This window comes from Gopherus flavomarginatus, chromosome 3 (genome assembly GCF_025201925.1).
Source record: "Gopherus flavomarginatus isolate rGopFla2 chromosome 3, rGopFla2.mat.asm, whole genome shotgun sequence".
Classification (NCBI taxonomy): Eukaryota; Metazoa; Chordata; order Testudines; family Testudinidae; genus Gopherus; species Gopherus flavomarginatus.
The window spans coordinates 143,491,895-143,554,853 of record NC_066619.1 but is presented as its reverse complement, the minus strand read 5'-3'; the positions used below and the strand labels follow the sequence as shown (position 1 = coordinate 143,554,853).

At 45.6% G+C, this 62,959-nt stretch overlaps 1 protein-coding gene across 1 annotated transcript; it reads right to left on the bottom strand.

The window, feature by feature from the left end:
• Window positions 1-14,591: 14,591 nt before the first annotated feature.
• Window positions 14,592-33,985, bottom strand: REST (RE1 silencing transcription factor). Its single transcript, XM_050948237.1, has 4 exons — window positions 33,894-33,985; window positions 31,117-32,027; window positions 24,425-24,508; window positions 14,592-19,980 (listed from the first exon to the last, which is right to left on the bottom strand). Exons 2-4 carry the CDS (start codon window positions 32,015-32,017, stop codon window positions 18,284-18,286), a joined length of 2,682 nt encoding a protein of 893 aa, XP_050804194.1. The 5' UTR covers window positions 32,018-32,027; window positions 33,894-33,985; the 3' UTR covers window positions 14,592-18,283.
• Window positions 33,986-62,959: the final 28,974 nt, after the last annotated feature.

Below are 62,959 nucleotides of genomic sequence, written 5' to 3'. Positions count from 1 at the left end.
TTTTCCCTTCGTAGTAGACACCGTCAGGCCACTCAGCGTCACCTCCTCCATGGACTGTAAACTGACAAACCTGTAAGTCTCTGGAATAAAAGGGCTTGAGAGAATTAACATGGTACACTCTCAGAGCCTAGAGAGAACAAAGCAAAACCCAAAACCCACAAACAAAGGCTTCCCTCCACCTAGATTTGAAAGTATCTTGTTTTCTGATTGGTCCTCTGGTCAGGTGTTTGGGTCCCTGTTTGTTAACCCTTTACAGGTAAAAGAGACATTAACCCTTAACTATCTGTTTATGACAGGGCCCGATAAAAATGTCCACGGGGCCTGGGGTGGAGGATGGGCGGGGCGTGTCCTCTTGCAGGACCCGGTCGAGGTAAGCCCGAGCAGCAGGCAGTAAAGCGGCCTTCACCTCTTGAAGTACACGCCGGGGAGTACGAGGTCTGGAGAGCCCCATGCACTGAGTGAGTGTCAGAGGATCCAGCCAGTCTCCCCGCTCATAGTCCAGGAGGTCTCCGACCCTGGTGACTCCCGCCAAGACCAGCCTCTGGCGCACCGCAGGGGACTCCGCCACCTGCACACGAAGCTGGGGATTGTGTAGCAGGGGCTTCGCGAGGAGGTTGGCCCCCACGGTGGCCGCCACGGACCTGGTCGTTGAAAAGAGCTTCCAGGTCCGGAGGAGGTCTTGGTAGAAGACCGGCAGCCCGAAGAGGACTCGCGGAAGACCTTTCGGATGGAGGTAAAAGAGCTGCCGGTCATATCGGAGCCCTCGGAAGCGGCAGAGGACGGAGTGCGCCAATACTCTCCATGCTGGACTACCTGCACCATACAGGAGCCTCTACAGAGCCTGGAGGCGGAAGACAGGGACCTGAAGATGTAAGTACTTCAGGCCCTGCCCTCCTTCCTCCAGGGGCAGGTGGAGGACCCCTGCAGAGACCCAGTGCACTCTTGGCCAAAAGAACTCCAGAATCGCTGTTCGGAGGTTGGCCAGGAAACCTGGGGCCAGGACCAGGGTGTTGAGCCAGTACTGGAGCATGGACAGGACTAGTTGATTGAGCACTAGTCCTGTCCATTTCTGGAGCCGCTCCATCATCCTATCCTCTAAGCTGTGCCAGTTCTCCAGTGGAGACGGATGCGTGGCAGAAAGGTAAACGCTGAGATAGAGCAGTAGACCCGCGCTCCACTGGATGGCCTGAAGAGTGAGTGGGAGGGAGCTCGCCTGCCACTCATCCCCAACCACCAGGCCAGAGCTCTTGACCCAGTTGACTTGGGTGGAGGAGGCCACTGAGTACATGGTTTGGCAAGCCTCTACCCATGCCAAGTCACGCCGGTCCTGGACCACAAGGAACATGTTGTCAGCATACGCCAACAGGACCAGCCACTGCTCCGGCTCTCAGAGCACCAATCCCGTCAACCTCCGGCAGAGGAAGGGCTTGATTTCCAGAGCATATAGCTGACCCAAGAGGGGGCATCCCGCCGTACTCCTCGCCCAAAGCTGACTTGCTCGGTCAGGGTCCAGTTGAGCCTGACCAGACACTCTGCAGAAGCTTACAGCACCTGGAGAAAACCCACAAACTGGCGTCTGAAGCCAAATGCTCGCAGAGTGCTCAGGAGTCTGGTAGAGAGCAAATATACTGGTCCTATTGGCATCCAGCGGGGGTGGGCGGGCAAAGCCCGCCCACTTCTAAAGGGCCTCCCCCCAGCCTAAGGGGAGGACCCACAGGTCTGGGACACCAAATAATTACGGGGGACAACTAATGAAAAAACCAGGATCGGGAGTGAGGTCATAGGGCTAAACGAAGGGAACCCGATGGGGACACCGAGCAGAGAACCCTGGACAACGCCCACTGCTCCTCGAAGACGTCAAGGGAGCCAGTGGACGCCGCCCAGAGGAACTCTGCCCGGATGCGTGAGCAGACGGAGGAACGGAAATAGGCCCTACAGTCGCAGGAAATCCCGTCGGCCAACCTCCTCTCCCTGGTGTTGTAGATGGTCAGTTTGGCCAGGGCCAAGAGGAGGTTGAGAAGGAGATCCCGCGACTTCGTGGGGCCACGGATGGGGAGCGAGTAGATAAAAAGGTGAGGGGAAAAGTGCAACCAAAAACGCAGGAAAATATTCAGGAGGAGCCGGAACCGGGGCTGCAACCTGGCACACTCCAAATAAACGTGCGCCAAGGTCTCCTTCTCACCACAGAAAGGGCAGGTGCTAGGGACAGATGTGAACCGCGCCAAGTACACGCCCGTGCTCACGGCTCCGTGAAGGAGCCGCCAACTGATATCCCCGGTGGGCCTCGGGACCAGGGCAGAGTACAAGCTGGCCCACCGGGGCTCCTCACTCTCGAGAGGCGGCAGGAGGTCCCGCCATTTGGTATCGGGGCGGGATGCGAGGGTGAGGTAGTGAAGGGTATGGAGCACGAGCGAGTACAGATGTTTCCGTGGCGCGGTCTGGAACAAAACCGGCTGCAGATCATGCAGCCGGCTGGCAGTGAAAGGGTGAGGGGGCCGATTGGGTCCACGGGGCAGGGGCCCGATAAAAATGTCCACGGGGCCTGGGGTGGAGGGTGGGCGGGGCGTGCCCTCTCGCAGGACCCGGTCGAGGTAAGCCCGAGCAGCGGGCAGTAAAGCGGCCTTCACCTCCTGAAGTACGCGCTGGGGAGTACGAGGTCTGGAGAGCCCCATGCGCTGAGCGAGCGTCAGGGGATCCAGCCAGTCTCCCCGGTCGTAGTCCAGGAGGTCTCCGACCCTGGTGACTCCCGCCGAGACCAACCCCTGGCACACCGTGGGGGACTCCGCCACCTGCACACGAAGCTGGGGATTGTGTAGCAGGGGCTCCGCGAGGAGGTCAACCCCCACGGTGGCCGCCACAGACCTGGTCGTTGAAAAGAGCTTCCAGGTCCGGAGGAGGTCTTGGTAGAAGACCAGCAGCCCGGAGAGGTCTCGCGGAAGACCTCTTGGATGGAGGTAAAAGAGCTGCCGGTCGTATCGGAGCCCTCGGAAGCGGCGGAGGAAGGCGTGCGCCAATACGCTCCACGCTGGACTACCCGCACCAACCAGGAGCCTCTGCAGGGCCTGGAGGCGGAAGACATGGACCTGAGCGCGTAAGCACTTCAGGCCCTGCCCCCCCTCCTCCAGGGGCAGGTGGAGGACCCCTGCAGAGACCCAGTGCACTCTTGGCCAAAAGAACTCCAGAATCGCTGTTCGGAGGTTGGCCAGGAAACCTGGGGCCAGGACCAGGGTGTTGAGCCAGTACTGGAGCATGGACAGGACTAGTTGATTGAGCACTAGTCCTGTCCATTTCTGGAGCCGCTCCATCACCCTATCCTCTAAGCTGTGCCAGTTCTCCAGTGGAGACGGATGCGTGGCAGAAAGGTAAACGCTGAGATAGAGCAGTAGACCCGCGCTCCACTGGATGGCCTGAAGAGTGAGTGGGAGGGAGCTCGCCTGCCACTCATCCCCAACCACCAGGCCAGAGCTCTTGACCCAGTTGACTTGGGTGGAGGAGGCCACTGAGTACATGGTTTGGCAAGCCTCTACCCATGCCAAGTCACGCCGGTCCTGGACCACAAGGAACATGTTGTCAGCATACGCCAACAGGACCAGCCACTGCTCCGGCTCTCAGAGCACCAATCCCGTCAACCTCCGGCAGAGGAAGGGCTTGATTTCCAGAGCATATAGCTGGCCCAAGAGGGGGCACCCCGCCGTACTCCTCGCCCAAAGCTGACTTGCTCGGTCAGGGTCCAGTTGAGCCTGACCAGACACTCTGCAGAAGCTTACAGCACCTGGAGAAAACCCACAAACTGGGGTCTGAAGCCAAATGCTCGCAGAGTGCTCAGGAGTCTGGTAGAGAGCAAATATACTGGTCACTGGATGAGTAGTTTTCTGTTCCCTGAGTGACCAGAGCAGGGGCTGCCCTAGAGCAATCAGGAACCTGCTAGAACCAATTAAGCCAGGCAAGCTAATTAATACACCTGGAGCCAATTAAGAACTTTCTAGAATCAATTATGGCAGGCAGGCTAATCAGGACACCTGGTTTAAAAAGGACCTCACTTCAATTAGTGAGGGACACACAAGGAGTGAGAAGGCATGCTGCTGGAGGACTGAGGAGTACAAGCACGATCAGGCTTCAGGAGGAAGATCCTGCAGTGAGGATAAAGAGAGTGTTGGGGGGAGGCCATGGGGAAGTAGCCCAGGGAGTTGTAGCTGTCATGCAGCTGATACAGGAGACATTGTAGACAGCTGGAATTCACAGGCCCCTGGGCTGGAACCCGGAATAGAGGGTGAGCCCAGGTTCCCTGCCATCCCCTCAACTCCTGATCAGACACAGGAGTTGACCTCCTGTGAGGAGGGATAGCTCAGTGGTTTAAGCATTAGCCTGCAAAGCACAGGGTTGTAAATTCAATCCTTGAGGGGGTCATTTAGGGACCTGGGGTGTGAAGAAAAAAAAAGTCTAGGAATTGGTCCTGCTTTGAGCAGGGGGTTGGACTAGATACCCCCTGAGGTCCCTTCCAACCCTGATATTCTGTGATTCTATGAGCTGGTCTGTGAGACACACCAGAGGGGAAGGTCTAAATTAGAAAGGGATCTGGCCTGTCCCTGACCCACTAGGTGGGACACAGAGACTGTGGGGATTGTTCTCCATTTCCCCCATGCTGGCCAGTGATGAGGTGAGCTGAGTGAATGGCAGGTTTGACTCTCTAGCAGAAGCAGCCAAACTGAGGGCTGCCGTGAACCTCTGAGGCAAGCAAATCTGCCAAAAAACACAGGACCCACTGAGGCAGAGGAGGAACTTTGTCACATTAGGGAAAGGTGCAATGAGCTGTTAGCCAGTAGAGTAGACGATACATTCAGATCTCCTCTTCTGCTGACAATATTGTGTTTCATAACTGTTATTACCAATTAAGTCTTCATATTTCCACCTGTGACAAAGTTCCTCTTCTACCTTGGTGGGTCCTGCACTTATCGGCAGAGTTTGCTCACCTCAGTGATCTCCCCCACAGTCTGATCAACTCCTCGTGTCTGATCAGGAGTTGGGAGGTTTGGGGGGGAACCCGGGCCCGCCCTCTACTCCGGGTTCCAACCCAGGGCCCTGTGATAACAGCTGTCTATAGTGCCTCCTGTAACAGCTGCATGACAGCTACAGCTCCCTGGGCTACTTCCCCAGGGCCTCCTCCAAAAACACCTTCTTTATCCTCACCACAGGACCTTCCTCCTGGTGTCTGATAATGCTTGTACTCCTTAGTCCCCCAGCAGCACAGCCTCTCACTCTCAGCTCCTTGTGCCTCTTGCTCCCAGCTCCTCACACACGCTTCCTCTCCTCTGGTTCCCCCCTCCCTGACTGGAGTGAGCTCCTTTTTAAACCCAGGTGCCCTGATTAGCCTGCCTTGATTGGCAGCAGGTGTTCTAATCAGCCTATCTGTCTTAATTGGTTCTAGCAGGCTCCTGATTACTCTAGTGCAGTCTCTGCTCTGGTCACTTAGGGAACAGAAAACTACTCAGCCAGTGAGCAGTATATTTGCCCTCTACCAGACTCCTGTAACCGACTGGCCTGGGTCTGTCACACACCCTAGGGTGCCGCAACTATCATCTCCCACATTTTGCATATAAGATGACTGAGGTTATAGAAGATCGCTTCTAGTGAAGTTGAGAATAGAACTCTGACCTCTCATGAGGCCTCATTCTCGCTGCCTGGGGAAGTGGATTTGCCTCAGCTAATAGTCATACATCATGGCATTTCAGTGTAGCAAAATAAGACACAGGCTGCTAGAAAGTAATGATGGTTGACAAGGGACTGGAATGCAGGAGGCCTGGGGTCTGACTGGTTCTCTGACACATGCTTCTGTGGTAGTGGCGGTGAAGTCACTGAAAGCAGGATTTTGGGAAAGAAGAGGACTCCCATCCAGGAGAGATTTAGGATGGATTGTCATGTCATTATGGCACTAGAGTGAGACTCGAGAGATCAGTTTAGTTCCTAGTTCTGACACGCAGGTGCCTGTGTGACCTTAGCCGAATTGTTTAATCTCTCTGTGTCTTAGTTTCTAAATCTGCTTAGAGTTTAGGGAAGACTTTTGACTGGTGCAGTGCAGGACCTTTCGGAGCAAGAGAGAAACCCACGCTTTAAATGGCTCTTGGAAGGCACTGGAACACAAGGAGCATGGGGCAGGGAGAAGAAAAAAAGGAAAGTATTTGTTAAAAAAAATAGGTCCCTTCATCTTCTAAAGATGACAGCTTACAACTAAGGCTAGTGTGACGCCACAAGTGCCTTGGACAATACCTCGATTGCAATGCAGCTTTGGTATTTATGATTGCATATGCAGCAATACACCTCTATCTCGATATAATGCTGTCCTCGGAAGCCAAAAAATCTTACCGTGTTATAGGTGAACCCGCGTTATATTGAACTTGATTTGATCCACCGGAGTGTGCAACCCCACCCCTCCCCCCGAGCACTGATCTACCACGTTATATTCAAATTTGTGTTATATCGGGCGGCGTTATAACGAGGTAGAGATGTATTTTCACTGAACCAGAAACTACCAGAAGGCTTTCCTCAGAAGGAGGATGAAAAAACCCCAACAAAACATATCAGTATGTTGAATTTCTGCCCCCCTCCCTTCCCCATACCCCCCACAACCTGTTGAGTGAAGGCACTCAGCACAGAAATCTGGACTGAAATCAACTTTCATTTTGGCTTTGCAGTTCATATGTGGAGATTGAACCTACAAGTAAGTACAGCAAGTACCACGGACAGATCACAGAGAAAGCAAGTACGTACTAGACTGAGTGGGGAAAGAGCCAATGATCAAAATGAAATAAATAATGAACTGGACACACTCAGGGAGACTTTGCAGCATTAATGTTCATAGGAATCACTCAGCTAAAGTCCAACCTGTCAAACCACAGGTTGACCTCCCTATTTTGCACAGTGGGGTGCATGGCCAGAGAAAATTTTTGCATTGAAATGTTTGGAAAGAGGTGCAGATGGTGCCAAAATACTCAGATTAATTCCTTGCAGAGCTGGTCAGGAAGTGGTTCCCCACCTAGGAAATGTTTAGGCAAAAAGTGGAAAATATTTAATTTTTTCAGGCTTTTGGTTGCAGCAAAAATATTCAACCAGCCAAGATTTTTCATGCCTGTGGAGTAAGTTAGGTCTGCACTGGGGAGCCCCACCTTGCACTGAAGTTGGGATGTTCTGAATCAGGGAGCCACAACCCACTCCCTGCAGCGGTGGTCCTCTGCACTAACCATGAATGCTCCTGGCTGGACTGAAGAGTCAGGGTCCACAACCCTAAACTCCAGCGACAGCTTGCTTTATCATTCATAAACCAACCCCTCTTTCATCAACAAATCACTTCACTGGTCAACTTCTGGAAATCACATTTCCTAGGGACAGTCCAGCTGGTTTCCTGAGAATCTGTATTTCTAGTATGCACACATTATACTAGGGATTAATCGTGCAATTAATCGCACTGTTAATAATAGAATACCGTTTATTTCAATATTTTTTGATGTTTTCTACATTTTCAAATATATTGATTTCAATTACAACACAGAATACAAAGTGTACAGTGCTCACTTTATATTTACTTTTGATTACAAATGTTTGCACTGTAAAAAGACAAAAGAAATAGTATTTTTCAATTCACCTAATACAAGTACTGTAATGCAATCTCTATCGTGAAGTTGAACTTACAAATATACAATTATGTACAAAAATACTGCATTCACAAATAAAACGTAAAATTTTAGCACTTGCAAGTCCACTCAGTCCTACATCTTGTTCAGCTTACTGCTCAGAAAAACAAGTTTGTTTACATTTCCAGGAGATAATGCTGCCCGCTTCTTGTTTACAATGTCACCAGAAAGTGAACACGGGCATTTGCATGGCACTGTTGTAGCTGGCATTGCAAGTTATTTACATGCCAGATACTCATGCTTCAACCACAATTCCATGGGCAATGCATCCATGTTGATGATGGGTTCTACTCGAAAACCATCCAAAACAGTGCGGACCAACGCATGTTCATTTTCATCATCTAAGTCAGATGCCACCGGCTGAAGGTTGATTTTCTTTTTTGGTGGTTTGAGTTCTGTAGTTTGCTCATTTATGCTCCTGAATAAATAAGTAATCTGATTTTTTAAAAGTGCTGAGCACCCAGCACTTGCTAAGGTCCAGCTATGGAGCTCAGAGAAGAAGGGTTTTTGTCAAATCCCAGACTGATGGAGAGAGCATGTTACTTTAAATCACGGTGATGAAGAACTACTGCTCCAGTAGGGAGAATCAGTGTGTTATGTATAAAGGTCAAACCCAACAGCCTCATGTCTCTCTGACGTGAAGCAAACAAGCAATCCCTGGGCACAGATTTATTACATGGGGGTCCAGGGGCTGGTTCAGCTAAATCTAGTGAGCAGCTGCTTGAGGATAGCCAGGCTGTTACATGAAGCCTCCACAGTCCCTCTTTGGCCCTGTGGCACAGAACTGTGTAAAAACACGTACAGAAAGCGGCTTCTGCGTCCCTCTGACCTTCTGATGAATAGGTCAGCTGGGAGCAAAGCCAAAATCTGTCACTCTGCAGGCTACATGCTGCCAAAAGGTGTGGGCATTTTTAAATGAAGGAATCACTTGAGCGTATCTAGGAGCGATGTAAACCATTTTAACCTTTAGCCTGGTGGCATTCAACATGCACTAGCCTGCTCCACTGATAGTGTTAGCTACCTACTCACGTGTGCACACAGGTATTACTTATTTCCCAACAGTATCGTAACATTTTGAGAAGTGAAGTGAAGTGAAGGTTTAGCTACCAGATTCTCAGAGGGGGAAGTGTGGAAGAAAACCTTCCTCAGAATTAGTAGCCCAGCTGCTAGGGCACTTGGCTGGGATGTGGGACACCTGCTGGTTCAAATCCTTCCCCCCGCTCAACCTGTGAAGGAGAAGAGATTTGAACAGGGATTTGCCACCTGATGAAGCAGGCAGGTTGCCCTCATCCCTGGTGAGGCCCCCAACCACAGGGCAATGGCTAGGAAGGAGGTGGTCCTCACCTGCCTGTTTTCTGTAAGCTTTACTATTGGCGCAATCCAGCATGATTGTGAGCTCTGAGCGCACACCCTGGCTCGAGCCCTGCCCTCAAGACCTTGGAGAAATGCCTGCTTTTTCCTGGGTCACGCAGTGCTCTGGGACTGAAAGGTGGTGAGGCTGCAGCGTGCATGCTCAGAGGCAGAAACATAGGCACCTAGAGAAATTTTACAGCAAAAAATGTAGGTGCCAAGAGAGTTTAGGAATCAACAGGGTTTAGTGGCAGCTGAGCAGGGGTTTTGTGAATCCCTGTGGGGCCTGATTCTTGGGTTTAGGCACCTAATCCCCTTTGTGCCTCTAGCCCCAAGTCATCAACCTTCGAATCCTGGAACATTAAGTGGCCCAGAGCGGCTCCGTGCTCTCATTCACCTCTACAGGCCTCTTGAAGGAAAAATGCAACAGGCAGCTCATCAGGAAAACCCATCCATGTAATGACTGAGCCTCAAAAACTCCTCCTGGCCCCACAATGCAATCCGTTACTCTTAGTGGCGCTGGGTTTATCCTAGTCAGGCCCCTCTAACAATCCTGTGTGTTAGCTAGCAGGAGTGGTGGGTTACAGCCAGAGCCATGCTACAGTAAGCAAACTGGCTTCTCTGCCCCCGCATTTACAGTGGCCAGGGAAGACCTTGGCTAAGCATCTTGCTCAGAAAGAGCCGCTAATCCCCCACTCCCAACCTTTCCCGTGTTGTCCCAACAGACGCATTCCACATGTTGATTACAAGCCATGTCCCACCCTCAAGCTAGCTGATTGCTATTTGCTGGACAATATGGTGACACCAGTTCTAAGCCAATGGCAGCTGTACTGAAAAGTCCCCAGTGCAGATGCTCTCTGGCTTGGTGAGAAAGTATGTGTGCTGTCATCTAACCTCTCCCTACTAGCCTCCTCTTTTCCCTAACCTCCCTTTTACCTTCTCTACCTTCTCAATTCGCTAAGTCTGCATTCCACCCTGCCAGACCAGTTGCATCATGTCAGCCTTGCTGCCCAAGCCTAGGCAGCTCCATGACAGGCATTTACCTGGCTCAGAAAAAAATGAGATCAGAACATAAATTTATCTTCATCTCTATGTAATGTGCCATTCCCAGCACAGGGTCTCCAGCCGACAGACCCCTATAGAGTCAGCACCTCCACAGCCCCAGACTATGAAGTGAACTCTCCACTAGGGGAAACCAAACTAGCAAGACTTGAGGCAGAGGGAACAACACAGGCTTTCAGGAATGGCTTTGATTAAGAGCCACCTGTGGCTGGTAGGGTCGCAGCATTCCACTCTGCATTTTGTCACTTTTGAGCAGGGTGAATAAAAATCAATTATTAAAAAAAAAAAAATCAGATTTTTTTTAATTTAAATCTGATTTTTTTTGATAAAATGCTTTTTGAGGAAAAAACCTATCTAAAGATAGTTTTGATTAGGATATGTTATAGCTCAAATATCTCATCACGGAATAGGGATTATAAATTCTAATTTTATAGTATGAGACAATATATTCATGTACTGTTTAAGAAAAGTTTTGTAAATGAGTTCCAATAGTTCATGGATTAGGGACCCAGTCTTATGGGGCTCCAGGGGCTTCTGTACAGATTATTTAGGTTAATCTTTCTATCTACCCAATGGGACTCAGTGCTCAGTCTAGAAGGTACTAATGGAGATGCTTAGCTTTGCAGTTTTCAAATTGGATTTGTGTCTCCAGAGGTAACATGCTTGTTAACGGCAAAAATGTTTTTAAATAAATAATATATAGAGATGAGAAATAACAGACCTCAACCCTATTGTCCCTCTGCAAATTTGTGTACAGAGTCAATCCCTTGTTCTCTCTAAAAGTGCAACGTTTCAAAAAGTTCAATGAATAGAAGATTGTTGGGGGCAGAATAGATCTGGTCAAGGAGAAGTCTGGAGATAAATGTGAGAATGGAGGGACAGGTAGTAGAAACAAAAGTGAAACTGTTTGAGCAGCATGTTCCAGAAGTCTTGAGGTCTTTCTGAGTGTAGCCATCACTGATTTGAGATCTACCATACCACTCTCGCACTAGAAGGGAAAACCTATAATGGCAGCAGTTTGGGGATAAGAACCATTCAAAAGAAATATATGTTTGCTGATGAAGTTTTAAAGAAAGTCATACCAGTGAACTGGTGGAAGTCACTTAAGCACTTGGATTCAGAGACTGTTGAAGTGATAATCTCACTTTTAACAGCAGTGGCTTCTTCTGCCAGTGTAGAAAGAATATTTTCTTCCTTTGGACTAATTCATTCCAAACTGAGAAATCGTTTGGGACCTGAAAAAGCAGAAAAGCTTGTTCAGAATCTGGAAAAGAAAAACAAACAGGAAAATGGAGGTGAAGATGACAATTAGCTGCAGAAGCCAATATTTTAAGTTTCTCTTGTTGACCGGGCTGACCTAGTCAATTTAATTTTTGTTTTTTTTCCTCTTGTTGACCTGGCTGACCTAGTCAATTTAATTTTTTTTTCCTCGTTGACCTGGCTGACCTAGTCAATATAATTTTATTTTTTTAAAATTTAACTATTTTAGTTAAAAACAATGTTAACAAAAACAAACCTGATTTAAAAAAAACTTGAATGTTTAACTAAATTCAAAAATTCATATTCTTGTCTTGTTAAAATACTATGTTTGCTGTAGAAGGAAAAAAATTCAGAATTCATAATGTTGTTTTAGTTAAATAAAACAATTTAAATGTCTATCTGGTGATGGTCTCCTCCTAATACAGCATGGCAAGAAAATCCTCCAAATATTAATGATTAACCTGTTAAACTGGAGATAGTTCCCCTCCCAATGACTTCATAAATATCTGCTTCAATTACCTTTGGTAAATGAAACAACCAAGCATTCATTCATTTTCTGATATAGCTGTAAAACTAATCTGAAAAGTTTTCAAAATAAATCACTTTAATAAAGTATAGTGTATACCTTCTAAAAATGAAACCTAGATCTATCTCTGAGTTGTGAAGAATATGTATTAAGGTTATAACAACCAACAAGAGTGCACTTCTATGTAGAAATCCATGATTAAATCGAGTCTTCCTGACTAGTGATTTAAATCATGATTTAAATCGATTTGATTTAAATTAAATCCACCCTGCTTCTGAGAGAGCAGCTAGTATTACTATCAAAATCTACACGTGTACCTCAGCACTAACTGCTCCGTCCTGCAGGAAGCCAATGCTGTGGCAGTAGCCCTCTTTGGAATCAATGGGGGTTATCTGTGGGGGGCTACAAGACCTGGGTCCTATTGCAATGATGCACACAGCTCTTGCTGGCTAGCTGGCTATAAACTTCCCAGCTTAGACACCACTCTGAACAATTCCTTCCCTTTTTGTGTGCAAAGACGCATTTAAACTGAGAGCAAACAGCCTGCTTGGGATGTTTCCAGCAGCATCCTGAATGTGCTGTGCGCTGTACACACACTTGGCCAGATGCTGTGCTGTGGTATAAGATGGGATTTCCAAAGGAGCCTATGGGAGTTCAGTGCCCGAATTTCATTGAGACTTGGGCATCTAACTCCCTTTCAAATTCCAACCTAAATAGACAAGGGACGAGCAAAAGGTTCAGGGTGATGTTAGGAACTATTTTCTTCCCTCGCCAAACTATCCCTCCTTCTGTCCTGATGCACCAGCCAATCTGCTTCTGCCACTCTGCCCCGATACACCTCACAGTCACAGTCACAGTCAGCCTCAGTACAAAAGCCTGGGGAAGAGAAAAAAACTCAAGAGCCAGGGAGGCAGTCTTATGTTAGTGAGTGCCTGAAACTGGAGGGACTCTCTAGGGATGGGGCATAGCCCTACATGGCTGCACCCAGCCCCTGCCATCACTGGCAGCTTTTGTTGCTCCAGGCGAGGGTGACTGAAACTCCCTAACGTACCCAACCATAGCTAATTCTTCGGTGGGGAAGGGCACAGCTTAGAATGTGCTGTTGTGTCTCTACTGTTTATGTAAAAGGAGGGAAGGATATCAGATAAAACAATAGTAGTCATTCCAGGATATGCCAGTCTCTGGAAATTTCTAAAGAATTATAATGTAAATCTGACAAACCTCTCAAACAAAGCACATTCAAAGCAGACACAACATTGCTGATGAGTTCATAGCCAATTTTGCATGGCCTGAGAGTGAACAGGACCTTAGTGCTCATTTAAAAGACAGCAACCTTTCCGATTACATATAACCCAACCAGCCCAGGAGGTAGTTAAGGCTATTTAAGCACTCAGAATGCCCAAACCATCAAATACAACTTAATAACACTGCATTCATAGGTCAGATAAGAGACATCATTACAAATTCATAGATTCATAGATTCTAGGACTGGAAGGGACCTTGAGAGGTCATCGAGTCCAGTCCCCTGCCCTCATGGCAGGACCAAATACTGTCTAGACCATCCCAGATAAATGTCTATCTAACCTACTCTTAAATATCTCCAGAGATGGAGATTCCACAACCTCCCTAGGCAATTTATTCCAGTGTTTAACCACCCTGACAGTTAGGAACTTTTTTCTAATGTCCAGCCTAAACCTCCCTTGCTGCAGTTTAAGCCCATTGCTTCTAATTAACACATTCAAAATCTGTGAATCATAATAAAATGATGCATCTTCTCAGAAATGAAAATAATGCTATAGCAGGATAAAGCCAAGTGTGTAATTTGCAAAGTATCTCTATCAAATCATGTTTCTCCTGACTTCTGTAATAACAGCAGTCAAGTGTTGATATATTTAGAATCTGGAGGATGTTCCCTACCAAGTTATAGACAACTGCAAAGATAAATCAAAGTCTAAGTCCCCTTGGCAGTGTCCCTTTAAATTATTAATATTTTTAAACTAGTTTCAGCAGCAAGTTCCTCATAGGGCGGTGGTTCTCAATCTTGCAGCCCAATCAGCACACAGCTGCAGCCCATATGACATCCTCAGGGCCATAAAGGTATTATATAATCTGGATGCGGCCCACATAACACAGAGCTGCATATGTGGCCCAGAATGGTAAATGGGTTGACAACCACTGATTTAGCGGCAGTCATGGTCCTAGCACCTGCGTAAGCCAGCTTCTGTGTTGGGGTTTTCTGAGGGCTTGAGGACGGCATCCCTCAGACTGCGGCTCCAGATAGCAGTGGTTCTGTCTGTGCTGCTGTTCCCTCGTACCCCCTCTGCATGGGGAAAGGGAAAAAGGCTGGTGGAGCCAATCAATTGCATAACCATCATCCCTGTCTCCAGAAAAACCTGAAGAGCTGTGTGTAGCTTGAAAGGTTGTCTCTTTCACGAATAGAAGTCCAATAAAAGATATTACCTATTCATCTTGCCTCTCCAGAAAAACCTATACACTAGTGCATAAGGAGCCCATATCCTACTCTCACACCAGATCCACACGATTTTACTGCAATGGGGGCCCTCCTTGGCCACAGGGAGCCTATTGGCCCCATATAATGAAGCTGGTTTCCATATGAATGTTGCTAACTAATGCTAGGGGTTATTTACAGACCGTTTTCATAGACAGTGAGATTGTTTACTAGCCATTAATAAAAGGTAGATAAGCCACAAGTTTAATAAAGTTTATTTAATCATGACTATGCTTAGGAAAATACACTCATAAAGGTTAATATAATGCAATTTAGTTTAACTTTACACTACATTTTGGACAAAAGACTTGTACATAGTTTAGGTAAAACAGGACTTGTGATCTGGTTTGTTTTACATCTATTACAAACGTGTAAAAGGTTGTCATGCACTACAGTAGATAAACAGCATGAGAAAAATTACCTTTGGTTTAATTCAGAAAATAATACAAGTATTGCACTGTAAAAGCTTCAAGCATGGTGCAACAAAACATTATAAAAATGTTTCAATGACAGCTTACAAAAGTTCGTTAGCTAGTGTAATTTTAGAAAAAAGCATATGTACATGTGAAACAATTCCATTAGCTACCTGGATTCAGTTAATATTGTATGTAAATCAGGTATCTACACCACCAAGATTCAAGTGATGTCTTGAATTTGGTTTAACACTTATCAGCTACATTATTACTCTGTTGAAATCAACAACGTTATCGGATGCTAACTGACCTGTCAGTTCAAAGGATGTACAGTTCCAGCCTAGTTTATCAAAATTCAGAAATAGCAACTATGTTACCATGGAGTACAAATTCCTGGTTATCCACTTTTTAGATTATTTCTTGTGATGGTCACTTTTTGAGTGTACATTTCCATATATGAAAGGCCCAAACACCATGTTACTCAGTATGGGATTGGAAGTGTGGGACAGCATTACATGGAAGCCTGCAGTAATCCCTCCAGCCTCATCTTAAGGTTCTGATGCCCAGAGAAGCCCTATGAGAGGGAAGAAGTACTGGCAACAAAGTATACAAAATAATTTAACTTTCTTGGAAAAGAAACACAATGTCGTACATATGTTTAAAGAGAGTTGAAAAATACATATTTTAGGATACACAAGGTAGGTTAACTAAGTTTTACACCCTATTTCAAATATTCATTAGCAACATCTAAGCATATTGTTAAGAGATGAGTGACATATTTTCACATACTTCCAAATTCTTATCTTTAGCTCTATTAAAAGCAAATCAGAAAAATGGAAATTCCAACATGGTTTCATTCTCATATCTAAAGTATTTCAAGGCAAAAAGATCACATCTCTAGTATATTTTTAAGTAGGAAGAATCCACATTTTATTTTATTTTTTATACTTAACATTAATTTTCACTTTCAAATCTTGTGATAAGGAATACTGCCTAATATAGGCATTATTCTTTTCATGGAGTCCCTGTGAGCACAAAGTAAAAAGTATTCAGCCCAGTAGCGTACAGCATTTACTTGGAGAAACATAAGTCTGCTTTTATTTAATGGCAAGTTGTTTAAATTTAATTCATGTCACTGCCATATTTTAACTTCCAGCTCAAAAACCAGGCTTGTCCAAAAAATTTATCTGAATATAATTAAAGTTCTTGAAATCTCTTGCAAGATAGTAATTGTTCTTTTAAAAAATATGAAGGTATCCATAAAACCTCTACTCGTCACTGGAATTCCCAGCCTCTGTTCAAATCCCTTACACAAGATGGTAACATTTTATATATAAAAAGATAACACACTATTAACAAGAAAGCTATAGCTAAGACTATCACAACTGGTTGTTTAGGAAGACAATTCAACTAGGTTTATTTTCTTAATGTTTTAACATAAATATAGTTGCAACTTGATCTTCAGTTGACAATGATTGTCACAGCCAAGGTAAGCACTGAACACTATCTAATCACACACAAACTCTCTATACATTATACAATTTATTTCTGTCTTGAGGGATCTCCTCCGCCCACAAATCTTTGGCCGTCCACTACCAATCTCCCCCATAAGCAGAAGCAGTGTACTGTCTTTGTTCTCTATTCATTCAAGTTGTATTTATGCACACAGATCTGCAGTTTCCAGAACTAGTTATGTCTCTAGACAAAACAAGAAGTAATCAGAATAAATACGAACTCTGCTGTCCTCTGGGGGGGGAAAAAAGCCATAGGAGTTTATTTTTCTTTCTTGGCAGAGTTCATATTTAGAGGACTTGTCACAAAAATGCCTTGGCAGATAAGCTCTCCCACTGGGGGCTCTATTCAGCTCACATTTGCATCCACAACTGCTGCTCCACAGAGGTCTAGCAAGCATTCAGGGCTGAAAAGCCAGGGAGGCTGCACTCTATCCAAGAGACATAAATGTGGATTCCCCTGCTGCAGAGATGGGTTTTTTGCCCAGTTGTTTATAATATGGCCACCAATTTATTTTCTCTTTATGTCACCTTTAACAGATCAAGGCCACTTTGTTTAATTGTTTAATTAAATCTTGAATGAATAAAGAACAGAAAAGTCTACATCTTTCCTAATTCCAGGTTTGTTGCTTACCAGTCTTCTTTTGGTGCATGGGATTTTGGATCTGGATGATCTACACTTGTATCAGTGCTACAATTAGTTTTAATCCTGTAGATTGGAAATTGCCCACATTAAAATGGAGACGAACAAAAAAAACACCAAGGTTTATAGAAATATGCAGTCGGTTTCCCTCGAGAATGAATATGTCACTTGGTGATCAGAAGTTATAAATTAATTATAATTAATACACTACAACTATTACAAATATCAAAAGTAATATTTTCATGACAAAATACAATGAAAATGTCATGAATATGGTTATTCAAAATGTTTTGAACCTGAATCAGCATCCTTTGCCCAAAAAACTATACAATTTTAAAGCTACTTAAAAAATATAACCAAACACTCCATATTTTTACCAAGTTCATGCACAACCAGTAATACCCCATGAAAACAAGAAAAGCTGTAGCAAAGAGTATCAAAGAAAACTGGCCCATGGTAAGCAACAAATCTGAAAGTTTCAAAATAAAGAAAATATTACATGAACAAAACCAAACATGCATATGTCGTGTACATATAGGGCACAAAGGCTATTCCTAAAGGATTAAACTGCATAGGTAAAAAATCAAAAAATATAATGTGCAATATTTAAGCCCTTAAAGCACAATCAAAAGTAAAGAACAAAAAAACATAACACTTGCTCCCCTCACAACTATGCCAATTACAACTACAGTTTCAATTAATATATTTACCAAGATACGGGTTCTGCCATCAAAAATTGGAAATACTACTTCCAAATTTTGGCTTACTGCTCATGATTAGAAGATTTGAAACGTATATTCAAAATTACAATTATCCTCAAATGATTATGTTTATCTCTAGACAAATTTGATTTGTTTTACAAAGTGCTCTTTTTATGAACCAGAAGCCATCTTCCTTGTAGAAAAATCTATTAATAGTTGATACGAAGATACGTTAAGATAATCGAGAAAAACTGACTGCTAAGAACAAAAAGGTTCTTATGGTTCAAAATGCATCTGAATTATGCAGGTGTAGCTATAGTCTGTTTACTAAAACTCAATTGATAAAATAATTTGTGCATAAACGAACAGACTAGAGGCTTATGCTGATTTAATAAGATACAGCCTCACATACCCTACCTACGTGCCTTCTTTAATCAAGAGATACAATAATTAATGAATTCAACGTTACTCAGAACGTTGGCAAAAGTATTTTCAACTTAAAAAAAGATAAACTAGACGCTAATTAAAGCAAACCATGTTTTAAAAAGACTACAATAACTGTACATAAACTGTGTAAGATCTTACAAACAAAAGGAAAAACTTGCCATCAAACTGAAATTTGGTTATTCCTGCCCCTTTGTTGCCTTCTCAAGATAATACACGTTCACTAAGTGGCGATTGAGGTGCTTACTGTATTCGCCTTCTTTTTTAAATGAGCGGTCACAAAAAATACACACATAGTTCTCCTTTGCAACCTTGGCCTCTGCAGCTTCCTGTGATGCTTTGTTACTTGTTTCCTCTGGCACAGACCGAGCACCATTTAACCCGGAATCATCACTTCCTTCTGACATATTGTCACTTATATCACTGCCATCATGACTGTGGATGCCTTCGTCCTCGTCAATTTCCTGAGATTCATTCACTGCCACGTTATCTGCAGATGACAAAGCCAGAGCTTCTTTAGGGTCTTGTTCACATTTTTCTGGTGATTGTGGTGGTGGTGGTCGTGCTGGTTCTTCAGCTGGCAAGTCTGTTTTAGACAGATCTACTGGATCTGGATTAGTTACAGTTTCTGTCTCACAAGTTTTCACCAGCTCCAGCTGATGCGCCAAATCTGGTAATGCATCCTTTGGCACATCTAAGTTTTGTTGAGAGGATGATGTGCTAGGAGACTCCTCAGAGCAAGTGGTCTGTTCTTTATCTGGCTGTTCTTCAACTTCTTTCTGATAAACAGTTTCTTTATTCTCCTCCTCTGAAGTGGGCATTTCTTGGTCTTTTACCTCTGGCTCTATGTTTTCATCCTGAAGCTGTGGGGGAAGTTGTCCCTGGTCCTGCACACACTCTCCATCAATAGTCTGGCTTTCCTCATCAGGAATCTGGCTGTCAATGTTCATTAACAGTGGACTAACAACAGGATCTGGCTCCTTCAGCTCGTCATTCCCATCACTGTCAGACTTCCTCTTTTTGCCCTGTTCCGGGAGAGGAGACTTTTCAGGGATTACCTCATCTTGGATCTTTTCCTGATCAAGTTTATTGCTTTTCTTACTATGCTTATTCTTCAAAGCTTTCTTTTTTCTGTTTTTCTTAAGGCAAGAGTTCAGTTTTTTAGGTCCCTCCAATTTGACTTCACTCTTTTGAGCTTCCTGACAGTTTCTGGATTTATTTTCCACTTTCTTTTTCTTTTTTGCTATTGTTTGTGTGTTATTTTCAGGATCTTGCTTAGAGGAAACTAATGCAGCCTCTGCTTTTCTTTTAGTCTTCTTTGTTTTACTTGATTTCTCTGTACTTTTGTAACTTTTAATATCTACATCCTTGTTTTCAGAAGCCGATTTACGACTCCTGGTTGTCACCTGGCCTACACAAATACTGCTGGCTGGTTTCTTTTCTTTTGGTAAGCTCTCTTTTTTCTCCACTTTTACAGCTCCCTCATTTTTCTTTTCAGATGAATCTCCTTTCATTTGCTCTTTCTCCATCTTGTCATTCACACTTTCAGAAAAGTCAGTTTCACTCTTTTTAGTCCGTAGTTTCACTTTGGAAACATCCATTGTGATATCCGAACAATCAGGATGTCTGGATTTGATGTGATACTGCAGGTTACATTTCTTGGATGCAGCATAATCACAGACAGGACAAAGGAACTGGCGTGGGTTGACATGGAGCTCTACATGCTTTTTGAAGTTACTTCGGTCAGCTGTTTTGTAGTCACAGTGTGGGCAAGTCAGAGGTTTGGGCCCATTGTGAACCTGCCTTGCATGACGAGTTACTTCATGCTGGTTTGAGGCCACATAGCTGCACTGATCACATTTAAATGGCTTCTCACCTGAGGAACGAGTGAGGAATTATGATTAACAAACATAGAAGAAACAATTATTCAACATTTTATAGGTGCATACATGAATTTAAAAAATTGTCCATGCTCCTTTGTTAAAAGTATGTCAACTTAAGAAATCCAAAATCATAATTTATAGTCACAAACACGTTCACAAAGACACCAATAACAACACAAAGAAAAGAGAAGGAAAAACAAAACAACCAAACAAGCAGTAACCACATCACACTCTGTCTATGAATACATACCGGAATAGATCATTCTATAGTAATATTAGCAAATGGAATCCATACCCAACTGGTCCATTGAATGCATTGTAGAAAAATGGAAATTAACAGGTGATGAATAATCAATCATCTTACACAAATATTTCCAAAACAGTCCAACTTTACAAATGTTTAAGATACTTTCTATCTGCACTGAAAATGAAATGGATGAAAATTGATTCTTACACATGGCAAGCAAAGCAATAAAGCACACTTTGAAAATAGATTTTTTGGAAAAAATGTCCCCCATTCAGATGATCATTACCCCTATTAATTCAATTCTCTGAATTTTTACTTTAAATATTAAAATATTACTTTGTATTAAATATAATATGCAAATCCTATTTGGTTTAGCATTTGCATGTTAGTTTTAAAAACTGAAGACCAATTCCATTCAGCGCAGTCTCTCATATCATTGCCGAAGTCCTAGGGCATCTGCATTTTTGCAGCATTTCTTGACAAGGGTGTTACAAAACATACTATCAATTGAATGCATTTACTACAGAACTACTTTGGCTTATTTCACATAAATGCAAATGTGCACAAATTTTTTTTTAGTGTAACAAGACAAGTTCAACAGTTTTGAAAAATTTACCAAAAAAAAGAATAAAAAAATCACTAACAATAAGGTAAGCTGCCATCCAGTTCTAGTGTCTTGTTATTTAATTGAGCAGTTTGCCCTAGCACCTCCTCTTTAGACTCCTTAACCTGGCAGTACCTCTTTTTATTAACTGACAAAATGTAGGTCTCTCTCAAAGATCTTCTATGTTGAGAATGCAAAGAAGTCATTTGGCTTCTTTAATGTCCTAATTCTCCTTAATTGTTCCATTTACCGCTAGTAATCCAGCAGACCAATGGCGTTCTTCAGGGCACGTCTATACTGCAATTAAAAACCAAAAAAAATTTAAAAAGCTGGCCTGTGTCACCTGACTTGGGCTCGTGGGGCTCAGGCTCAGAGGCTGTTTAACTGCAATACAGACATTCAGGCCTGGGCTGAAGCCCGTGCTCTAGGACCCACGAGGTGGGAAGGGTCCCAGATTTCAGACTCCAGCCCGAGCCCGACCAGCCACATTGCAGTTAACCAGCCCCCTAGCCCGAGCCCAAGTCAGACACATGGGCCAGCTGTGAGTGTTTCACTGCAGTCAGAGGGCTCTCCTGCTTCTGATATACTTAAACCATTTTCTTAATTGTTTTGGTATCTTTGGCTATTTGTTTTTCAAATGCCCATTTAGCCCTCTAATTTCCGTCTTAAATTTAACTTGTCCTAATTTCACTCTATTGGCTTCACCCAGGCTGCATTTCAGTTTTCTGAAAGGTATCTGTTTGGCTTTAATAACTTCCGGTCCTTTGCTATTTAATCACTCTGGGGTTTGGTTTTGTCTTTTGCTTTCCCCTTTCCCTGTTTGTTTAGAGCTCTGCATGTTTTCTGTGTCACTCTTAGGATATAATTAAGTTGTCTTCCTTGCTGAGTCTAAGGATTTTAATTTCCTCACTTCTGACTTTAGAATCTTTTTAATATTGTTTATATCACAATAGCACCTTAGAACACCAAGCATAGACCAGAGCTGTGCTGCTTTTTGGGGTTGTTTTTCTTTTTTTTTTTTTTTTTAGTCCCCCCTTTAATCCTCCTTTCACAAGTTTAACCTCACAGTCCTAGTGTTTGGTATAGTATAATCCCTTCCCTGAGGATCCTGAACTTAATTACACGATTATCACCAATAATCAGTGGAGTAACTATATTTTATAGTGTTGTGTGCTCTAGAATTATTTGTTCCAGCTGCTTAAAGTGCTCAGAAATTGCTTCTTTAAACCATGTCAAGACATGGTATTAACAAGAGTGTTGAATTTAAGACACATTGCCCTGTTCCACTCGGCTCTGGTGAGGCCTCACTGAAGTACTGTAATCAATTTGGGGGTTACACTTCAGGAGCAATGGGGACAAACTACAGAGAGTCCAGAGGAGAGCAACAAAAATGATAAAACAGTTTAGAAAACCTGACCTATGAGAAAAGGTTAAAAAAAATGGGCATGTTTACTCTTGAGAAAGAAAAGAAAGACTAAGAGGGGAATCTGGTAACAGTCTTCAAATATATTCTGAGCTGTTATAAAGAGGATGGTGTTCTCCATGCCCACTGAAGGTAAGAAAAGAAGCAATGCGCTTAATCAGCAGCAAGGGAGATTCAGGTTAGATATTAGGAAAAACTATCTCAGTATATTTAAACTCTGGAATAGGCTTCCAAGAGAGGTTCTAGAATCCCAGTCATTGGAGGTGACCCTAAAGTCTATGAGTCTATGAGGTTTTTAAGAACAAGTTGGACAAACACCTGTCAGAGATAGGCTAGGATTACTTGGTCCTGCCTCAGTAAGCAAGGGGCTGGACTAGATGATCTATCACAGTCCTTTCCAACCCTACATTTCTAGGATTCTTTGACATACGGCCACTTATATGAAAATAGTTGCATATGCTATTGCTGCTTTATTAGACTTAGTTGCCTCTTTCATCTCTTTCAACATTGCACACACAGTATTTTGTTCCTGGTCTGGAGGCCAGTAACATAATCTGACTACTATATTTATATTCTTCTAATTTAGGATTTGGATCCTGCCCTCATTACTCAGACACGAGTCACAATTAAGGCAATAGGGATAGTGTAGGTTGAATTCCCATTGAGGTTTTCCTAGACTTGTGCTTGTGGCTATCACCTCATTAAAATAGTAAATGCTGCCATTTCACAAACAGGATTGGTAAAAGAGAGACCAAACACAATTATAACAGGTTACTGAGAACACAAACATGACTTTACCAACAGGGAAATAAATGACAGTGACAATTACCATATTGGCCTTAAATCCTAGGGCATATTACTGTGTAAACATTTTCTGCAATTTTTTTTGTGATACTGTGCATAAAAGTTAAACAAGTCATTTTCTTACAGTAAGTGGACATGACCATGACAGATTTCTTTTAATTACCAAGCATAAATTAACTATTCTCTCAGAATTGCTGAAACAGATATACATTAGATATCACAGGCTAGATCCTCACCTGGTGTGCATTGTCACAGCTTCACGGACTTCAACTGAGGGTATGGCTACACTTGAAATTTCAAAGCGCTGCCGCGGCAGCGCTGCTGCAGCAGCGCTTTGAAGTGTGAGTGTGATCGGAGCGCCAGCGCTGGGAGAGAGCTCTCCCAGCGCTGCACGTAAACCACATGCCTTACGGGTGTAGCTTGCAGGCAGCTCCCGGTGCTGCGGCACTGATTACACTGAGGCTTTACAGTGCTGTATCTTGCAACGCTCAGGGGGGTGTTTTTTCACACCCGAGTGAGAAAGTTGCAGCGCTGTAAAGTGCCAGTGTAGCCAAGCCCTGAGCTATGACAATTTACACAAGCTGAGGATCTGTTCCCAAAAACTTCATCCTATTGCTCCTGAACCTATATCATGTCTTAAAAAGCACAAAGGAATGAAGGTACTCTTCCAAGCCTTGGAATGTACCTTGTATAGCAATGGAAAACTATGTATTCCTTCCTTGCAACTTTTAATAGTAATACTTTGCACTTGACTTGTATAGCCTCTTTCATTTAAGGATCTCAACCACTTTTCAAATGAAGCTTGACATCATCACTTTTAAGCTTGCCATCTTTAAGTAAACCAATAATGGTGGTAGGCAGGTAGTCTCTTTTATTTTCAAATAACATTAATTTACAAATGCAAAAATTATCATGGTCTTCTTTTTCCTGTCCCAGAGATAACCATTTTACCTACTTTTTCAAAATCTATCCACCTTAACCAAAGCTTCACAATGTAACCCCAAACGTTTTTTTATAGGACAAGATATTAACACTTTTTGCATGTCACTTTATACATAGTAAAGAGAGTGAAGTAAGAACAGGCAGCATTTGAGTAAAACTGCTTAATTTGACAATCTGATTCTAATGGTCCATCCCAAGTAGGAAACCCCTAGGATACCAGATGTCCTGTTCTTTAGTCAACAGGGCCTGTTTGAATTGCACAAGATAAAAAATGTCCTCTTAAAAAGCTAGATTATTTTCATTATGATCGTTGAAGCTCGGACAACACTAAACAAATTTAATAAATATTTCTATGGAATAAACCAAAAAGTCACAAGCTTATTTCTCGGTTACTGTGATTACTGCCTTTTTACCAACCTGAATGAGTTCGCATGTGTCTGGTTAAATGAGTCTTCTGAGAACTTGAATAGGGACACATAGCACATTGATAGGGACGCTCTCCTGCAAAAACAAACAGTGAATTCAAATAAAAACAAAACATGGTAAGTTCAAATAAAAGCCCCACACTGCCCTAGTGATGTAGCAATGCCAACAAAAGCCCCAGTGTAGGCACAGCTATGCTGATCGAAGAGGGTGTCTGTTGACATAGCTAACTTCATTCAGAGAGAAAAACTCCTTCTGTAGGTGTAGACTACGTGTACACTATAGGGCTACATGGTATAGTCTCTGTAGGGCAGATGCACCCTGGGTGTCCCCAGTGCCTTGTTCATTTTTAGGTTAACCTACTTTCCAGATAAACAAACCTAAAATGCATTTGCTATTCTGGATTAACTTCATTTGCAGAGAAACGCTAGCACAAGGAAAGCCCTTAGTGAAGAGAAGGCAGTTTTAGTATTAACATGGGTTAAGCAGGTCAAGGTAAATCGTAGGCTCCCAACCGGTGTTTACTTGGACCTGGAAAACACATGAAAGTTACATGCTTCCTTGTCTTCACTAGGATTTTAAGAACACATCTTTTTCCTAGTATGGACACATCCAAGGGCGGTAGGAGAGGGTCCAGGGATAGGGTTGAGATTGTTTTGGAGTTTCTGCGGCTTAGTCTATGCTGGAAAATCCACACCCCTGAGCAACGCAGTTAAACTGACCAAACTCCTGGTGTAGACAGCACTATGTTGATGGGAGGGCTTCCCGCATCAACATAGTACCACCTCTCAGGGAAGGGGAATAACTACGCCGATGGGAGAACCTCTCCCATTGGGGTAAGTAGCATCTTCACTAAGCACTGCAGCCGTGCCACTGCAGCACTGTATGTGTAGACAAGCCCTTTAACTAAGCTTCTTCCTCCCACCAATCCAATTATACAATCACTGTTAACTAGATCAGCAGCTGAAAGAAAAATTCCTCCCTAAAACATTTTAATCTCCCTCCTTAAAAAGTTAATTCTTCCCCACTTAAAACAATGTGGGAGATTTATGCCAGACAAATACAATGAAATTAAGGGAGGGGTGGCTCTACTGTTGTAAAGTGGTACTTGTGTTTTTAAATGCCTCCTCCAAGCAGGTGAGACTTTCTTTCCAATCTGAATATTCATGACCAAAGATCCTAGTCTGTTTTAGTTTGAGTCACTGCTTGTTACCAGTGCTTTTCGTTTCATAGTCTTGATTTAATGACAAATGTAAAATTCAGAAATATTGCACTTTTAGATAACTTTAAAGGGGGTGCAGCAATTTAAATAATTGATTTAACTTACAGGCAAATGCAGGAACACTGAAAGCCCAGGTATGGAGGTTGGGTTTTGCTGTAGGTATACGCGCACCTGGGCTAGGCTATCCCCGGATGCTCTGACCCTGGTGCCAATCACTGTGCAACAAAGGCATACCCTTTGTTTCTGTATAAAACAGTGAAAGGTACTATAGACTTCCAATATATTAGCAAAGTAATGGCAAACTCTCTTATGGACGCACACCAAAATTTTAAAAAAACAGTAGCCTAAAAAGGCAGGCACTTACGGGTGGAATTTTCAAGAGAACCTTAAGTGACTCAGAGTTTGTCTGCACAGCTCCAGAGACTGTAGGGTACACACACTCTGTAGGGATGTAAACTGCAGAGCCTTGTAATGCAGCGGGTCTCAAACTGTGGGTCAGGACCCCAAAGTGGATCACAACTCCATTTTAATGGGGTCACCGGGGCTGGCGATAGACTTGCTGGGGCCCAGGGCTGAAGCCCATGCCCAAACCCCACCACCTGGAGCTGAAGCCAATGCCTAAGGGCTTCAGCCCTGAGTGGCAGGGCTCAGGTTACAAGCTCCCCGTCTGGGGCAGCAGGGCTCAAGCAGGTTCAGGCTTCAGTCCACCCTCCTGGGATCGTGTAGTAATTCTTGTTGTCAGAGGGGGTTGCAGCGCAATGATGTTTGAGAACCCCTGCATAACGTGTTGTGCTCTGTGTATAGACGTTGCTGGTGCATTCTATACCTGGGCTGTAGGCTAAAGCCCCAGTGCCGCTTTCACTCTGTAGTGTGAATGCAAGCTAAACTAAGTGCTGATAGTCCTCCAGTGCTTTCCCACAATGACCCTAACATGCCCACTCACTCACACACACTCCCACAGAGCTGCTCAGCTTACCACAGCTGAACCATGGGATATGACCGCAGAAGTCCTAAGAGCACAGCACCAGAGCGGACATGGTAACTCAGGTAGGGCTTTGCCATGTGGCTGCTCACTCTTGAACTAGGCTAACCTAGATGCCCACTCCCAAATTAACTATGCAGTGAAGACATTCACTTCAATCTGAAAACCTGACAGAGACATAATGCCTGATCAAAGCATTTCAGCTCTCTTGATGCATGAAGGTTCAATACGTGGGAAGGCAGTGGTGATTGCAAATACAGCAGCTCATTTGTGTATCAATTTTGTATCTGAGTTTGTGTTGTTCTTACAATAAGGATGATTATCAGTCCTTGGACTCATCTTTTTCATCATACAGGAGCATTATAAGTGTGAAACTAATTAGCAGAAAAAAATCTATATGCAAAATCTGTAACTCTACTTACAATTAGGAAACTAATTTAAGAAATAACATCCACTTCAGCAATTTAAGACTTAAATGGAAAGTAAAGAACTAGTAACATCAAAATAAAATCTCTTACGTAGAAGATTTAAATATTATTGTAAAAGCTACATAAGAGGGCTTCAATTAGAGTGTTATCATAACAACAGTGAGTTTAAGAAATGGGCAGCAACCTAAAGACACTGAGACTGTAACAAATCAGAGTTTTAAACAAAAGACAAAACAGCTGCGTAGCAATCAACATAGATTGTTTAGCCTGGCTGGCAGCAAACCCAAAACTAACTACTTCTTCAATTCAGCTTCCTTCCATCTCACACGCATACCCCTCATTTCCAATAAAATAGATATATCTCAAACAAATCAGACCAGGGCCTCACTGACAAGCCCATTTTAAGATATTAAGACCTAGTGAAGGAAGCAACTACCTAGGCTGGATGTTTCATAATGCACTGTAAATACAAAGTTCAGTTTTAACCAGCAATAAGGACACTTTTAAGTAAAGAACCATATGTACAGACTGCCACAGTTACTCAAAAAACCAAAAGAAACCTTTCTTCTATTTGTTTTATTTGATTTTTTTAAAATAGCTTCCCTGTTTGATTTATTGGTGAACTAGTGGCAAACATTTGTCAATACAAAACATTTAATGAAATCGTAAATCCAAATACTGGCAAACAAGTCCTTGTACCACAGCATGAAAAATGATCAAGGCTCATTTCTTCTTTTGATTATTTATTTCTCTCTGAAATATTATAACTGCTGTTACTGTGTAGTACTGTCCACCCCAAATGCAGCTATCAACTAAATGCTGTCTTGAAAGGCTTTTGCTTTTGGGTTAGATCCTATAAAATGCTGAGCACTCTTATCTCAATGAGAGCTTTTGAGAGTTTATCAGAGTGATAAACTGACTCAGCTGACTGCAGCATCCAAACAAAAGTGGAGAAACTTTGAAGAGCCATCATTAACCAGAAATCAAAACAATTTTTAAAAATGAATTAAAAGTAGTTTCAGGAAACTCCACTTGATCTTTAGCCCCACTGCCTATTTTAGTGATTTTACAATCATATTTTCTAATTTCTAAAAAATAAGTTTTCCCTCTCCTAATGATCTTTGAAAGACCCACACCAACAAAAGCAGAAACTGACTAACTACAGGGAAGATGGTGAAACTGACGATACACAAAATGCTGTCAAATGCACAAAATAAACTAAAAGACAGGAAGGTATTGTTTTTTTCCCCAATCTCTTTCAGTTACAACCATCTTAGGTATGTAGTAGTGTTGTAGCCATATCGGTCCCAGGATTTTAGAAAGACAAGGTGGGGGAGATAATATCTTTAATTGGACCAACTTCTTGTTGTGAGAGAGCATGAAACCTTGTCTCTCTCACCAAGAGAAGTTAGTCCAATAAAAGATATTACCTCACTCACCTTGTTTCTCTAATAATCTTAGGTGTGATTTTAAAAAGAGTAATTAAAGTATTTGCAGACAGAAGTGTGATATTTTTTAAGCTGATGGTGTCCTCTAAACAAGATACTTCTATCTGGCAGATATGAGTCCATTTTAACATAAATAAAAAACTAAGGGCACAGACTAATGCAGGCTGGCACTGTACAAGCTTCTCCATGTAGCTTCACCACTGTACCTCAGTCTTTACCTGCAAATCTCATAACTCCAGTCATGGACTTCTAAACAGAGATTCCAAACTATGAAGGACTGTGTAGGAGATTAAGACGAAGCCACTAAAACCATTTTACTTGAGTTAGAAACACAAAGAGAAATTCTCTATGCACTTTGCTCAGCCAGCACAGTCTGCGCAGTAGGAAGAAGGAGGAGGGGGGCCAGACCCGGCCAACTGGAAGATGTGATGATTGAGTCTCTCTCTCTGAGGTAATCTCCACCGGCCGGAATTTAAAGCTGCCCCCAGGAGGAGTGACCACACTGCCAACTAACCCAGCCACATGTGAATCCCCTTCTGTGTCACAGGAGCAGAGAAAGAATTTTATCCCATTATCCCAGGAGTGAATCTGGCCAATCAAACACCAATTGTGATTAAACATAAAGCTGGTAGCACTGGCAGCCATTTTGCCAAAAAGTAACAGCACTTGTGACATTGACAGCATAGGAGCCCAATGTAAGAGATTTGGAAAGTGGTTGCTCATGCTTAAGAATATCTTGTTAAAATAGCCAAAATATTTAGACCAAGTTCTGTCCTGCCCTACACCTGGAGCCACTTCACAGAAATTCCTGGGATTGCATTTAGTGCAAGGCAAAATGAGGCCCTAATTTTTTTTTTCAGACTGTTAGTAGCAGATTGGAAACTGGTTCAAAATCTCTCACATGGGACTCCTGCGTGTTAACAAATGGGGTACCTATTTCTTTTGGATACTGCAGCGTAGGGAACCACAGAAATATCTGAGCCCCAGATACAGTAACTAAGGGGTCACACATGTCATAGCTTCAGTAGGCCCAGCTCTTTGTACACACCAGGGATTCCTGGCAGACCTCCATTCCCCCACAAGCTCCCTGTGGGCCACCCTTCCATCTATGTTAGGGACTCTCTGCAACCCACTTACTCTCCGCCTCATGCCACAGCTCTGTTCCCCCATCCCTCCTCATACCATACCATTCTTGCATCCCATCAGGGGTTTTGTATGACGCCCCTATTCCCAACCCCCAACCCAAGACTCTGTGTACACCCCTGTTCCGTCCATACCAGCATTCCCCACCTGCCCCTGCCATGGCTCTGCAAGCCTTCCCCTGCATTATTACTTCTCTTCTTTCTGTCTGGGAGGTAAGAAATTCAGGGTGTCAACATGTTGAAATCTATTGGGAGAATGAGCAGAGGAATGAAACTGGGGTATTGTTATGTCAGAAGGTGTTAACTCAGGGGTTCTCAAACTGGGGGTCGTGACTCGTCAGAGTGTCACAAGGTTATTATATGGGGAGTCGCAAGCTGTCAGCCTCCACCTCAAACACCACTTCACCTCCAGCATTTATAATAGTGTTAAACGTTTTAAAAAGTGTTTTTAATTTATAAGGGGGGTTGCACTCAGAGGCTTGGTGTGTGAAATGGGCCACCAAAACAAAAGTTTGAGAACCAGTGTTAACTGGTATTAACCAGTACCTTGAGCTACAATTGCAATTGCAGGGGTGCCTGAAGCTGTGGCACCGCTACACAGACAGCAGGTCTTCTGTGTGTCCCCAATTTTCCCCCAATGGTTTTCCAATTTTCCCCAAAATCAACAGGATTCTGCCCATTGATTCTGAGAACACTCCCTGAAATTCTGGAATTAATTGGATATGGGGTTCAAAAGTTACCCCATTACATCCAAACAGAGAAACGCCATCAAGTTAAGTGGAAAGTCGCACAAGCTTGGCCAACTAAGATTAATGTAGTTACAGTGGATTCTGCTCTTAACCTCTCAGCAGGGTTCGTAGTTGCTCAAGGTTTGGGAGTAGGGGAGTTTTATTTCTGTGTGTGTATATGAATTCCTTGTTTTCTATTATAGAAATTGAATGTGAAAATGATCAAGTTTTGTCTCACCCTTAGGACAAAGTTTTCAAAGGCACCTGAGTCGCACAGGCCCTTTGAAAACTTTACCCTTAGTCTGATGTCAATTTTGTTGGTTTTTTTTTTTAAGGCAGCTGGCCTGAACTTTGCAGGTCCAGAAATTCTAAAGGTAATGAACCACTTTTAAATATATATTCATGCTCTGTTCAGGATAATGTGTTTTTTAGACTGCTGGGCTGAGCAAAATGGATACAATACTCTTAATCTCCCCTTGGAAACACTGGATGTGTTTTCTCAGGCCTACAAAGTGCAGTTTACATCAAGTATGGGTTTCCATGTAGTTGGAAGCTAACCTGGTAATATTCTATGACTACAACAGTCAAACAGAGAGCCTACATGACTACAACAGTCAAACAGAGAGCCTTATCAGGGTGGAGCAAATCTTGCAAATACAAGAATCTCACTTTTATATATTTAGTATACTTCCCCCCCGCACCAATATTCCTACTCATATACAGATGAAAGACTTACCTGTATGAGTTCGAATATGTTGAATATAATTGTTCTTCCTATCTGAAAAATAGGAGCACTGGGAGCATGTGTATACCTTCCTAGGAAAATGATTTCTTAGATGTTTCTTCCAATGATATTCACTGACTGTAGTATAAGTGCATATGGTGCACTTGTAGACTCTCTCATTTTCTCCTGCTTTGTTGTGGTGTTTCAAGTGAGCCAGATAGTGATCATATCTGTTAGTGTTATAGCCACAACGATCACAACGAATAGGCCCCTTAGAGAAATCTGCCTCTTCTGTGGTACAAGAATCAGATTCTTTGACCTGGACTTGCTTCTCTGCATTTTCTTCTACAATGAATTTTTTGGCACTGTGAACCCTAATGTGATGCACAAACTCTTCCTCGCACTCTGCCTCATACTGGCATGGTTTGCAACGAAATGGCTTGCTCTTCAAGCTTTTACATTTGTCCTCCACACTCTCCGGAGTATCTGGTGCTTCCAATGGGAGGTCCTTGTCCAGACTGCAAGTCTCAGGAGTAGGGCAAACAGCTGGACCTTGGGTTTCCACACTAGGAATTTCAAGAGCCCCTAATTCCATGTTTTCAGGTTCATCAGGGTCACTGTCCACTCCCTGTGTATCTTCCACACCCTCTCCATCACTGTCTGAAAAGTTGTTGTCACCTACAGTTGTCAATTCAGCCATTTGCCTTTCTTCTCCAACCAGGTAATCACAGCAGCTGCCATTAACTTCTCCTGTCAAGGCCACATTTGCCAACATAATAAGCTGAGGGGCTGCCAGTTCAGCTTTGGAAAGGTCATGCAAATCATACATGTCGTTAGACAATGCCATACTGATGTTAGCATTGCCAGCAAATAGGCTGTTCCCACCAGACTGCCCCAGCACCTGAGTTGCCATAACAGCAATTCTGTCAAAAAAACAAAAACAAAAAAACAGCACCAGTAAAAATCTAACAATTACAAATATAAAACATCCATGTTGTACTACCCAAAACTAAGAGTGTACTTCAGAAATATATGAAAATCTATCGAAGATGGTCAATTATTAAATACAAATAGGAGAATAAAAACAAAAAGATTTGGTGAGTTATCTCTTCCTTAGATTAGATAAATATTTTCTTTTATGAACTGAGCAAATACTAATTCATTTTTCTATGAACTCACCCTCTAAAAAATCTGCTTTAAATTTTATTTCTTTAAAAAAAATTACTTTAACTATAATCTAAAACAAATTATTAATTGCTTTACACTATCACAAGACACATTAGCGTTATAAAATATTATTCATTGCTGAACTAAATTTCGAATGTCTAAAGATATATTTCTGAATCCCTTCTCCTGCCCGCTCTCATTCAAAGCTGGAAGGCATGTATCCCCATACTGGGATACCCTGTTTGCAAAGAGACTCATTTTGCATCTGCTTTCACAAAAAAATCTGAAAACTCTTTCTGAACTTTAGAAAAGTGATGTGAAGCTTGTGAGAAATTGGGAGAGAGCTCTCTTTCTAGTTTTACTTGTCTTGTGAATCCAAAAGCTTTGGCAACTTAAAAGCCATGCTGTGCCTCCATTACCTAGGCAGCCATGTCTTACAAAGTGGAAGACTGTGATAGTGGTCAATGTAATTGAATTTGGTGTGGACTCATCACAACTTCCAGACGACTAGAGCTATTGACAAGTTAATCAGTTTTGTTAATTTCTTCAAGGCCTCTTTAATATCAGAGGCCTATAACAATTACAATGAAGGTGATTTCTGTTGGGTTAAAGACCAAGGAGGAATACAGAAGTTTCGTTCACCATATTAAAAAGCAACGTTACTATCAACAACTTTTCCGGATTCGGCCTACTTTGAATGCTGCTGGGGGGCAAACATCAAAAGCTGCATTTTTCCAAGCAACAAATGCCTTTACTTTCAGAGCCAGGCACCCTTCCCAGTGCCATTTGGCTTCTCAAAGAGCCAAGCCAGCTCTGCTCGGCGGCGGCTTTCAGCCGGAACCAGATGCAATCTGCTGCCATTGCACAACACCTCCCCTCGCTCGCACCCCAGCCCCGGGAAGTACCGTGGCTATCCGGGGCCCCAGAGCAGCACGACGGCCCCGCTTGCTCTCTGAAGCCTGGCGTGTCCGCCTCCGCGGGGCCAGGCCCAGCAGGCGGCCGAGCCGCCGGGCTCCGCAGGCAGGGCCGGGCCGGGCCGGGCCGGGGGGGCGGCCCGCTCCCGGATTCCTGCGTGTGGCGGTGCCAGCAGCACCGGCGGCGGCTGCATTCCACAAACAGGCATTCGGCCATTTTCCCCGAGACCCGACACAAAGCCGCTCCCGTCCCCCGCGGCCCCGCTCACCCCGCCGCGCCCCCCACCCCGCCGCGGCCGGCGGCTGCTTCCCCTTCCCCGCGCGATCGCTCCGCGGCCCCCGCCCGGCCCCTGCCTTCCCCGCGCCCCGGCCCAAGGTCACGCCCCCCCGCCAGCCACGGAGACCCAGGCCCGGCCGCGGGCAGGAAATCGCTGTCCAGCCTCCCGGGCCGCGCGGCCTGGGGCTCCCGGCGGCGCCGAGCCCCTTCCGGGGCACCCCCGCCCGCCTGGCCGGCTGCTTCAGGACCAGCGGCCCGAGCAGCTCCGCCGGGCGCAGCGCGGGAGGGGCCCCGGCCCCTTAGCCTTGGTGCTGATCCCCCGCCCCGGCCGGGCCTGGCCGCCCCGCCGGGCTGCCTCGCCGCAGATCAGCCCTGGACAGCGCCTCTGGCTCCCCGCGCCGCCCGGCCGGCCCGCTCCCCGCGGCGCTCACCGGCGGGGCCGGGCCGCCGCCCGCCCGGGCTCTGCCCTGCTCCCGAGGGCTGGGGGGCCGGGCTCAGGGCACGGGGCGGCCGCGAGTCTCCTGCGGGCGGCGGGAGGCGCCGCGCATTCCAGCACACCCCGCGCCGCAGCGCCGCCAGCGCCGCCCGGCACCGCCCCGCCCCGCCCGCCGGGCCCCCCCGCCCCCGCGGCACCGCCCCGCCCCCGGGGGTGCCGGGACATGGGGGGTGGGGGGTGTTCCGGCCCCGCCGGGGAGCTGGGGGGTGATGGATGGGGGTGAGGGGGGAGATGTGCGGGTGATCGATGGAACTGTGTGTGTGTGGGGGGGTGATGGATGGGGGTGAGGGGGGGAGATGGGGTGATCGATGGAACTGTGTGTGTGGGGGGGGATGTATGGGGTGAGGGGGGGGAGATGTGGGGGTGATCGATGGAACTGTGTGTGTGAGGGGGGGATGTATGGGGTGAGGGGGGGAGATGTGGGGGTGATCGATGGAACTGTGTGTGTGTGGGGGGGATGTATGGGGTGAGGTGGGGAGATGGGGTGATCGATGGAACTGTGTGTGTGGGGGGGATGTATGGGGTGAGGGGGGGAGATGTGGGGGTGATCGATGGAACTCTGTGTGGGGGGGGGATGTATGGGGTGAGGGGGGGAGATGTGGGGGTGATCGATGGAACTGTGTGTGTGGGGGGGCGGTGATGGATGGGGGTGAGGGGGGGAGATGTGGGGGTGATCGATGGAACTGTGTGTGTGGGGGGGATGTATGAGGTGAGGGGGGAGATGTGGGGGTGATCGATGGAACTGTGTGTGTGGGGGGGATGTATGGGGTGAGGTGGGGAGATGGGGTGATCGATGGAACTGTGTGTGTGTGGGGGGGATGTATGGGGTGAGGGGGGGAGATGTAGGGGTGATCGATGGAACTGTGTGTGTGAGGGGGGGATGTATGGGGTGAGGTGGGGAGATGGGGTGATCGATGGAACTGTGTGTGTGTGGGGGGGGATGTATGGGGTGAGGGGGGAGATGTGGGGGTGATCGATGGAACTGTGTGTGTGGGGGGGGATGTATGGGGTGAGGGGGGGAGATGTGGGGGTGATCGATGGAACTGTGTGTGGGGGGGGATGTATGGGGTGAGGGGGGAGATGTGGGGGTGATCGATGGAACTGTGTGTGTGTGGGGGTGATAGATGGGGGTGAGGGGGGAGATGTGCGGGTGATCGATGGAACTGTGTGTGTGTGAGGGGGGGATGTATGGGGTGAGGTGGGGAGATGGGGTGATCGATGGAACTGTGTGTGTGTGGGGGGGTGATGGATGGGGGTGAGGGGGGAGATGTGCGGGTGATCGATGGAACTGTGTGTGTGTGGGGGGGTGATGGATGGGGGTGAGGGGGGAGATGTGCGGGTGATCGATGGAACTGTGTGTGTGTGGGGGGGGTGATGTATGGGGTGAGGGGGGGAGATGTGGGGGTGATCGATGGAACTGTGTGTGTGGGGGGGGGTGATGTATGGGGTGAGGGGGGAGATGGGGTGATCGATGGAACTGTGTGTGGGGGGGGATGTATGGGGTGAGGGGGGAGATGTGGGGGTGATCGATGGAACTGTGTGTGGGGGGGGGGGATGGATGGGGTGAGGGGGGAGATGTGGGGGTGATCGATGGAACTGTGTGTGTGGGGGGGGTGATGGATGGGGGTGAGGGGGGAGATGTGGGGGTGATCGATGGAACTGTGTGTGTGTGGGGGGGTGATGTATGCGACTGTAGGGCGTTGATGTTGAGGTGGGAGTGATGGGGTTGTGGGGTGGGAGTGGGGGTGATAGGGACCTGCAGGGTGAGGTGAGAGGATGTGGGGTGATTGATGGGGCTGTGGGGTGGGTGAGGGGGTGATAGGGACCTGCAGGGTGAGGTGAGAGGATGTGGGGTGATTGATGAGGATGTGAGGTGGGAGTGGGGGTGATAGGACCTGCAGGATGAGGTGAGAGGATGTGGGGTGATGGGGATGTGGGGTGGGTGAGGGGGTGATAGGGACCTGCAGGGTGAGGTGAGAGGATGTGGGGTGATTCATGGGGTGTGGAGTGGGTGAGGGGGTGATAGGGACCTGCAGGGTGAAATAAGAGGATGTGGGGTGATTGATGGGGCTGTGGGGTGGGTGAGGGGGTGATAGGGACCTGCAGGGTGAGGTGAGAGGTTGTGGGGTGATTGATGGGGATGTGGGGTGGGAGTGCAGGTGATAGGACCTGTAGGGTGAGGTGAGAGGATGTGAGATGATGGGGATGTGCGGTGGGTGAGGGGGTGATAGGGACCTGCAGAGTGAGGTGAGAGGATGTGGGATGATGGGGATGTGGGGTGGGTGAGGGGGTGATAGGGACCTGCATGGTGAGGTGAGAGGTTGTGGGGTGATTGATGGGGATGTGGGGTGGGAGTGCGGGTGATAGGACCTGCAGGGTGAGGTGAGAGGATGTGGGATGATGGGGATGTGGGGTGGGTGAGAGGGTGATAGGGACCTGCAGGGTGAGATAAGAGGATGTGGAGTGATTCATGGGGTGTGGAGTGGGTGAGGGGGTGATAGGGACCTGCAGGGTGAAATAAGAGGATGTGGGGTGATTGATGGGGCTGTGGGGTGGGTGAGGGGGTGATAGGGACCTGCAGGGTGAGGTGAGAGGTTGTGGGGTGATTGATGGGGATGTGGGGTGGGAGTGGGGGTGATAGGACCTGTAGGGTGAGGTGAGAGGATGTGAGATGATGGGGATGTGCGGTGGGTGAGGGGGTGATAGGGACCTGCAGGGTGAGATGGCAGGATGTGGGGTGATTAATGGGGCTGTGGGGTGGGTGAGGAGGTGATAGGGACCTGCAGGGTGAGGTGAGAGAATGTGGGGTGATTGATGGGGTTGTGGGGTGGGTGAGGGGGTGATAGGGACCTGTAGGGTGAGGTGGGAGGATGTGGAGGAGGATTGTGAGGTGCGCGAGTGTGAGGGGGGTGACCGTGAGGACTTGTGAGGTGGGATGTGTTGTGGATGGATGGGTGAGTCAGTGAATAGGAGGAGGATGTGAGATGAGAAAAATTTTATGGGAGACCATTGTGAAGTGGGGGCTGTCCTGGGGGTGATTGTAAGGGTGATGACTATGTGGGAGCTGTAAGTTCAGGGATGTCTTGGGATCATTGTGAGGAGTCTCTGAAATGGGGGCATATTGGTCAGGGTGATTGTGAGAGGCTGGGTGATGAGGTATGTCTTGGAGGCAATTGTGAAATGGGGGGTCTTGTGTGTATATGAGATTCTGTGGGTTGGGGGTATGTCATGGGGTGACTTTGAGGTGTGGGGATTATGAAAAGAGGCCAGTTAAGACCCCCTTTGAGAGAGGTCTTGTGTGGGTGAGGGATTTTGAGGGGGCTGTGAGGTGGGAGGTATTATGAAGTGGGAGTCTCTTGTGCCTGGGCAGGAGTGATCATGCAGAGGGACTCTGAGGTGAGCAGTCCAGTGTTTCAGAGGTGATTGTTGTGAGGGTTGTGAGGCACGAGCCTCTTGTGTGGATGACTGGAGAGGCTGCAAGGTGAGATTCTCATGTGTCAGATTGTGAGGTGGGGCATTCTGTGTGTCAGGGTGTGATAGGGATTCTGAGGTGGATAGGTCTCATGTGATAGTGGGGTAGGGGGTTGGAGTGTGCTGCTGTGGTTTTGGGCCTACACACAGTGAGTTGAGCACCTGTAGAAAGGGATGTTTGTGAAGTGCTAGGTCACCCACATCCTTCACAGGAACCCAATCCCATATAGAGAGGAATGGCCCCAGTGTAAGAAGGAACATCCCAAGGGATCCAGTTACTGCATGCGACTCAGGCTCCCAACACAGTTACACTGCTGCTTTGTCTGGCAGTGGAGATGGGGTCGAGCATTGGTAGCATTGTAGATAGGGGTACCGTTTCAGATTTAGGGGCAACTTCAACTGTGATTCTAGGGGGTACTTAAGTACCTGAAAACTCTAGGTTTTTTGCAGATAACTTAGAAATTAGCTGACAGGAGCACTGTATCTAATTCCTATAGAAAGAAAGAAAAATATACACAAACTCCAATTAAAGCCATATTTTAAGTTTATCTGTAAATTTAGAACAATCAAGAGATAATTCAGCAAGATATTCCCATCCCAAACCTTCAGATATCAGTTTTGGAGCCTTAACACAGACATCAGAAACACAAGTTTGATACTTTGTACACTATCTTTAGTAGAGATAAAAGAATAAAATAAAATCTGCTTACTTTCTCTAACAGACTTCACTACAAGTGAAAATCGGGTTGGCCTTAAGATGTGCAGGGACACAAGCAATAGGACCACAGGTTTCTGTGTAGGGATTCTATGAGTTATTTTCCCCTCCAGGTCTACTACTGGAAAGATGAGGGAAAAAAGTTGTCGTTAAAAGACTGTTTCAGCTACTGCAGGGGTCAGCAACCTTTCAGAAGTGGTGTGCCAAGTCTTCATTTATTCACTCTAATTTAAGGTTTTGCGTGCCGGTAATACATTTTAATGTTTTTAGAAGGTCTCTCTCTACAAGTCTATATATTATATAACTAAACTAGTGTTGTATTGTAAAATAAACAAGGTTTTCAAAATGTTTAAGAAGCTTCATTTAAAATTAAATTAAAATGTTGATCTTATGCCGCCGGCCCGCTCAGCCCGCTGCTGGTCTGGAGTTCTGTTCACCTAGGCCGGCAGCGGGCTGAGTGGGGCCTGCAGCCGGGACCCCAGCTGGGAAGGGTCTGGCAGCCAGAACTCCAAACCAGCAGCGGGCTGTGCAGGGCCATCAGCCGGGACCCCAGACCAACAGTGAGCGGAGCGCCCACTGCTGCTCTGGGCTTCCATCCGCCGGCTCCTGCTAGCCGGGATCCCGGCTGCCAGACCCGCTCAGCCTGCTGCCGGTCTGGGATCCCGGCCCTGCCCACATACTGTGGGTACCTACCTTCTCCCTGGTTCTGGCCCATTCTCTTCCTCTCTCTGCACTGATCTGAGGGTGGAATTGGACCGAGCACAGGGCTGGGGGTGAAGGGTCTGGCCAGGAGCTAGAATGAGGGACGGGGCTCAGGGTTGGGGCAGGAGGTTTGGGTGTGGGGGCACTTACCTGGGCAGCTCCCATCTGGCGTGAGGGGTGCAAGTGGGAATGTGAGTGGGGGTGCAGGAGCTCCCGTTTGGTGGTCAGGGTGGGGGTGGTGCTGTGCAGGGTGCATGGGATGTAGGGGGGCTGGGGATGTGAGGGGTGCAAGAGTCAGGGCAGAGGCCTGGGGGCATGTGAGGGGGTGCAGGTGTCAGGGTAGGGGGACTGGGGATGTGTGGGGGGTGCCAGAGTCAGGGCTGGGGTCATGGGGGGGCGAAGGAGTCAACAGAGGGCTGGGTGGTACAGGGCTCAGGGCAGGGGTCTGGGGGTGTGTGGGGGGTGCAGGGCTCAGGGCAGAGGGCTGGAGGTGTGTGGGGGGGGTCAGGGCTCAGGGCAGAGGGCTGGATGACTGTCCCCCCCAGAATCCCCAACCCCTCCCCCACTCCTTGTCCCGACTACCCCCTCCTGGGACCCCACTCCCATCTAAGCCTCCTTGCCCCTTGTCCCCTGACTGCCCCCCTAGAATCCTAATCCCTACCTGTCCCCTGATTGCCCCAACCCTTATCCACACCCCTGCACCCAGACAGAACCCCCTGGACTCCCATGCCTATCTAACTGCTCCCCGCCCCCTGACAGGACCCCCAGAACTCTGGGCCCATACAACGCCTCCCCTGCTCCCTACCTGCCCCAACTCCTCTCCACACCCCTACCTCCTGACAGCCCCCCCAAAACTCCCGACTCATCCAACCCCACCAGCTCCTTGTCCCCTGACTACCCCCTCCAGAGACCCCCCCCAACTGCCCCCCAGGACCCTCCTTTCTCCCTGTCCCATGACTGCCCTGACCCCTATCCACCCCCCATCCCCTAACAGACCCTTGGACTCCCAGATCCAACTCCCCCTGCTCCCTGATTGCCCCCTCCAGAGACCCCCACCCCTAACCACCCTCCCGGGATCCCAGCCCCCATCCAACCCACCCTGCTTCCTATCCCCTGACTGTTCCCACCCCTTATCCAATGCCCCCCCAGCCCCAGACCCCTTATCATGAGGCTCCCCACTCATCCGGAGCCCTGTCACCGCACGCGCAGCCCCGTCCCACCCCGCCCCTCAAAGCGCTGCGTGCGGCAGCAGGGCTCCAGATGAGCAGGGAGCGTCTTTCCCTCCCCACGGAGCCAAACGCTGCCCTGTGGGAGCACGCATCCCCAGCCCCCAGAGCACTGCGCATGCAACGGCAGGGCTCCAGGGGAAGTGGGGGAGGTGGTGGAGGGGCCAGTGGCTTGCTGCGCTCGGCCCAGTGCTCCGGCCTGGGAGCGCGGACTCTGCGGCTTGCTGCATCAGCAGGATTTTTAATGGCACACTGGAGTCCTGGCAGGCCCCAGCATGCCATTAAAAATTGGTTTGTGTACCATCTTTGGCATGCGTGCCATAGGTTGCCGACCCCTGAGCTACTGCATGCACCCCAAAGCATGGGGACCTAGCCAACTGCTTGTCTCACTTGTGTTTCAGAAAGACTCTATTTATATTAACAGGCACAGCAGAAACCCAACCTTTGTACAGAATAACTTGTATTGCTATTTTCTTTACTGTGCAGTCACAGAGCTGTTGGCTGATAATGTTTTAAAAGTCAGCTTGAACTGAACTTGTATGTTTTCAGAAGAACTGCTTTGTAAATCTTAAATGGTAAGATAGAGTTGAGTAGTTAAGGAACTAATTTAATTGGGAGGTTTAAAAAACCACTCCTTTCAGCTGCGCTGTCTTGGTGCTGCTCCCTCTTTTCATCTCACCAACTTCAAAGTGTACTTTATCTCTCTCTGCACTGCACTCAACATCAGACATAAAGGAGAGGGCAGACTCAGGAGTTGGCAGAGTGAAACTCTTTAGACAAATTTTAAACTTAAAGCTATTTTTCCTACATACAAAAATAATTGGAAAATTCAAACCAAGTCAGGATTCATTTAGAGCATTAGGCCTGGTCATATTTTTAAATACTAGCCAGCATCTTGATATAATGATTAATTCATTTTTAGTCTTTATCCCATCAGGAATTTCAGCTCAAGTGAGCCCAGTTGGTGTTGATGGTCCTAAACTGCTTCATGCATTTCAAGTTGAGGAATATTATTAAACTTCTCCCACAGATGGTTGACGGCTTTTGTATACTGTTCTTTTCTATGGAATTTCTTTTCTTCGTGTTGAAAGCATTGCTTTGACTCTTTCAGTGATTACTGGTAGATTGGCTATATAATTAAGCAAGTTCACAGAACAGTTTAATTTGGTTCAGCACCAAAGAAATGGTATAATATTTAACTTAATGTTATTTTAGTTAAAATAGAATCCTGCAATCTGATCCACACACAGACTCCCACCGACATTGATGGGATTCCCTGTGGGCATAAAAGTCTGTCTGTGTGAAGTCCCCATAAAGTTACTGGGGCTCTGTACAGATGCGGAGGTCAGACCACATGAAGCAGTTGCAGAAGCTAGACATATATTGTAAACGCTTCAGGAGAGGGAATATGTTTTCATGTATAGCTTTTACAGAACCAACACACCATCAGTACATAACAAAAAATGATATAAATATATAGGTTTTCATTTGTTGTACAACTCATTTTAAGTGCCTCAATTATATATTTAATATCTTATTAATTCAACATATAGAGAGATCTATGCAAATTTACATTAGTCAATGATCTGGTCCTGTAATTCCTTTATTTTTAGAAGCTGAATTAAGTGCTTGATAAAAATGACGGATTGACAGCAGTTGAAATGAAGATTCTCCTTTTTTACCTTTCCCCCCCAATTCCAAGGGTTTTTTAATTGTATAGTTCTATGCCTACCAGAATCCAATCAGTCCAAATAAGAGGGAGGCAGCTCTCCAGTAATAAAGTCTGTTTGTTTACCAAACAGGTACAGCATTGGCAACAGCTGGGCATGCATCCCCACACTATCTTTGGCAATGTGCATCAAATCTGGTTTAAAGGCACCCATTTCTATTTCCGTTTTAAGAATACTATGGTAGTAGGCAATGTGTCAGTCTACAACCGAGAGAGTCCAGTTCGATCACTTCTCAGTTTTTAATGAAAGAGATATGTTTGATTCTTTTCTTTTTTTTTCAGTGATATGGGGCCTGATGGGCTTTAAGGGGCAAGTGATTTATTTTCTTGGAATTTATAACTGTAATCTTAACTTTGAGTTTTCAAGGTTTTGTAATGTTTGTGAGTAAAGTTTTCAGAAGAGCTTTAGTGACTTAGGAAATTGACTTGACTTTTAATGGACCATAGGAACATAAGTCAGGGCTTGGCTACACTGGAGAGTTGCAGCGCTGGTGGTGACTTTACAGCACTGCAACGCACTCACCGTCCACACTGGCAAGGCACATCCAGCGCTGTATCTCCCTGGCTACAGCACTGGCTGTACTCCACCTCTGCCTGGGGAATAATGACTGCAGCGCTGGTGATGCAGTGCTGCTCCGCCAGTGTGGCCACCCAGAATGCCTGCTCAGCCACTCTGCTCATCAGTTTGAACTCTACTGCCCTGGTCTCAGGTGACCCGCCCTTTAAATGCCCTGGGAATTTTAAAAATCCCCTTCCTGTTTGCTCAGCCAGGTGTGGAGTGCCATCAATGAATCTTCCCAGGTGACCATGGCTCCACGCACCAAATGAGCCCCAGGATGGAGCAATGGCGAGTTTCTGCACCTCATCAGTGTTTGGGGGGAGGAAGCTGTGCAGTCCCAGCTGCGCTCCAGCCGTAGGAATTATGATATCTTTGGGCAGATCTCAAGGGCCATGCTGGAAAGGGGCCATGACCGGGACGCGCTGCAGTGCAGGGTTAAAGTGAAGGAGCTGCGGAGTGCCTACTGCAAAGCCCGTGAGGGAAACCGCCGCTCCGGCGCTGCCCCCATGACCTGCCGTTTTTACAAAGAGCTGAACGCAATACTTGTTGTGACCCCACCACCAATCCGAGGACCACGATGGACACTTCAGAAAGGGGGGGAGGAGGGGAGGGAGGAGGAAACCGAGAGTGAGGGTACTGGGGTCGGGGGAGACACCCCGGAGTTCCTGGAGGCATGCAGCTAGGAGCTCTTCTCAAGCCAGGAGGAAGGTAGCCAGTCGCAGCAGCCGGTACTTGGTGGAGGACAAACAGAGGAGCGGGTTCCCGGTAAGCGGCTTTTATCTTCACGATGGAAATTTTTTGGGCGAGGAGGGAAGGTTCTGCATGCATGCATGCATGCCTAGATGTGGAATAGCGAGGGGTGGGGGGACCACTGTTGCACACAGGCAAGCTGCATAGGGGCCACGGCAGAATCCACATTGCTGTAGAAGACCCTCCCGCTCTTCCCAAGTGACCCGCAGCAGCGAGATATCTTCCAGGATCAACTCTTGTGGAAAATGTTGGGAGAGTGTTCAGTGTAGGTGCCCCCTGCAGCTGTTTGCTTTCCCCAATGCACAGAAACCCAGAGGACAGTACAGCTCTGAAGCAATCAGTCCCCCTTACTCACCATTTCGGGGCTCCTGTGGGTTATGTGCACTCTCTTTGCTATGGGAAAATTATGCTATTGTGAAGAATGTTACTCCTTCATTGTGTGGGAATAACTGTCTGAGATATAAACAATGCTGCCACTGTTAAGTGTTGCCTTTTTTGCCTTTCCACAAGCAACCTTGAGTTCTCAGCTGCCCGTGTTATCAACAGCTGAAAGACTCCAAAACCTCTGGAAGAAGCCACGAAAAAGCAAAGACGGCCTGCTGCAAACAGTTATGGATCACTCTGCCACAGAGAATCAAAAAGTGCAGGATTGGAGGGAAAGGGAAAGCAGGATCCGCCAGAAAAACTCAGTGGCCAGGAAGAAAAGCACAAAGCAGCTGATAAGCATCCTGGTGCACCCAGCGGACTGTATCCAGGCGCTCGTAGCCAGCACTACCGCGTCGGCTCCCCTCATCCCAAAACTCTTTCCCTTGTGCCCCAATGTCAGCTCAAAATCGCCTTCCCCAGCATCCAGGTTCTTACCACCACCAGCTGCCCCCAACACCTGTACGTTCACCAACCAGCCCTGAGAACTACGACCCTTACCCTCTGCACCCAACCCCCATCACCATGCAGTATAGGCATCCTGAAGTGCAGCAGTCATTGCACAGCACTCCAGACAGGACATATTCAAACCTGTGACTGTACAGTTCCCCACCGCACCCCCCTGACCTTTTAGGTTCCCAAAATGTTGTGTGTCTGTCAATAAAGTTATTTTCTTTTCAATAAATGAATTCTTGGCTTTGAAAACAGTCTTTATTATTGCAGAAAGTCAAAGATACCTTAGCCCAGGAAAGAAACAAGCACTGCAAATCAGCTTAGGAAAAACAGATTACTACTAACATTGTAACCACTGCACTTCACTCCCGTGCAAGGCACCAAACTTTGCTGTTGGTTTTCAGTCTCAAATTCCTCCCTCAAGGCATCCCTAATCCTTGAAGCCCTGTGCTGGGCCTCTCTAGTAGCCTTGCTCTCTGGCTGTGCAAATTCAGCCTCCAGGCGTTGAACCTCAGAGGTCCATGCCTGACTGAATCTTTCACCCTTTCCTTCACAAATATTATGGAAGGTACAGCACACGGCTATAACCGCGGGGATGCTGCTTTCCCTGAAGTCTATCTTCCCATACAGAGATCACCAGCGCCCCTTTAAATGGCCAAAAGCACACTCCACAGTCATTCGGCACCAGCTCAGCCTGTAGTTGAACTGGTCCTTGCTCCTGTCAAGCTTCCCTGTATACGGTTTCATGAGCCAAAGCATTAACGGGTAAGCGGGGTCTCCAAGGATCACAATGGGCATTTCAACAGCCCCTACTGTGTTCTTCTGGTCTGGGAAAAAAGTCCCTGCCTGCTGCTTCCTGAACAGGCCAGTGTTCCGAAAGATGCATGCATCATGCACCTTTCCAGGCCAGCCTGTGTTAATGTCAATGAAACGCCCACGGTGATCCACAAACACCTGGAGAACCATAGAGAAATACCCCTTCTGATTATGTACTCGGATGCTAGGTGGGGTGGTGCCAGAATAAGAATATGCGTCCCATCTATCGCCCCTCCACAGTTAGGGAAACCCATTTGTGCAAAGCCATCCACAATGTCCTGCACGTTCCCCAGAATCACGGTTCTTCTTAGCAGGATGTGATTAATGGCCCTGCAAACTTGCATCAACACGATTCCAACAGTCGACTTTCCCACTCCAAACTGGTTCCCAACTGATCGGTAGCTGTCTGGAGTTGCCAGTTTCCAGATTGCAATAGCCACCCGCTTCTCCACCATCAGGGCAGCTCTCAATCTTGTATCCTTGCACCGCAGGGCGGGGGCGAGCTCAGCACACAGGCCCATGAAAGTGGCTTTTCTCATCCAAAAGTTCTGCAGCCACTGCTCGTCATCCCACACTTCCATGACGATGTGATCCCACCACTCAGTGCTTGTTTCCCGCGTCCAAAAGCGGCGTTCCATGGTGCTGAGCATTTCCGTGAATGCCAGAAGCAATTTAGTGTCATACGCATCAGGCGACTCGCTATCATCATCAGACTCCTCATCACTTTGGATCTTAAGGAATAGCTCAACTGCCAAATGTGATGTGCTGGCGAGACTTGTCAGCATACTCCTCAGCAGTTCGGGCTCCATTTCTCACAGAAATTGCACTGCACAGAAACCATTGAGAGAGTCAAGATGGCGCCAAACGTGGACGGAAAAACAGGGATTGCTGGGATGTGAAGCGATGCATCACGGGGCATTGGAACAGGAAGCAGAATGACCCGCACCCTCCTCCCCCTTCCCACAACCCATGGCGCCAAAATGGCGCCAAAATGGGATGAGGTGCTCTGTGGGATAGCTGCTCATAATGCACCACTCCCAACACCACTGCAAATGCTGCAAATGTGGCCACACTGCAGCGCTGGTAGCTGTCAGTGTGGCCACACTCCAGCGCTTTCCCTACACAGCTGTACGAAGACAGCTTTAACTCCCAGCGCTGCAGACCTGCAAGTGTAGCCAAACCCTCAGTTAAGTACTTCTTGAATATTTGACCCTGTCTTTTGAAAAATAAAAGTTCTTTTAAGAGTTTTCTTCTTTAAATACTTGCTAAATATTTACAATTTTAATTGTAACATAAGGGTTTTTTACTGTGGAATTTTCTCAAGGTTTTTAAATAATTGCTTATTAACAGTAACAGAAGTCATTATGGAGCTTACAAACTGTGCAGAGACTCTGCACCTTCCAAAATACCCTTTACATACTCATGAAAGTTCCTTCCTCCTGTTTCCTAGAGGAAATCTTGTTCTTCCTCCTGTGATTGCCTGCCCTCAGTGCCCTTCATTCAGGGCTGTAGCTCTCAGGGAGAGCAAATATAGTGGATTTATCTGGGAAAAGGCTCTTCCCAAATCATCTTGGTTTTCTTCCCAATCCATCACCTTTGCAACTTCCATGTATCTTTCTTCCTCTGGGCACAAAGACATAAGAACATCAGAATGGCCATACTGGTTAAGGTCAGTGGTCCATCTAATCCAGTACTTTATCATCCAACAATGACTGGAGCCAAATGCTTTGGGGGGGAATGAACAGAACATGGAATTTATCAAGTCATCCATCCCCTGTAATCCTGTCCCAGCATCTGGCTTAGGAACACTGGGAGCATGGGGTTTCATCCCTGACTGTCTTGGCTAGTAGCTATTGATGGACCTATCTTTCATAAAGTTATCTAATTCTTTTTTGAACCCAGTTATACTTTTGGACTTCACAACATCCCCTGGCAACAAGTTCCACAGCAACAGAGAGTCCTGTGGCACCTTTAAGACTAACAGATGTATTGGAGCATAAGCTTTTGTGGGTGAATACACACTTCGTCAGACACATGTAATAGAAATTCCCAGAGGCGGGTATAAATATGCAGGCAAGAATCAGTCTGGAGATAACGAGGTTAGTTCAATCAGGGAGGGTGAGGTCCTCTGCTAGCAGTTGAGGTGTGAACACTAAGGGAGGAGAAACTGCTTTTGTAGTTGGCTAGCCATTCACAGTCTTTGTTTAATCCTGAGCTGATGGTGTCAAATTTGCAAATGAATTGAAGCTTAGCAGTTTCTCTTTGGAGTCTGGTCCTGAAGTTTTTTTGCTGTAAGATGGCTACCTTTACATCTGCTATTGTGTGTCCAGGGAGGTTGAAGTGTTCTCCTACAGGTTTTTGAATATTGCCGTTCCTTATATCTGACTTGTGTCCATTTATCCTTTTACGTAGTGACTGTCCAGTTTAGCCAGTCTACATAGCAGAGGGGCATTGCTGGCACATGATGTCATATATAACATTGGAGGACATGCAGGTGAATGAACCGGTGATGTTGTAGCTGATCTGATTAGGTCCTGTGATGGTGTTGCTGGTGTAGATATGTGGGCAGAATTGGCATCGAGGTTTGTTGCATGGATTGGTTCCTGAGTTAGAGTTGTTATGGTGCGGTGTGTGGCTGCTGGTGAGAATATGCTTAAGGTTGGTGGGTTGTCTGTGGGCGAGGACTGGCCTGCCTCCCAAGGTCTGTGAAAGCTAGGAATCATTGTCCAGGATGGATTGTAGATCACTGATGATGCGTTGGAGAGGTTTAAGCTGAGGACTGTATGTGATGGCCAGTGGAGTTCTGTTGGTTTCCTTCTTGGGTTTGTCTTGTAGTAGGAGGCTTCTGGATACACGTCTGGCTCTGTTGATTTGTTTCCTTATTTCCTTGTGCGGATATCGTAGTTTTGAGAATGATTGGTGAAGATCTTGTAGGTGTTGGTCTCTGTCTGAGGGGTTAGAGCAGATGCGGTTGTACCTCAGCGCTTGGCTGTAGACGATGGATTGTGTGGTGTGTCCAGGGTGGAAGCTGGAGGCATGACGGTAGGCATAGCAGTTGTTGGGTTTTCAGTATAGGGTGGTGTTAACGTGACCATAACTTATTTGTACTGTGGTGTCTAGGAAGTGGACCTCCCGTGTAGATTGGTCCAGGCTGAGGTTGATGGTGGGGTGGAGGCTATTGAAATTGTGGTGGAATTCTTTCAGTCTCCTTCCCATGGGTCCAGATGATGAAGATGTCATCAATGTAGCGTAGGTAGAGAAGGGGCGTGAGTGGACGAGAGCTGAGGAAGCCATAAAAATTTTGGCATATTGTGGGGCCATGCGGGTGCCCATGGCAGTGCCACTGGTCTGGAGGTATATATTGCCACCAAATTTGAAATAATTGTGCATGAGGATAAAGTCACAGAGCGCAGCAACAATTTGTGCTCTGTCATCATCAGGGATACTGTTCCTGACAGCTTGTATTCCATCTGTGTATTCCACAGATTGACTTTATGTTGTGTGAAACTTCCTTGTGTTTGTTTTAAACTTGCTGCCTATTAATTTATTTGGGTGACCCCAGTTCTTATGCAAAAGGGTAAATAACACTTCTTTATTCACTATCTACATACCATTCATGATTTTACAGACCTCCATGTCTCCCCACCCCCTTGCTCATCTCTTTTCCAAGCTAAACAGTTCCCATCTTTTTAATGTCTCCTCATATGGAAGCTGTTCCATACCATAATCATTTTGTTGCCCTTCTCTGTACCTTTTCAAGTTCTAATATATCTTTTTTGAAATGGGACATCCAGAACTGCATGCAGTATTCAAGGTGTGGGTGAACCATGTATTTACATAGTGGCATTCTGATATTTACTGTCTTATTATCTATCCCTTTCTGAATGGTTCCTAACATCCTGTTCGCTTTTTTAACTGCCGCTGCATGTTGTGTGGCTGTTTTCAGAGAACTATCCACAATGATTCCAAGATCTCTTTCTTGAGTGGTAATAGCTAATTTAGACACCATCATTTTGCATGAACAGTTGGGATTATGCTTTCAAATGCCCATTACTTTGTATTTATCAACATTGAATTTCATTGCCATTTTGTTGTCCACTTACTCAGGTCCCTTTGTAACTCTTTGCAGTGTGCTTTAGACCTAACTATCTTGAGTAGTTTTGTATTGTCTGCAAACTTGCCACCTCCTTGTTTACCTCTTTTTTCAGATCATTTATGAATCCATTGAGCAGCACAGGTCCCAGTACAGATTCTTGGAGGACCCTGCTATTTACGTCTTTCCATTCTGAAAACTGACTATTTATTCCTACCCTTTGTTTCCTATCTTTTAACCAGTTACTGATCCATGAGAGCACCATCTCTCTTATCCCATGACTGGTTTATTTTGCAGAAGAGCCTTTGGTGAGGTACCTTTTTAAGGCTTTCTGAAAGTCCAAGTACACTATATCGACTGGATCACACTTGTCCATATGTTTGGGACCCTCAAAGAATTCCAGTAGATTGGTGAGGTATGTTTTCCCTTTACAAAAAACATGTTGACTCTTCCGCAACAATCGTGTTCATCTATGTGTCTGATAATTCTGTTCTTTACTTTGGTTTAATCAGTTTGCCTGGTACTGAACTTAGACTTGCCAGGCTGTAATTGCCAGGATCACCTGTGGAGCCTTTTTTAAAAAATCGGCATTACATTATCTATCCTCCAGTCATCTGGTACAGAAGGTGACTTAAGTGATGGGTTACATACCATAGTTAATAGCTCTGTGATTTCATATTTGAGTTCCTTTGGAACTCTTGGGCAAATACCATTTGGTCCTGGTGACTTGCTACTGTTTAATTTGTCAGTTTGTTTCAAAACCTCCTGTATTGACCTCTCAGTTTGGGACAGTTCCTCAGATTTGTCACCTAAAAGAACAGCTCAGGTGTGGGAATCTCCCTCACATCCTCCGCAGTGAAGACCAATGCAAAGAATTCATTTAACTTCTCTGCAATGGCCTTGTCTTCCTCAAATGCTTATTTAGCATCTCATTCGACCAGTGGCCCCAATGAGTGTTCGGCAGGCTTCCTATTTCTAACATACTTACAAACTGTTTTTGCTGTTTTTGTGTCTTTTGCTAGTTGCTCTTCAAATTCCTTTTTAGCCTGCCTAATTATAATTTTACACTTGACTTGCTAGAGTATATGATCCTTTCTGTTTTCCTCAGTAGATTTGACTGCTGTTTTTTAAACAATGCCTTTTTGCCTCTTACCAACTCGTTTACTCTCTTGTTTAGCCAGGGTGGCATTTTTTTGGTCCTCTTATATTTTCTTTTATTTGAGATAGACATTTAATTTGAGCCTCTGTTAATGTGTTTTTTAAAAGTTTCCATGCAGCTTGTGCACTCTTGTGACTGTTCCTTTTAACTTCCATTTAACTAGCTTTGGTATTTCCTTTCCCACAAGGATGTTAAATTTAATTACATTATGGTCACTCTTATTGAGCAGTTCAGCTATATTCATGTCTCGGACCAGATCCTGTGCTCCACTTAGGACTAAATCAAGAATTGCCTCTTCCACTGTGGGTCCCAGTACTAGCAGCTCCAAAAAGCAGTTATTAATAGTGTCTAGAAATTTTAACTCTGCATCCCATCCTGAGGTGACATGTACCAGTGAGAATGAGGATAGCTGAAATCCCCCATTATTACTGAATTTTCTATTCTTGTAGCCTCTCTAGTCTCCTTGAGCATTTCATAGTCATCTTCACCAGCCTGATCAGGGGATTGGCAATATATTCCTACTGCCATACTCTTATTATTCAAGCATGGAATTTCTGTCCATAGAGATTCTGTGGTACAGTTTGATACATTTAAGATTTTTGCTGTATTTGACTCTCTGCTTTCTCTCACATATAGTGCCACTCCCCTACCAGCACAACCTACTCTGTCATATTTTGTACCCTGTTATCTGTGTCCCATTGATTATCATCATTATTATCTTCACCAAGTTTCTGTGATGCCTGTTATATCAATATCCTCATTTAATACCAGGCACTCAAGTTCACCCACCTTAGTATTCAGACTTCTAGCATATGTATACACGTACTTATAAAAGTTGTCAAATATTTAGTTGTGTGCCTTCATGTGATGTAACCGAACAAGATTCTTTTTCATTTGACTCTCTTCAGCATCTGCCTGTGCTTTATCAACTTCTATCCTCACCTCCTTACTAAAATATAGAGAATCACCATTAAGAGATCCTCCCCTAAGGGATGTCTCTATCCAAACCATGCATTCCTCTGCACTTGTTGGCTTTCCCCGCACCCTTAGTTTAAAAACTCCTCTACGACCTTTTAATTTTGCATGCCAGCAATCTGGTTCCATTTTGATTGAGGTGGAGCCTATCCTTCCTGTATAGGCTTCTCCTTTCCCAAAAGGTTCTCCAGTTCCTAATCAACCTAAAGCCCTCCTCCCTGCACCATAGTCTCATCCACACATTGAGACCCTGCATTTCTGCCTATCTAACTGGCCCTGCACATGGAACTGGGAGCATTTCAGAGAATGCTATCGTGGACTTTGTAGTCTTACGTGGCTGCCTGATTTGGTCTCGAGGACCTCTCTCATACCTTTCCCTATGTCATTGGTATTGTCAAAGTTAGAATCAGGACTCACAATTTGTCAGACCACTCTGTTTATTAGCGCAGCGCTCTGCCAATAACATTCAGAATATGTGAGTGGCCATGCAAGGCCCAAACAGTCTTATTTATACAGATAAAAGAGCGGGAATTTAGACAAAGGGACAAAGAAAGCAAAACAGGAAAATTCACCTGGGGCACAGCATGCATATCCTATTTCCTTACTAACCGTTATCGATTTAAGGCTAATACTTCACCAATTGCCCTTAAACGGTGCAATTGTTCTATGTTAATGTCTGTATTCCTGACCCCTGGATTGCAGCATTCCAACAGTTTTGCTTAAAGGTACAGACAACATTTCTTTAATCCTTTCTATTCTTACTATATAATTCATTCTACTTTCACAATCCCTCCTTTTGGTCAGGCGTACGCCATGACCAACCCTTACTGAGTTCCACAAATTAACCGTTCCTTATCTCTTAGTTCATCAGCGATATTCAAAATCATCATATTAGCACTCTGTTTTGGGGCAGTCATCTGGGTGACACAATTCTGTATACAACAGGAGATTAACTGAAAGCATGCAAAAATCACTAAGATTCCAAACAGGATAGTTAGGGCTCCCTGAAACAACCAGTTTCCTATGCCAGAGAAATTGAACAGGTTACTTAGCCACTTCCATAAAGAACTCGACTCTTCATGGGGAAGATATGTGATTTGTTCTAAGTGGCTATAGCGATCTATTACCTCATTGGTATTGTATAAACATACAACATTGTTTTCCAGTGAGAGCACAGGTCCCTCCTTTGGCCACCAGCACTATGTCAAATGCCTGACGGTTCTGGAGAGCCACCTGTCCGATCGCCCCTGTTTATTTGGCCAGGGCTCTTAAACTTTCTCTGGTTTTATTTGCCATTATTTAACTACTTAGGAGCCTTTTTTTGCCTGGTGTATTGCTCCCCCAAGTGGGATAAAGGAACTGCCAATAGCCTCTTCCAGGTGTCATGACTGTTCCATATTGTGTTAAACGGACAAGGTCCTCCAGTGAGGTCTGGGGAATTGAGTGGGATAGCCAGGACAGGAACACCAGTTTGAGAGTGGGCTGGGATGTGGCTGCAGACCCAGCATTTAGAAATAATAAGGGTCTGAGCTATCCACACTTGCTGCTGGATAAAATAATTGTCATTGTGGACTCCCCAGACCTTAAGATACCAGCAGCCGAAGAACAGGCACCACCAGAGGCGCATGTTGGAGGCAGGACCCTTCTGGTTCTGACAACCTCAACTGAGGGAACTGCAGTCACAGTTTTATGTCCACCAGGCAGCAGGCGCTAAGCTCACTACTGCTTCTTCTTGGGCCTTGCTTTATGTAGTCATCTGCTTCTGGCAACCCTTACGAGAGCATAGATTGTAAGTTATTGCAGGCTGTTCCTCTACGTCTTCTTCTGGAGTCAAAAAAAATTGACTCTGCGTGGTCCTGAGGTGGTGGTTGGTTCACTGGGGGTGGTGCATTCTTACACTGTGAAGCATGTATCCACTCTGAGATGCCAGACAGTTTAACAGCTGTCCCTTGACTCTGGCTGTAACAATGGCCTTCACACCTTGTCTTTTCCTGATGCATACATTCCTCATTCACACAAACAGATTGAGAATACAAACAGTAGTATTTTATATAGAACAAAAAAAAGCATTGCAAATTAAACCTTGCTAAGTTTTACAATTGATAACTAAGACAATTTACATTGAGACCCAGGCCTTCAATGTTTCTCTAATTTACTTAACACAGACACAATAGAGAATCCTGTATTTTACTACCTAAATCTTAAAACAAAGAGTTAGAGAGGGCCCAATTTGTAATGCATATGGGAAAACAGAATCTTATAGTCCCAGAGGGTCATTTCTTTCTGGTATTTAAAAAAAGGCGGCTAGCAGGATGAAATCAAATTATACTGTAATTCTTATGGGACATGATAAAATCCTGCTCCTACATATCCCCCTTTTGACACTAAGATTATTAATCGCCAGTGTCACTTCTTATTTAGTCCATGTAATAGAAAATACTGGGAGATGATTTGGGCCTGTGGCTTTAGCTTTACATACATTTGTTTTATCCACCAGCACATTTTAAGCATTTCAATTAAACACATACAATTTAAAACCAAAAACAATTAGGGATAGTAACATTAGTATGCCAGTAGTTGTGGGAGACCATCCAGAAAATATGTTATACCAATGGTAAGCTGTTATGCTTTTCTGCAGTGGCAATTCTTAACATGTCCCCATTTGCGTGTATAATATGAATAGTCCAGTTTTCCACAATTTTTTTTTTTTTTTTTTTTTAGGAACCATGTTACCTTTTTACCTTTTAACAGACGATTGGTAACTGTTTGCCATTCAATGCCAAGATTGATAGAGAACTCAACTAAATCAGTGCTTACAGTAAGCTGAGACTCTTTTGTTGTTGTTGTTGTTGTGGCAAATAGTAAATGTGATTATTGGTAAACACAGTACTTACATTACATTTACATTTGTCTTCTGGTAAGTTGCTAACACTTTTTAAACACTTTTCCCCAAGAATTAACACATACACATAGTCCATTATACAGTACTTTGGATTATCTGAAAGACAAAAAGAACATTTTTCTACCCCTTTTGGGGTGGCATTGATTATTGCTTAAAGATTCCATTCTTTTACAAATACCCTTCCTGACTGCAGGCAAAACAGGAATTACCCCTTTATTTTCTTGTGGTTTTTTGTTCTATAGGCAGGCCAGGTTTTAATGGGTTCTACTTTTTAAGGGTTATGCAAAAATTATTCCACTGTTTAGTTATTAAATTCATGAGGTGGTGTACCTCAAGTTTTGCCTCTTACATAGCAGACCAAGTTTGTAATGTTTTTCCTGCTGTGTTAAGCTTTAAGTTTATTTACAGGTAATAGCTGGGAAGCATCAGTACCATATTACTTTAAAGGATTTTTTCAAAAATCATACACACTACAAGTTGTTACAGGGGTACTTACTAACATTAAAGCTATTTTAATGTTTAATATTAACAGTAACATTAGCATCAAATTTATAAAAGGTATCTTGTTATACCATGCCTTTTATGTAGGCAGTTTGTGTGCTGACCAGGTATGTTCTTTATTTGCAGCTTCTTTTGTGCTGGCAGTTCTCACCTTTCTTTATCAGTTAGGTAATTTGCATCAACACAGGCTTGACTTTTGGATTCAAAGCCATCAGCAGAGCTCAGAGACTCTGTCTTAACACACAGGGATCTGAAAAAGAAAAAAACAGCCTATTGCGGCTCTTTTTGGAGCCCTAATAGGATTTTAATTCAGCAGCATGTTTCATTTGCATTTCTTTTACCCCTTTTTACAATATACACCGCATATGTCCGAGGGAAAATGCACATTCCTTCTATACTATAACTTTTTAAAAACATTAGCCATATCAATTTTTACATAAGGTGTAACTGTTTCTTTTGTTCTTACAGAGTTTTCATGTATCCTTATCAAAGTGATAGTCTGATTCCACAGAGCCATTTTAAGGCTCAGTGTTTTTAACATTGCTTCTTTTTGTTTTGTGCACCTGACCTCTGCTGTTGCTTCAGAGGGTCACTGTTAATTTCTTATTCTTTCACTACAGCTCTTATCTGCTATTGTTACAAAAAAACCAAACCAAACAAACAAACAGACTCCAGAATCTTTACCTATTCTCCTGATTTTGACTGCCCTATTGCAGCCATGACTTGGTCTTTATTTAAAAACATTTTAATTTTTGTAAAGAATGAAGTTACTCCTTAAGGGTTAAATGCTAAATCCCAAAGCCAAACAACACTAATTGCCTGTGTCTTGCAAAAAGGTCTGTCAGTTTTGCAACTTTGAATTATAGTCAAATGAATTTGTAGTGGCATTAAAAACAAAAACAAAATCAATTTATCTTACCCCTACAAAACAGGAGTTTTACAAACCAGATGTGCTGGTTTAGATTCTTAGAACTTTACATATTTTCACAGACAAATAGATACATACACTTTTTTTTTTCTTAACATTTCTTTACACTACTTTGTTTTTACATAGCTGTATATATATATGGATTATTTACAGGCACTCTTCTGGAAAAGGGCCCATTTCCCTTCAGAATGGCTACAAAGAAACCAAGAATTCTCTCTCTTTAACATGGTCCTTTTTTAACATTTTCACAAAGTTTAACTGCTTAATTCTCTCCAGCCTCTGTAGAGTTAACTTTTCACTCTCTTTACTTAAATCACTTGTTTATGTCCCAAAATGACACCTTTATCACCTCAGATTTCACCATTTTAGGTATTGTTCCAGGGGTTCATGCCTGCACTTACTGCTTTTCTTACTTCTAACACTATTCCCTTAGGGCTTTCAACCTGTTTTTCAGTTTCTTTATCTGTTGCTTGCCTGCTTTTCTGGGCCCGATCCTGCTTTTTTTTTTTTTTCTTCCTCTAATGAACCGTTTGAGTGCTATTGTGGTCACTTCACAATTTTGAAAGAAATGTTCAAGGAAAGGGACCAGGAAGGGTGGTGGCTAGTTGAGGAGTCCCCCCTCTTGCTGAATTGGTAGTGGAACACTAACGAATCAGTTTCTGAGGCAGACAAAGGGGAGCAGAACAAGGAGCTTTTTGTCCTTTTTACAGTGAGATGGGAGTTTGAAGGGGGTTTGGATCGATCCGGGGTTTGGAGAACGGGGTAAAGGGGAGCGCTCGGTCTAGTGGTGGGAGAGGAGGCTTTTAATAAAGCTTTTAACTTATTATTTGAATAATTGAGAGAGGCCAGTTTTGATTTTGTCCACCTATGATTTGCCTCTTGCCACCACTGCATGAAACAATTAACCTCTCCTTTAGCAAATTTAGTTTTAGGTTGGCCGAGTTTGTCTTTTAAGACGTCCACTCAGTCTTTGTTCCAAGATTTTAACAGTGGCCACTGAGTTTTGGGATCCCCCTGAGTTAGCCTAGACCATTTTCCCAGAAATTTACAGGAGTCTGGACCCTTTTTACAGGAGTCTGGACCCATCCTAAATACATAAAATGAGCCGGCGTTCATTTAGGGAACTGTCCCGACTTAGACGTCTGGTTACCCATACAGGAGGACTTCACACACCAATCACACAAGAAGGAAATTTGGGTTCGTCGGAGCAATGCCCAGTGCAACACACAAAAGGAGCCCACAGGCTACTGCCTCAATCGCCCTTGCTTTCACACCAGGGGTTTTACCCAAAGTGCGGTGTGGCTGCAATTGTGCAGATTCCACTCACTCAGACCGCGGGGACAGGAACCCCTTGGTCGGCCGATCCCCAGACAGAGACGGCACCCAGACTCAAACGCTCCACAAGAGGACAGATAGACACAGAGACAGGACAGTCCTCAGTCCGGACAAAACACAGAAATAATTACCTGACCAGATTCCTGATGTCAGATCCCGGGATCCCTACCAGAACAGAGTGGGAACCAACAGGTTCGATGGCGTAGACCTCACGGTGGCTGTGCGCCTTTCTGCTCTAGTGGAGGACCGCTTGGGCCAAATGCCCAGGTGCCGGCTGCCACAGTCATCCTACAAAAACAGTCAGGAATCACACAGCCCCAGTGAAGACGGTTGCCATCTCAGTGGAACCTCCAAATTGTCAAAGTTAGAATCAGGACTCACAATTTGTCAGACCACTCTGTTTATTAGCGCAGCGCTCCGCCAATAACATTCAGAATATGTGAGTGGCCATGCAAGGCCCAAACAGTCTTATTTATACAGATAAAAGAGCGGGAATTTAGACAAAGGGACAAAGAAAGCAAAACAGGAAAATTCACCTGGGGCACAGCATGCATATCCTATTTCCTTACTAACCGTTATCGATTTAAGGCTAATACTTCACCAATTGCCCTTAAACGGTGCAATTGTTCTATGTTAATGTCTGTATTCCTGACCCCTGGATTGCAGCATTCCAACAGTTTTGCTTAAAGGTACAGACAACATTTCTTTAATCCTTTCTATTCTTACTATATAATTCATTCTACTTTCACAGTATCTACATGTACCACAGCCACTGGCTTTTCTCCAGCATTGCACATAAGTCTGTGTAGATGTCTCAAGAGATCTGCAACCTTCGCAACTGGCAGGCAATTCACCAGGCAGTTCTCCCGGTCATCACAAACCCAACTATCTATATTTCTAATCATCAAATTCCCCATTACTATTGCTTGTCTCTTAATAATTTGAGTCCCCTTCCCCAGAGGGGTGTCCTCAGTACCAGAGGACACCGTGACATCACCTGAGTCTCACTATGGCAGGGGTGGCCAACCTGAGCCTGAGAAGGAGCCAGAATTTACCAATGTACATTGCCAAAGAGCCACAGTAATACCTCAGCAGCCTCCCAATCAGCTTCCCCCCACTCCAGCCCCCAGCACCTCCCACCCGCCAGCAGCCCTGCCAGTCAGCACCTCCCACCTGCCACAATCAGCTGTCTGGCATGCACGGGAGGCTGGGGGGGGCACTGAGCGCATGGCAGGCTCGGCCAAAGGGGCAGGGACCTTGGGGGAAGGGGTGAAGTGGGGGCAGGACCTGGTGATACCAGTCAGCTCTGTGTTCTTGGGGAACCAGGGCACAGTATCCAGGCTGTCTGACTCATGAAAGACACCCCCAGCAGCCTCTGCTTAAATCAAAACCCACCAGAGAAAAGACTTGCAGAGAGCAGTGAAGGGCATTGGGAGACACACCAAGACCCCTCCTGACAAGGGTGACAAGATTAAGACACCTCTATTAGCATACAGAATGGAGAACAGAGACAACTCCCCTAGCCTCCTCTGCATGAGAGAGGGGACAGGGAGACATCGCCGTTAGCATACAGAATGGAGAACAGAGAACCACGATGAACTCTGGGGCTAGAAAAGCAGGGAAGCACTGCATCATGGGAATCTCTGCTCCGGATGCTAACGAACCTACGCCTGCCCACACCCAGCTCAGCAATTATCAGACCAGTTCTAGTAAGGAATCCTTACGACTGATATCCAAAATACTGAAGCAGCCTAGTTGCATTGTGAGCTCCCTGGAAGAAAACACCACCCATAGCCAAGAGTGCTCAGCTCCTATAGTCTAGCCTAAAGAAACCCCTGAGTAATCAGATTACCTATAAACAAATCTAGTGTTCTCCCTTGAACCATTGTATTTTCTCTACAAAAATTCCTATTCATCCTCCAGTCAGGGTTCTGATACATAGACCCAAGCTTTGCATCAGTTCCATTGGGACTCCATCTTCTCCTGACTGATCGTGCTGGGGGCTCTGCCTGTCTCCAGCACTCCGGACCCTAAGCTACCACCATCACCTGGGAACCCCGACCAGTTCAAGCTTCAGGGAGCAGTGAGATCCCCTTCTGTCTCTCTCTGTTTTCCTTTCTACCATAGGTATTAACCTTTAATAATGTATGTTATGATACTATGTAAGTACTGATACTGTGTTATGATGGTTTAGCCTCCTTGTGTAGTTATCACTGTTATTCAATACATAACTTGTATGGTTCAGTTGGTTGCTTCTCTCTCTCTTGCTGAACTGTACTCCTCTGTGTTTTTAGCTTCCCCCATTCACTCTACAGCAACGCTTCTTCTACCTAAGCTAAAGATCCCTGCAGCACCCAAAATACAGTGGGGTTTGCTCATCAGGTAGGTTACTGCCAGTACAATTGTGATGTGAGAGTGGGGATAGGGACCTGCAGAATCTGGGACATATAAGGGTGGCAGCTTGAAAGTGCTGCTTGACCCAGTCCATGGAGCCCAAGGGCATATAACGGGGGGCAGCTTGAAAGTGTTGCTTCATCCAGCCCAGTGAGTCCACGGACGTATAAGGAGTCAGCTTGACAGTGCTGACTGACCCGGTCCGCTCAGACTTTGTGTGTGTGTGTGCATGCGTGCGTGCGCGTGCACGCAGGGGGTTGAGCAGTGTGCACTCCCTGGCACACTGGAAAGTTAATGTCTGTAGCTCCAGCCCCGGAGTCAGTGCCTTTGCAAGGAGCTGCATATTAACCTCTAAAGAGCTACAGGTTGGCCACCCCTGCACTATGGGATCATGTCCCTCCACTCCAATTTGATGTTCTCCTTCTCTGAGACTTTCATCCTCCTCAACAGCACAGAGGCCGCCAGCCTGGGGTGGGACCCACTTTACTGGGTCCTGGAAAGTCTCCTCTGTGTAACTCTCTGCCTTCTTTAGCTCCTCCAGTTCAGCCACTCTGGTCTCAAGAGCCCATAGGCAGTCTCTGAGGACCAGGAGCTGCTTGCACCAAATGCACACATATGTCACCTGCCCACAAGACAGGTAATCATACATGCTACACTCAGTGCAATAAATTGGACAGCCCCCGCTCTGCTGCTGGGCTTCTGCCCGCATTATTTTTACTCATGAGGTTTTTTCTTTCTTTGTTTTTGGGGGAAGTGTATATTGGCCTACATTCAGAGAATGTTAGATGTATCTGGCGGTCATGCTCCCTGTGATAAATAAAGTTGGGGGATAGCTCCCTTTGATGGACACCCAGCCAGCCAGTTAGCTGTAAAATCCCTCTTGGTAGCTGTTCTTCACTTGCTTTACCTGTAAAGGGTTAAAAAGTCCCTCAGGTACAGAAAAAAAGAGTGGACACCTGACCAAAAGAGCCAATGGGAAGGCTAGAAGTTTTTAAAATGAGGAAAGAAACTTTCCCTTTGTCTGTTGTTCTCTGGGTTGGAGAGACAGAGCAGCAGCTTTAAGCCAGGTATGATCATAAATCATCAGATCATACCTAGAACTACTTATCTGGAACTCCAAATGTGTAAATAGATCAGAATGTTTAGCTAGATGTGATCAGGTTTATTTCTGTTTATATTTTAAGGCTTGTGGATCTCCTCTGTGCTAACCCCAGATGCTTTTGTTTGCTTGAAACCTTTAAGCTGAACCTCCAAGAAAGCTATTTTGGGTGCTTAATTTTTGTAGTAGTTTCTTGTAAGATCTAGCAAAAAGCCTAAGTTCCAGATGTATTGTTTTCCTTTTTTGTTTTTAATAAAATTTACCTTTTTAAGAACGGAATTGGATTTTTGGTGTCCTAAAAGTTCTGTGCATGTTGTTTGATTAACTGGTAGCCACAGCTAATTTCCTTTGTTTTCTTTCTGAGTTCTTCCCTGGAGGTGGGGTGAAAGGGCTTGAGGGTACCCAGCAGGGAGGAATTCCCAGGTGCTCCTTCCTGGGTTCAAAGGTGGGGCGGGGGGAGTTGCATTTGAGTGGTGGCAGCATTTACGAAGCCAAAGTCAGAGGGAAGCTGTAACTTTGGGAGTGTAATACAAGCTTAGAATGGCAAGTATTAATTTTTTTAATCCTTGCAGGCCCCCACTTCCTGCACTTGGAGTGAAAGAATGGGGATTCAGCCCTGACACTCCCTCTCTGCACTCCCTTGCAAAACTCCCCTGTTTGCTAGCTCCTCTGGTCGCTTAGGTCTGGAGATGGCTTTTTAAACCCCTGTGCTCTGAGTAGCCCTGCCCCCTTGTTAAGGGATCCTAAAGGGATCAGGGATCAAAGGATAGCAGGCTAGAGCCTTGCTGCTCAGTTCAGCACACAGACCCCCAAAGAGAGCACACTATACATTTCAGTCAAGCAGACACACAGCAAGCACACAACTTGGGTGACCAGATGTTCCGATTTTATAGGGACAGTCCTGATTTTTGGGTCTTTTTCTTACATAGGATCCTATTACCCCCCACCCTGTCCCGATTTTTCACATTTGCTGTTTGGTCACCCTGCACACAACACACTGACTAACTATCAGACAACAAACTCACTCCAAGAGCCAGATAGTGGCTCTTCCTTCACATGGAAAAATCCCTTGCAAAACTCCCCTGCTGGTTGCTCCTGTTCCCTAGGCCAGTTCCCTTTACTTCCCCATGTGCTTCTCTGTCTCTGCCAGTTCCCCAGAACATGTCCCATCCCCAGGTGCAGGGCCGTCCTTATGCATATGCAGAATATGCAGCTGCGTAGAACACCACAAAATTTGGCTAGCTCTATCCCCCAGCTGGCCCCCCTGTGCGTTCCTAGGGGGGTGTGGGGCCCAGGACAACTTTCTCTGCCCCCATCCCACCCCCATTTTCCACCCCTTCCCCCAACCCCCTCCCCCGCCCAACACAGCTGGGACTGGGGGAGCGGAGCGGAGCGGGCTGGGGCCAGGCCCCCTGCTAATCCCCTGGGCCGCTCTAGGCCTGTGGGGCCCACCTAAGTGGCACCCTACAGCTCCTGTCTCTGCGGCCCTGCAGGCCTTGATCACAGCCCAGACCCTCTAAGGGTGCTCAGGCTGCGTAGGGCACCATAATTGGTAGGGACGGCCCTGCCCTTGTGGGTTTCTGCTTATTGTTCATCCCCTTGTCTTCAATGTAAAGCTTGAGTTATAACTCAAGCATTGCCCTTAAGTTGAGTCCCAGCCACACACAAAATCTTTTAGTGCAAATGTGGTGATGCTCTTAACTGGTCCATCAGGGTTATAGCCTAAAGCTCAAGTTAGCACAACTGGTCAGCAGCTTGCATGATCACTCTATTATGGACTTAGGCTAGCTCCACTCAGGTCCCACTCCAAGTTCTCCAGGGTCTTCCCACAATTCCCTTTGTGCCTGGGAAGGGCAGACAAGTTTTCCCACAGTTCACTGGGAAATAATTCATAGAGTGGCTCAGCTTAATGTAATGCAAAGATGCATGCGATGTGGCAACAAGATTTTCAGAGTCACATGAGCGAGTGCAGCACCACTGTGGACCAGAGCCATAACAAGGAATTTTTGTGCCCAAGGCAAGGGCCGGCTCCAGGCTCTTTGGCGGCAATTCACGGGCAGGTCCCTCTCGGAGGGAAGGACCTGCCGCCAAATTGCCGCTGAAGAACGAATGAAGCGGCAGTGGCAATTCGGCCTCAGGGACCTGCCGCCAAATTACCACCAAAGAAGCGGCGGCAGCAGAGCTGCCAGCGAAGCACCGCCGATCGCAGTAGAGCTGTGCCCCTCCGCTTTGTGCACCCGAGGCAAGTGCCTCACTCGCCTTGCCCTTGTTACGGTGCTGTTGTGGACACAGCAGCTTGAATGTTATTTCACAGGGTCGTTTCTGTCAGGTCAGAGAAATAGCCTGAGCATAGATAACCTGAGTTAACTGTGCAGTGGAGACACACCCATAATAGCTACTCCACATTAAGAGCAATAGTATATGTCAGGGGTTGGCAACCTTTCAGCAGTGCTGTGCCAAGTCTTCATTTATTCACTCTAATTTAAGGTTTCGTGTGCCAGTCATACATGTTAACGTTTTTAGAAGGTCTCTTTCTATAAGTCTATAATATATAACTAAACTATTGTTGTATGTAAAGTAAATAAGGTTTTTAAAATGTTTAAGAAGCTTCATTTAAAATTAAATTAAAATGCAGAGCCCCCCCGACCGGCGGCCAGGACCCGGGAAGAGTGAGAGCCACTGAAAATCAGCTCACGTGCTGCCTGTGGCACTCATGACATAGGTTGTCTACCCTGATATATACGAAAAATGCTTTTAATAATTACAAAAAA

Coding starts and splice junctions, on each gene's coding strand:
- REST (XM_050948237.1), bottom strand. CDS start 32,017: ATGGCAACTCAGGTGCTGGGGCAGTCTGGTGGGAACAGCCTATTTGCT. Junction 24,509..31,116: donor ACATATTCGAACTCATACAG/GTAAGTCTTTCA, acceptor TTGTTTTTGCAG/GAGAGCGTCCCTATCAATGT. Junction 19,981..24,424: donor ACACATGCGAACTCATTCAG/GTTGGTAAAAAG, acceptor CTCGTTCCTCAG/GTGAGAAGCCATTTAAATGT.